At 35.6% G+C, this 72,089-nt stretch overlaps 1 pseudogene; it reads left to right on the top strand.

The window, feature by feature from the left end:
- The first annotated feature begins 19,017 nt into the window (after positions 1-19,017).
- LOC119535344 lies at positions 19,018-58,260 on the top strand (annotated as a pseudogene).
- Positions 58,261-72,089: the final 13,829 nt, after the last annotated feature.

Here is a 72,089-nt window from a genome sequence, read left to right as displayed (position 1 = left end):
TACTTGACCTAATAAACAAATTCAGCAGAGTGGTGGGATATAAGATTAATGCACATAAGTTGGTAATGTCCTTATGCGCTAATAATGACCAAACTGAAGAGGCAATAAAAAAAAATTCCATTCACAATGGCAACTAAAAAAATCAAGTACCTAGGAAGAAACTTAACCAAAGATGTAAAAGACCTCTACATAGAAAATTACAAAATTTTACTAAAAGAAATAAATAAGGTCCTAAACAGGTGGAAAAACATTCCATGCTCATGGACAGGAAGACTAAACATTGTTAAGATATCAATTTACCAAAAGTGATCTACAGATTCAATGCAATTCCAATCAAAATTCTAACAACCTACTTTGCAGACTTGGAAAAGTTAGTTATCAAATTTATCTGCATGGGAAAGGGGCCTTGAATTGACAAAAACATCCTAAAAAAGAAGAAGGAAGTGGAAGGACTTATACTTCTAGACTTTGAAGCCTATTATAAAGTTGCATTGGTCAAAACAGCATGGTATTGGCATAAAGATAGTCATATTGATCAATGGAATCAAACTGAGAGCTCAGAAATAGACCCCCAGATATATCGTTGACTGATTTTTGATAAGGTCCCCCAAATCCACAGAACTGGGACAGAACAGTCTCTTCAACAAATGGAGTTGGGAGAACTGGATAGCCATAACAAACAGAATGAAAGAGGACCCCTACCTCAAACCCTATACAAAAATTAACTCAAAGTAGATCAAAGACCTCAATATAAGAGACAGAACCACAAAACTAGAAGATAATGTAGGGAAACATCTTCAAGACCTATTATTAGGAGGTCACTTCTTGGACCTTACACCCAAAACACAAACAACAAAAGAAAAAAATAGAAAAATGGGAACTCCTCAATATGAAAAAGTTTCTGTACCTCAAAGGAATTTGTCAAAGAGGTAAGGAGGCAGCCAACACAATGGGAGAAAATATTTGGAAACCATGTATCTGATAAAAGACTGATATCTTGCATATATAAAGAAATCCTACAACTCAATGACAATAGTAAAACAGTCCAATTATAAAATGGTCAAAAGATATGAAAAGACATTTCTCCAAAGAGGAAAAACAAATGGCTATAAAACACATGAAAAAAATGTTCATCTTCAGTAGCTATTAGGGAGATGCCAATTAAGACCACAATGAGATTCATATCACACAAATAAGAATGGCTGCCATCAAACAAATGGGAAATTACAAATGCTGGAGAGGATGTGGAGAAATTGGAACTCTTATTCATTGTTGGTGGGACTGTATAATGATACAGCCACTCTGGAAGACAGTTTGGCGGTTTCTCAGAAAACTAGATATTGAATTACCTATGATCTGGCAATTCCACTTCTCAGTATATACTCAGAAGACTTGAAAGCAGTGACATGAACAGACATATGTACACCAAAGTTCATAGCAGCATTGTTCACAATTGCCAAGAGATGGAAACGATCCAAATGTCCTTCAACAGACAAGTGGATAAACAAAATGTGGTATATACATATGATGGAACACTATGCAGCAGAGAGAAGAACAAGGTCCTGAAGCATATGGCAACATGGATGAACCTTGACGATATAATTCTGAGAAAAATAAGTCAGACACAAAAGGAGAGATATTGTATGTTACCACTTTGGTGAACTATCTGAACAATGTAAAATCAATGTCTTATAATATAGAATATTGGAGACCTGGTGATAGATAGTAGCTAGTGAGGGGGAATGATAATCAAATATGTTCAGATAAGTTAATGATGGTGAACTCAAGGGTATGGTAATGGATAGGGGTGACAGTTGTTAATGGGTTTATAAGTATCAGAGTTTTATTAAAGGTGATTAGGATTGAAAGGTGTTGTTTAAATGCATGTTTCCCACAGATAAGCAGCACAAATATAGATAGGTGCTTGCATGATATACTTCTAAGGGATGACACTAGCACAGAGTTAACAACAGAAGGTGTGTAGAAAAAATCTTCATATTGCATACTAGGGACTATAATTAATAGGAACACCATACCAGTATTACACAAATACTAGAGACAAATAATTAAGGGCTAACAAGAGCTACAAGATGTTTTGGGTCATGTTTAAAATGTAGAGTGATGAGGATTGTACAACTAAGTGATGATAATGTGAGATATGGATGGATTTTCATGGACATAGCATATGCTATGTGAACTTAGGAACCCCTACTTTGTAAGTCAAGTCCCCAACATTGAGGCTTGCTCACATGAAACTTATGGTTGTAAAGGGGAGGAAAATCCCATCTACAATTATGCCTATGAGTCACTCCAGAGAACCTCTTTTATTGCTCAAATGTGGACTTTCTCTCTCTAAGCCTAACTCTGCAAATAAATTCATCACCCTCCCCGCAAGGTGAGACAGGACCCCCAAGAGGAATAAGCTTTCCTGGCAATTTGGGACTTGGATTCCAGGAATGAGCCTGACCCTGGCATCAAGGGACTGAGAATGTCTTTTTTACCAAAAGGGGAAAAAGGAAGGCAACAAAATAAGGTTTTAGTGGCTATGAGAATTCAAATAGTCAAGAGGCTGTACTGAGGTTACTCCTGTGCAAGCTTCTCCTAGATATGCCAAATGGCCACAGTATGATAAGCCCAAGTCAACAGTGGTCCTGAAAACCTTAAAGAATACCCAGATCCCTATTTGAAAGTCTATAAAATTTTCACTCACTGAGATTATTCTTCAGAAAATTAACTCCTTCAGAGAGCTCCTATGCCAGCTAAGTCCCAAAACCTAGAGACAATGGCCTCTTCAAGAACATCAACTAGATGTATTCCCTTTGCTCATAAAGTTGACATCCCTTTTCAACATGAACAGGTTAGAGTGTTCGCTATCTAGACATCCCTAAAGATCAGAAAAAATGATTAAACTGAAGGAACGGGTAGCAACAGACAAGATGGAATTTAACAAAGGATTATGAATACTGAATCTTTACATAATTTTCTTTTTCTTAGATGCTAAGGTATTAGAATAGCTAAAGGAAAGAATTTAAATGGTGGAACTGTAACACATAGCATCCTTTGAAATTTTTTCTATAGCTACATGTTAAATTGTAATTTGAAAGTTATACATTTTGGTATATATATTTCATAATAAGGAAATAACTGAAACTATGGTACTATAACTCATAACAACTTTGAAAATTTTCCTGTATATCTACTTGTTAAATCATACCTTGAAAGAGATTACCTTTTTGCATATATGTTATATTTCATAATAAGGAGAATCCATGAACAAATTTTGAGGTCACTGTTAAAAAAAATAAAAAATAAATAAATAAAGAGACCTGTGCTACAAGAAATACTAAAGGGAGTGCTACAGGCTGATAAGAAAAGACAGGAGAGAGAGGTTTGGAGAAGAGAGTAGAAATGAAAATATCAGGAAGGGTAAAAAAAAAGAGAAAAAATAAGATATGACATATAAAATCCAAAGGAAAAAATGGTAGAAGAAAGTACTGCCCTTACAGTAATAACACTAAATGTAAATGGATTAGACTCCCCAATAAAAAGACACAGACTGGCAGAATGGATTAAAAAAACAAGACCCATATATACGCTGTCTACAAGAAACTCACTTTAGACTCAAGGACAAAAATAGGCTGAAAGTGAAAGGTTGGAAAGGATATTTCATGCAAACAACAAGCAGAAAAATAAAAGGGAGTAGCTATATTAATATCAGACAAATTAGACTTCAAATGTACAACAATTAAAAGAGACAAAGAAAGATACTATCTATTAGTAAGAGGGTCAATTCATCAAGAAAACATAACAATCATAAATATTTATGCACCAAGCCAGACTGCTCCAAAATGCATAAGGCAAACACTGACAACACTGAAAGGAGAAGTAGATACATCTATAGTAATAGTTGGAGTCTTCAATACACTTTTCTCATCAATGGATAGAACATCTAGACACAGGATCAATAAGTAAACAGAAATTTTGTATGGTACAACAAATTATCTAGACTTGACAGATGTTTATAGAACACTACACCCCACAACAGCAGGATACACATTTTTTTTCAAGTTCTCATGGATCATTCTCTAGGATAGTCCACATATTGGGTCACAAAGCAAGTCTCAACAAATTTAAAAATATTGATGTTATACAAAACTTATGGGATGCAGCAAAGGCAATATTGAGAGGGACATTTATCACCCTAAACACCTATATTATAAGAGAAAAAAATTGATGAATCAACTGTTCACCTGGAGGAACTAGAGAAAGAACAGCAAACTAACCCCAAAGCAAACAGAAGGAAAGAAATCAGAAATATTAGAGCAGAAAAAATGAAATTGAAAGCAGGAAAATAGTAGAGATAAACAACCAAATCAGAAATTGGTTCTTTGAAAAAATCAATAAAATTGATGGACCTTTAGCTAGGCTAATGAGAGAGAGAGAGAGAGAGAAGTGGGGAGGAGAATGCAAATAAATACAATCAGAAATGGGAAAGAGGACATAACTACTGAACTTGCAGAAATAAAGGAGAAAATGAGAACCATGATGAGCAGCTGTATGCTAACAGACTAGACAACTTTAATGAAATGGACAACTACCTAGAAAAGCATGAACAACCAACATTGACTCAAGCAAAAATAGATGACCTGAACAAATTAATCACAAGTAAAGAGACTGAGTCATCAAAAACCTCTTAAAAAAGAAAAGCCCAGGACCAGATGGCTTCACATGTAAATTCTACCAAGAATTCATGAAAGAATTAATACAAATCCTGCTCAAACTATTCAAAAAAATCAAAGAGGAGGGAAAGCTACCCAACTCATTCTATGAAGCCAGCATCACCCTAATACCAAAGCCAGACAAACATACTACACAAAAAGAAAATTGTAGACCAATCTCTTTAATGAATATAGATAAAAAATATCCTCAACATAATACTTCAAATCGAATCCAGCAGCGCATTAAAAGAATTATACACCATGACCAGGTGGGATTTATTCCAGGTATGCAAGGCTGGTTCAACAAAAGAAAATCAATTATTATAATACACCACATCAATTAATCAAAGCAGACAAACCACATGATCAACTCGATGCAGAAAAGGCATTTGACAAAATTCAATGTCCTTTCTTGATGAAAACACTTCAAAGGATAGGAACAGAAAGGAATTGTCTTAATATGATAAAGACAATATATGAAAAACTCACAGCTAACATCATACTCAATGGGGAAATACTGAAAAGCTTTCCCTCTAAGATCAGGAACAAGACAGGGTGCCCACTGTCACCATTGTTATTCAACATTGTGGTGGAAGTTCTAGCTAGAGCAATTAGGCAAGAAAAGGAAATAAAATGCATCCAAATTGGAGAGGAAGAAATAAAACTTCCACTGTTTGCAGATGATATGATCCTATATGTAGAAAATCCAGAAAAATCTACAGCAAAGCTACTAGAGCCAATCAACGAATACAGCAAAGTGGCAGGCTACAAGATCAGCATGCAAAGATCAGTATTTTTCCTATGCACAAGCAATGAGCAACAGGAGGAGGAAATCAAGAAAAAATTCCATTTATAATAGCAACCAAAACAAACAAGTATTTAGGAATAAACTTAACCAAGGCCATAATAGACCTATACATAGAAAACTACAAGAAACGGCTAAAAGAAATCAAACAGTACCTAAAGAAATGGAAGAACAAAGTGTGTTCATGGACTGGAAGACTAAATATAGTTAAGATGTCAGTTCTACCTAAACTAATTTATAGATTCAATGCAATACTAATTAAAATCCCAACAACTTACTTTGCAGAAATAGAAACACCAATAACTAAATTTATTTGGAAGGGCAGAGTGCCCCGAATAACCTAGGGGAAAATTTTCATATGATAAATATATAAATCACACTCTTCCAATTTAAATTGCAAATATAATTATTTTCACTAAACAGAAAATATCAATTGAATATTACTCATAAAATTTTACTAGTTGTGATGATAACAAAATATGACAAATCACACAACTCCTGCCTCCTTACCCATGTACAAGAGATACAAAAAATAAATATAACTTGTTGGTTAGAAGTGCATGTAAATAAATATTTGTGTATGTATATATAAGAGTGTGTGTTTCATTCTTAGACATAAAATTTAAACACGCACAGCATCATTGGAGTAAGAGATTTCTATGGCTATAAACATTCATGAAATAGCATACTTGTTAGACTCTCAAAGATAGTACTTCATAATGAAAAGGTAAATCAACTTGTAAGGGTAACTTAAAGAGATGAAGAGATTATTTTGTTGTGATTTCCATCATGTTGCTTTATAAACAGATAATCATTATTAGGAATCAATTGAACAATAGTAGACTTTCTAATGAAATATAAATATATTCATTTGAAAAATATTGAGGGATTTCTGCTCACTGCATATATGTGAGTTTTTATAGCACAGCATCAGCCAATTATATTCATTGTTTGCTTTATTTTATTAATTTTATTACATTTAATATTTAATTTAATTTTTAATTTTATTTTATTTAGTGGATAAATAAAATTTAGCGGATATATGTCCATGTCCACTAAACATATATCACCCACCCCATCACCCCATAGCCTGATAACCTCTAATATACTTCCTGCCCCTGCAGATTTGCTATTTTTAGCCATATTTTATGAGTGACATCATACAATATTTGTCCTTGTGTGTCATGTTTATTTCACTGAGCATGATGTTTTCAAGTTTATTCCATGTTGCAGCATTTCTCAGAATCCCAGGCTTTTTTACTGCTGAATAGCATTCTTTTGCATGTAGAGTTTTGTTTTTCCATTTAATTATATACATTTTTACAGATTTATTCCAGAATATTTCAAAGAAAATGAAACTCAAAGTTAGCATGAATATTACTACATGTACATCTTCTGTCATGAAGAAATGCTACTCTAAGTAGTACAAATTAAAAATAATAGATAGTAAGCAATTGTAGTTATAAGAGTTCTAAAATTAAATTAAGTTTCTAAAATTTCATTTTTAACAATTCAGCTAAATACAATGGTTTGGGGAATGAATTTTCATCAATAAATTATTTATTTTATGATTTTCCATAATTTTATAATCATTTGGAACAAACATATTTAGATGGGTTTAAATATCAATTGACAAAAGAAGTATTCAGACTGTTTCCTAGCAAATAGAGAAATATGTTGAGTAAATAAACTGCGTATTAATATATTTTGTCTAGTTTTTCATAAATGTTTTGAAATACATAGTACATTTCCTACTAAGGAGCAAAATGTAACTGAATCAGGGTGAATGTTAACCAAGTATTTATAAAAGCTCACTGACTTACAAATTTTATTTTATAACGAAACATGAATAAATACCTTAAACAAATATAATTTTACTTAAGTTATATTCAAGTTAAAAGATACTATGATATTATCATAAAAATGTAGTTTGTTAAAAAGATGTCAATGTGTTAATGGTAACATAGGAATTGTTCTTTCTGGAAATTTTGGATTCATCCTGGAGGCATACAATGGTATAGCATGAACTAGGTTTCCAAGTTTAACTTAAAGTTTGTAGGCTAGATGGGATAAAGAAATGGGTAGCATAAGTCATAATTACAAGCCATTCGAGAAAGCTAAAAGAACTCACAGGTGGTAGAAAATGGGGTAGGAAGGGAAATTTTTGTTTCTATTTGATTCTATGCCAAGACACTTGAATGTGATTAAAATGAGAAATTTTGCATTTTATTGGTTGCTGCAATAAAAGGTTAAAAAAAAAACAGGTTAAAATGGCAAATTTTAATCATTAGGAGCTGGCGTTTGTAAAACATATTGGCATAAACTTCAAAATATATATTTTTTTAAGTCAGCAGGAATTTTTTGATGCAGAAAGTCCAAAAATGGAAAATGTGAAGATGGCTCATCTCCTGTGAGTCTGGGTGAGTGGTTGGTTAGGAAATAAACCTGAACCCCAACCAGGAAATTAGTTGAAGGTGCAATGCACATCTAGCCCTGGAGCAGGCTCTCCCAAGGAAGGCAGCTGAGCCAACAGTGAGCCTCTGCTTTGGGCATGTTCTGTGCGTCAGTTTCTTAACAGATAAAATGGGAATAACGATGGTACCTAATTATTGTATCATTTTGAGGATTAAATAACTTAATGTTAATTAATCATTATGAACTGTACTTGACACAATGAAAACCCTTAACAAATGTTAACCTTTCCACTATGCAGTACTGCATCTTCTTTTTGACAAAATTACTGTCACAGAGCAGAGATAGATCATGGTAGGGGGAGTACAAATTCCACAGGATGTAAAATGCGAGGGATCTAGAGCTTAAAGGAATCAGGGAGAACAGCTGTCCAAGGGCGACAGATTGTTAGCAGCTGGCATTTTTAGAGCATATTGGCATAAACTTAAAGAATACTGTCAGTAAAAAACTTGTTGTTTAAAAGTAGATTTTGAACAATTGCAAATAGATACTGAGAGAAACTTAAATACTGAAATAAGAACACTAATCCATATCGGTAACAGGTAGGGAGAAAGAATGTGACAAATATGAACATGTAAGAAAGTATCAGAAAAACTTCACAAGTGCAAGAAAAAGAATCAGAAACATACAAACAGATGCACACAAATATGTGCATATATTATATGTGTGTGTATGATGTTCTTAAACTATTGATAGTTTTAAGAAGTATATTAATTATTTAGTCAATTCTGTTTTTGAGGTATATGGATCTCAAGCCAAAGAAGTGGTTGATATTCTTTATTCGACATTCTGCTGCCTGTATAAAATACTTAAATAACTCTAATTAATCAACATTTATTATGGAATTAAATCTCAAAGTGCTACTTTTAGAGAACTCAATATAAATTATAAATCATAAAGAAAATAACTAGGGAATTTTCTGTGACTATTTTTAAAAAATGAACCATTATCATTAATACATAATTTTAAGGAGGCATAGTTGTTTGGTCATACTAATTCATTTGAAATATTCATTAGTGTTGTTTTATATTGGCAAATATCTGTTAAATTCCAGTTCTATTTTTCAGTAACAGATTGAAGTGATGTTAAAATTTATATACAAAAATACTAGGGTTCCCAGATCTCAGGAATCTTAGATCGCTATTTCTCATATGCATTAAATGGAAAATAAAAAATACCAAGGCTGTTTTTCAAAAGGTCAGACTCCAACCTTGGCTTTTTAGAATATATTAATTGTAAAACATTACTACTGGATCCCCTAGCTGACTGAGCAACTGCCAGATATATTATTGGACAGATGTCTTAGTCCCTGAGAGCTCTATCCATGTCTTGTAAACTTATGAGCAACACTAATTTTCTGAACTCCTATACCCATAGATAAAATTAATTGACCTCTGTATTGGTTTCCTAGCTGGGATAACAAATACCATCTAATGGATTGGCTTAACGAAAGGAAATTTTTGGCCTATTGTTTCAGAAGCTAGATTGCTTCTTCCCAGGGTTAGTATCTTCTGGCTGGCCGGCAATCCTTGAAGTTTTCTGTCACATGCAGCACATGGGGCAAAGTCTTCTCTTTTCTCTCCCAGGTTCTGTTGACTTTGCTTCTGGCTGCTCCCCTTGTCTATTTCCCTGTGGTCTTTTCTCTAAGGCCTCCATAATAGGATTATGACCCATTCTGATTCAGATGGTCATACCTAACTAAAAACAACATTTTCAGCTGTCCTATTTAAAATGGGTTCCCAACCACAGCAATGGATTAAGGTTAAGAACATGCTTTCCTGAGGTACAATAGTCCACAATGTTCGTATCTGTTCCCTAATCTAGAAAGCCATAACTATCTGGCCACATATGCAATATCACCTCGGATTTCTTTCTGCTTTACCGTTATTCAAATGACAACATGGTTAGGCCTGTTGGCCAGTTCCTCTGGTCTCTTTTCTTTATAGCTGTTCACCAGCCTGTTTCCTGGCACTTGACTACTGTACTTGCTTCACGTTGGAATGAATAAAATGGACTTTTTTTAGATGACAGTAATATAAAAACAATGAAACAGATTAACAACAATGGGAGAATGAGAACAAGAAAAAGCGTGTGTGTGTGCACGTGCCTTTAAAGCGTTGGAACTGAAGTTGAGTTAATAACAAGAAGTCTAAAGGGTCCTAAAATATCTGACACATGGGAATGTAGGAAACAAAAGAAAACATATAAACAAGAAAATAAAATCATAGGACTCTCTCCATGTATGCAGAAAAGGTCATATTTCCTTGCATATGGCTCAATGGATTTTCAGAAATAAAACAAAGAGTGACTAGATCAAGGCATAGAATTTTATTTTATTCCATTCTTGACAGCTCCAAAGGTAACCACTATCCTAACTTTCTACTTATTGATTATTGTTGCCCATTTTGCTTATTGATATAGTCACATACATCATGTATCCTTCTGTGTCTGGCTTCTTTCTTCAACATTGTGTCATGAGATTAACCCATATGGCTGTGTGTAATTACAGATCGCTAATTCTCATTGCTGTACAGTACTCATTTGTGACTATGCCCATATGTATTTATGATTCTTCTTTTGGTGAACATTTGGGAAATTTCCAGGTTGAGGCCATTACAAATAATACAGTTTTGAACAATCTAATATGTCTCTTTACATGACTATAGGGAGACAGTTCTATTGGGTGTATCCTCAGGAGTGACATTGCTGGGTTGGAGGATTTGCAAATGCTATTTTTTTTTTTTTTTTTTTTTGCAAATGCTAATTTTTAATAGACACTACAAAAGAGTTTTACAAAGTATTTGCAGTAATTTACACTACTATTGGCAAAGTAGGAAAGCTCCATTAGCTTCATATACTCACAACTTGATAATTTTGTTTTGTTTTCTCATTTCAAACATTCTGGGGGGTGGGAAGTGGTATTGCACTGTGGTTTTGAATTTCTTTTAATATTAATTCATCAATTTGGGGATCTTTCAAAGATTTATTTTTTGGATATCCTCATGAATGGAAATGGAATGTCAATTCAAGATCTATCTCATTTTTATTGGATTACATATCTTTTTAATAAATGTATTACATTAGTCTTTTAATGGAAAATGTATTAGAAACATCTTTCCTCACTTTATTGGATATCTCACTCTGTTAATAGCTTTAGAGAGAAGTTCTTCATTTACATATAGTTTAAAATAGTAAAATGTAGTCTTATCATTTTTTTTTCTTTTATAATTAGATTTTGGGGACCCTTTAAGAAGACTTGGTCTTGTCAAAGATCATAAAGACATTCTCCTGTGTTTTTATTTTTTAAATTTTTTTGCAAATTAAATCTGGTATCTCCATGTGTGCACACAAGCATGTAGCATATGTGTGTGTGTTTGTGGGGTAAAAATAGAGGTATGCTGTACAGATACATTATACTTTTCATGATTGAGCCAGTAACTTATCTTTAAAGGCCCATCCTTTCCCAACTACACTGAAGTATCACATTTTCACAAATCAGCTACTACATATGTATGTGTCTGTTTCTGTACTCTATCCTGGGTCATTGGTCAGTTTGACTATTCTTGCACCAATAGTGTATTTCTTTATAATTATTGATGCTGATATCTGGCCGTATAAATCCTCCAGCATCGTTCTTCAAAATTACCTTAGAGATTTTTATCATGCCGAGATTTTGATAGTGATTATGTGAAATCTCATATCTTTACCATATTGAATTCTATAAACCATGATCATGTGTATCCTTCTATTTATTCATCTTATATTCTTTAACATATTGCCATTTTCAGTGGTAGAGGTCTTGTATAGTCTGTTTGTTCTAGTTTGCTAATGCTGCGGAATGCAAAACACCAGAAATGGATTGGCTTTTATAAAAAGGGGGTTTATTTGGCTACACAGTTACAGTCTTACGGCCACAAAGTGTCCAAGGTAACACATCAGTAATCGGGTACCTTCACTGGAGGATGGCCAATGGCGTCCGGAAAACCTCTGTTAGCTGGGAAGGCATGTGGCTGGCATCTGTTCCAAAGTTCTGGTTTCAAAAATGGCTTTCTCCCAGGACGTTCCTCTCTAGCAGGCTTGCTCCTCTTCAAAACGTAACTCACAGCTGCACTGAGTTCCATCTCTTTAAGTCAGCACATTTATATGGCTCCACTGATCAAGGCCCACCCTGAATGGGTGGGGCCATGCCTCCATGGAAATATCCCATCAGTTATCATCTACAGTTGGGTGGGGTGCATCTCCATTCAAACAACCTAATCCAAACGTTCCAACTTAATCCCCACTGTTATTCCTGCCCCACAAGATTGCATCAAAGAATATGGCTTTTTCTGGGGGACATACTACATTCAAACTGGCACATTCCACCCCCTGGACCCCAGAAAAACATATTCTTTCCAAATGCAAAATACATTCATCCCACAATACCACAGAAAATTAAATCATTTCAGTAACAAAAGTTAAGTACAAGATCTTATCAAAATCAATTACAGGCATGGTGGGTCCTAAGGCATAATTATCCTTTAGCTTTGGATCTGTGGACTTAGAACAAGTTATATGCTTCCAATATACAAAGGAGGGACATTCATAGGATAAGCATTCTCATTGCCATAAGGAGAAACAGTAAGGAAAACAGGGTTAACAGGACCAAAACAGTTCCTAAAACCCGCAGGACAAACTCCATTAGATTTCAAAGTCTGAGAGTCATTTACAAAACAATGTTACATCCTTGGGGCTTGAGAGACTGGGAGACTAACCCTTCCTAAGGGCCTTTGTGGCAGCCCTTTCTTCTCCAAACACATGGGTGAGTGTTCCAACATATCCACACATTGGGGAGACCACCTTCTTGGCCCCACCCTCCTCAAACCTCGGGGCAGCTCCCAGATTCCCTTCCATCTCTGGGGCACATGCTCAACCCCTTCAGAACAGTGGGGTGGCAGCCAGGCTCTCCCCAATTCCCTGGGAATGTGCTCCACCCTCTTTGGGAACTCGGGTGGCAAAACTCTTCCAGAGCATTGAGGTGGAATGCCCACCCTCGACCTCCGGGGTAAACTCACCCTTTCCATGCATGTGGGCTTCTCCACTCTCCCTGCCCAAGGCCTCTTAACTCCAGACCTCAACCTCCATGGCTATGTCTTTGAAGAAACTTCCTTCAATTTGTTCCTTGTCTGTCTCCTCCAGTCCAGACTGGCAATGGCTCTGTCTGTAAAGATCTCACAAAAATTCTGTTGTCTTTGCATGAAGCATGCAGGGGTCAAAGCCATCAGACAATAGGACTTTCCACAAATCCTTTCTGGAAAATTCCATCTCCAATCTTGGCTTGTACTGAAATGGTGGCTGGGTTCCATGTTTGGTTACATCCTCATGTTGGGCTGTAGCTTCTGGGATTCCATTCCCTGGAAGCTCATAATTTTCCAAGCCATCAGCTTCTGGTTTCTTTGAACCCAAGAGTTCAGTTCTAAGTTTATCTCTCTCCACTCACATTTTACTATAAGCTGCAAGGAGAAACCAGGTTATATCCTCCACATGTAGTCTGGAGATCTCCTCAGCTAAGTGTTCCAGGCTGTTGCTTTCAAATTCTTCCTTCCATCTGACACCAGGATTCAATTTTGCCAAATTCTGTGCCACTTTAAAACAAGGATCACCTTTCTTCCAGTTTGCAAAAACACATTCATCATTTCTGCTTAAGTCCTCATCAGAAGTATCTTTAGAGTCCATATTTCCATAAACAGTCTCTTTAAAGCAGTTTTGGCCTTTTCTATCAAGCTCCTCACAATTCTTCCAGAATCTTCCCCTTATCCATTTGAAAAGCCATTCCAACATGTTTGGCATTTGCAAACTCAGCAGCAAAAGCACCCCACTCCTGGTACCAAAATCTGTTCTAGTTTGCTAATACTGAAGAATGCAAAACACTAGAGATGGATTGGCTTTTATAAAAAGGGGGTTTATTTGGCTACACAGTTACAGTCTGAAGGCCATAAAGTGTCCAAGGTAACACATCAGTAATTGGGTACCTTTACTGGAGGATGGCCAATGGCGTCCGGAAAACCTCTGTTAGCTGGGAAGGCATGTGGCTGGCATCTGTTCCAAAGTTCTGGTTTCAAAAATGGCTTTCTCCCAGGACGTTCCTCTCTAGCAAGCTTGCTCCTCTTCAAAACGTAACTCACAGCTGCACTGAGTTCCATCTCTTTAAGTCAGCACGTTTATATGGCTCCACTGATCAAGGCCCACCCTGAATGGGTGGGGCCATGCCTCCATGGAAATATCCCATCAGTTATCATCTACAGTTGGGTGGGGCGCATCTCCATGCAAACAACCTAATCCAAACATTCCAACTTAATCCCCACTGTTATTCCTGCCCCACAAGATTGCATCAAAGAATATGGCTTTTTCTGGGGGACATAATACATTCAAACCGGCACACTGTTCCTTTAAAAATGTGGTCATAGATACCTTGGGAATCACATGGGATTTGTGATTTTTAAATATTGTTTTATAATTTTATTTTGTATAGTATGTTCTTGGTATAAAGGAACACAATTGATTTTTACATGTTTATAAAGATCAGGTGATCCTTCTAAATTCCTTTATAAACTGTAGTATTTTATCTGTAGATTATTTGGATTTTCTATGTTTATAATCATGTGATCTGTACAATGGCAGTTTTGTTTTTTGTTATATCTTTGCTTTTTTAATTCATTCATTTGCTTGGGTTTTATTTATTTATTTACTTTTATCTTTATTTTAAGTCAAATAATGACTCAGTGTAATTTTGATTAGGAGTGGTGATTGCAAGTATCCTTGTCTCATTTTCAATCTCAGAGGAAAACCTTTCAATAATTTACCATTTAATATGATATTCGCTGTAGGGCTTTTACAAGATATTCTAGTTGACAAAGACTTATTAAATCAGAAAAGGAGTTTGAAGTTTATCAGATGCTTTTCTCTGCATCTATGGGGACAATTCTATGATTTCTCTCCTATTTTTAATCAATGTGAACATTGATTTACAATATTTCTCTTTCTTCATTCCCTGTTCTTGTTTTTATTCCTTCCTTTCCCCTGCTTTCTATGGGATTGATTTGCTCTTCCTTTTCTAGCATCTTGAGCTAGGAATTTAGATCACTAATTTTTAATCTTCCTGCTTTTCAAATATATGCATTAACATAAATTTCCTTCTATGCACAGTTTCAACTGTGTCCAGAAATTTTTATATGTAAAATTCATCTGGGTATTTATTTTACAATTTTTGTTGTAATCAATTTTGTCCTATTTCTTATTTATAGTGTATTTTTCTCTTTCCGGGTAGTTGGTTCATTTGGTTTTAATATTGATTTTAAGCTTGATTGCACTCTGGAATGGGAATATATTCTGATTTTTAAAAAACATATTTTTGAAATTTGTGAATCATATTATGACAAATGACATACCCCATTTTTAAGTGGCCCAAAAGCAATTTGAAAATACATTTTCTATTTGTGTTGACACTTCCGTGCTGCTCTCACACGGGCCAATTTTTCTGTGTAGGTATATTTTAATTGATAGTATGCACATTTCTCAGGTAAATGAATGTCTGTTCTTCAATTTGCACGGATTTTATTTATTTTTTTAATCCCTGTACAGTTTTAAATAAGCCAGGCTGAAAAAAACTAAAATTTATTTCAAAACTTGATTTTAAAAGCATTTGATTAAAATGCCAATAAAATATACATATTTTACAGGGAGGTAAAGAACATGATTTAGATTCATTTGGGATTGTTCTGATATATTTTTTCAAAATTTTATATGTTTTGTCTGTGGGTTTTTGTATTTTAAGTTAATCAAGCCATTATCTCTCCTCTTTGATGTTTTCAAATCTCTCTTGTGAACAAGGGAAGTCCTCAGTTTCATGTACTTGCTGTGAAATCTGACAGCTTCAGACTCCTGGTGCTAAAGATCATAGTCAAAGAGGCCAAAGTGGGGATGAGGAGGAAGAAAGGGGGCCCGAAAGTGAGACATTGGAGTAATACTGACCTTGCATTTTAGATTATGCTGATGATTTAGACCAGCAAAGTAGTCATATCCAGGAGGCAAGAATCTGCCCAGAAATTACTAGGATGTGCAAAATGACAGACTGTCAATAGGTGGATGCTTTCTGGCTCTTTCTTATATCCTGACCGTTTTAGTGTGTGCTATGCTCACAGTGATCTTAACTATTAGTGTTACAGCTTCAGTCAACATTATAAGTTAAAAAGGAGGATTTTAAGAGGAATCTAATGTCAAAGGGTTTATTGTAGAGATTATCAGTGACTAATTCTGTCATTTGCATTCCTTGTTTACATAGATAAATTTCAGCTCACAGACTCTTCCCCGGACTTCAAGGGTTCATTCAAAAGTTAAATGACTGGGAAACTAATAAATTAAGAAGAGAATGGATATGGGAAAGTGAAATTGTTCTATTGTTTAATAAAATGTTCAAATTATAGAAAAGACAGATTTTTGTCTTTCTTTACAAGCCAGTATTGCTTTGGCCACAGAGATATATTTTTTCCTTTTTTTGGTCAAGATTTTCATATGACAAATTGGTAGCAGGTTGCAAATACTGTGGTCCTCTGTGATTAGGCAACAAAGCTGTTTAGAAGACTTGATCATCCTTTGAAAGGAGAGGGAGGTTGACAAATTATTGTCCATATTGTATGACCACTAAAATTTTAGGATTAGGGAATTTAGAAAATAATAGATTTTGAGTAACCATAGCATAAAAGAATACAGTTTTTGTTGCAAACAAATAAAAAAAATTGAAGCCTGTCTGAAATAACATGAGTTACCTGAATAACGTGATGGTATTTGTCTTCTTCACTTTAAGTCACTTACCCTTTTCTCTTTTATGTTACATGCTTGGTGGTCCTCTCAGATTCAAACCGAAAATGCCTAGAGCAAATAATATACCTAATGGTAAATTATTGCAGGATTTCCCTCTTTCATAAATATTCTTTGCTATGTAAATACTCTGGTTTACAAAGACTTTCTTTTTTTTTTTTTTTTACTATTACTTGCATTATTTTACAAACAGATTTTAGGATTTTATGGTTTACTGTAGCAATGCACTTGTATCATCATGGCTTCTCTGGCTATTATAAAATTTCCTTTGGAAAACACTTCAGAAGATGAATTAAAAGTAAAGTCAAATTATGAAAATTAAACAATTCAAAAGTCAAGCCTGACCATGTAAGAAGTGACTGAAATTCGGTATTAAAAAAAACAAAGAAAAGAGAAATTAAAGCAAACACCAAGTGTTTAAAGGATTAAAAAAACAAAACATTTTTGTAAGAAAAAATAATTCTTTACTGCCTTAATCCACTGTTTTTAAAATTTTGATATTAAAGCAGCATATATATTATATATATATATATATTTACACATACATATTTGAGAAGTGGGTTTGCATAACCATCATACATAAAATACAGGATTCCCATATACCACTCTATTTTAACACCTTGCATTGGTGTGGTACATTTGTTATAATTTACAATTACACTACTCACTACAGTCCATGATTTAACTTGAAGTTCACTGTGTTGTGCAGTTCTGTGGATTTTTTAAAAAAATTTATTCTAGTACTATATATAAAATTTAAAAGTTCCCCCTTTAACAGCATTTAATTATATAATTCAGTGCTGTTAATTATTTTCCCTATATTGTATTACCATTACCACCATCCATTCCCCAAAATTTTCCATCATCCAAAACAGAAACACTGTACTTCATAAATTAGAAAAATAATTTGAACTTTATCAAGTACTTTATGCTGCATCTATTGAGAAAATCATGATTTTTCTCTTATTTTCAATCAATGTGAGCACTGATTATTGAATACTAAATCAAATTTGCTTTTGTAAACTAAAGCAATGGGCATACTTTTTATGTATCACCAAGACTTATTTGCTAATATAATTTTGAAATGTTTGCTCATAAACTTAGGTTTATGTGAGGGATTGGCTTGTTATTTTCCTTTCTGGTAATTTTCTTGTCATGTAAAATAATGTTTACTGGCCATGAAAAATTAGATGGGACATGTGTTAATTACACTAATGGAGTGCCTGTTTCATAATTGAAATCAATAAAGTTATTGGATGGGCAGTTATTAACACAGCTCTCAGATCATAATTTCACTCAACTCTTTTTTCCACCTTTGCAGTGTATTCAAATTTTTTATGTTAGGGCAATTATTTAGCTCTTGCCCATATACAGATAAAGAGTTCAAGAACATAAAGCATATTTTAAAATGATCTGGAATGGCACTGGTTATTTATATGAATCCAGGCAGTTTTTAAGCTACAGCCTTTGGCAATAATTTAAATGTAGTATCTGTACTTATAACTTTAATTCAATCCTACATTTCTATAGGTGTTACCATGAATGTATCTATAATTGAGGAACCTTTGTCATCAAGTTTTTTGACTATCCAGCTTAATCTTGCTGTCAAAGAATCAGAGGCCTAGAATGGGGGAGCAATTGCTTTGTATTGTAGTACTGTACTATTGAAGGATTCTTTGTTTGTTTGTTGTTGTTCAAAATAGACTTTACTTTTAGAACAGTTTTAGATTTACAGAAAAATTAAGAAGCTAGTTCCCGTATAGCATTCTCATACATCCTAGCATTCAGTTTACCCTTTTATTAATATTTTATGTTAGTGCTATACTTAGTTACAATTATTAAACCAATATTGATACATTATCATTAACTAAATTACACAGCTAATTGAGATTTTCTTAGCTTTTCCCAAATGTCATTTCTCTGTTGCAAGATCCCATCCAGGCTACCACATTGCATTTAGGGTCTTCTTAGCCTCTTCTTGGCTGTGAGAGTTTCTCAGACTTTCCCTTGGTTTGGATCTCTTTAACAATTCTGAGTAGTACTGGTCAAGTATATTGTAGCATGCCCCTCTGCTGGAATTTTTCTGATGTTTTTTCTCATAATGAGATTTGGATTATGGTTCTTTGGAGGACAAACAAGGTAATGTGCCATTTTCATCATATCAGTATGATTATCAATGTTGATATTGAACTTGATCACCTGGCTGAGGTAATTTTGTTACATTTCTCAATTGTAAAGTTACTCTCCTCCCACCACCTTTCCATACTATACTCCCTGGAAGGAAGTCTCTATGTGCAGCCCACACTTAACAAAGTTAAGCATTTACATAAATTATTTGGATGTTTTCTTTAAGGAGATTTGCCTCTTATCCTTGTTTGTTAATTTATCCAACCATTTATTTATATCAGTATGTAAATAATATACTCATGTATACTTATTTTATACTTTTATTTACAATATAATACTACATTATTTATTTTGTTGTTTGAATTGTTCCAGTTTGGCCACTGGGGGCCCTTCCAGTGTCCCTTCAATATACCCCATCAATGTAGATTTATTTATCTTTTTTTTTTTTTTGGTACTTCATTACTTTTTGACACTACAAGATGCTCCAGTCTCATCTTGTATATTTCTTGCCCCAGTCCTGGAATTAGCCATTTTTCTAATGAGCTGCAGAGCTCTGCTTGCTTTTATTAGAGAATCATCATAGAAACCAAGATCTCAGTGCTAGGTGTGATCATTACTATCGGGGTGTCATTTTTTAGAACCTCTCAAATGGCACAGCAAAAAAAATGTGCTTATACTCACCTATGTACACATACACACAATGATTTCTATATGTAACTATCCGTAGCTATATTAAGCTAAACATGAGTTTGTATTGATGTCTCTAACTGTAATCCTTTACTACATGGATCATTCTAGTCTCCTCTCCTTATCTATAAATTCCCACTCTAACAGTAAGAAACTTGGCTTCCACCAGCCACCATCCATTTACTTAAATGTTCCTAATGGAGTTTTAAGTAAGTCTCATATTCTCAGGTAATTTTAATACTTTATAACATCATATAACTTTTTTTCTGGACAATGTCTTATTACTAAATGTTTTCATCCCTGTTTTGACTGTTCTAATATTCTGCCACTTTAAGTTCCAGAATTCAGTCTGATTAATACATATTGTTCCTGTCTATCTTCTTTTTGATATAGATTTCTAAAATGCTGTGTAAAACCATTGAACACTGGTAAGCTTTTCCATCAGAATATAGTTCCTGCATCATAGAACTTTGAGCAAAATGCTACAATTTAAAACAATTAGAGTTGCTCATGTTTGTAATAGATTTGTGTGTGAATGTGTGTGACATTTACTTCTTCTGGTTCATGATCACTTAGTACTATGAACTTCAACAGATATGTTAATAACCTTTTGAAATTCTAAGAAGAACCCATCAGATACTCAATACAAGTTCCTTTAAATGCATTTACATGAAATACCTAGAAAAGAGATAACCACCAACATATGTTTCTTTAAGAAAAATGATTATTTTTATTGCCTTCTTTAGGATGGGATTTCCAGAATGAATTATATTGAGAAATGAACTCTACATGTCTTGATTTGGAAATGCTATAACATGATATAACATGGTTTAATCAAAATAGAAAATGAAATACTGTTTGGTTAAGGGGACTTGCCCTGAATTCATGTTACATTCAGTATCAACTCCCCAAAATATAATTTTTGCTTTCTTTTGATTTTAAATAAACTTTTTTTTTTATTTTGGAATAATTTTAGATTTCCAGAACACTTACAAAAATAGTATGGAGAGTTCCTGTATACCTACACCTAATTTCTCCTCTTGTTAACATCTTACATTAATATGACACTGTTGTCAAAACTATGAAACTGATATTTGTACATTACTGATATCTGAACTCCAGAGTTTATCTGGCTTGTAGATTTTTTCATTAATATCTGTTTTATTGTCTAGAATCCAGTCTAGATTCTTTTGTAGATTGCTTTGCTTTTTCCTTTCCTTTTCCTTTCCTTTCCTTTCCTTCCTTCCTTCCTTCCATCCTTCCTTCCTTTCTTTTTTTTCTTTCTTTCTTTCACAATGACCTTAACAATCTTGAGGAATTCTGGATAGAAATAGTATACCCCCAATAAAATGTGGGTTTATCTGATATTTTCCTTATTCTTCATGATTAGACTGGGGTTATGAATGTTTGGACAAAATACCATAAAGGTGAATTAACCTTCTCATGACATCACATCACAGGATATATCATGTCCACTTGACACAATTGGTAATGTGACAGTTGATCACTTGGGTAAAGTAATGTTTGCCAGAGGCCTCTATTGTAAAGTTACTGTTTTATCCATGTTCTTCCCAGTGACTAAATCTAGCCTACATTCAAAGAGGGATGAGGGAGGCAGGAACTTATTTCCAACTCCTGAACAGAGATTATCTACAAATATTATTTGGGATTCTTGTGTAAGAAAGATTTATCTCTTCTCCCATATTTATTTACCAAAATATTCTTTAAAAACTCAAATCATTTCACTTTTAAACTATCATGTTAGCTATGATTTCCATCACTTGATTTCATTGGTTTCTTTATTACCTGAATGAAAAACTTATCATTATTAACATTATTGCTTATTATATATGCTAAGAAAATGTCACACAATAATGAGACAGTTGCCATTTAGCATTCTTCCTGCCATTTATTTTTATATTGATAATAAATTGCCAGTGAAATGGTGATTATAGAACTTTTAAGATATATTTTATTTCCATATACATATTTGGACTTTCATTTACACATAACATGCATGATAATGAAAATGAGTAGTTACGCATGAGTTCTCCAGCGCTGATGATTTCACACACCCTAATCTCCTCATGGTAAGAGTTGTATGCTTTATATTACTTCCGATAATACTAACATAGAGTGAAGGTAAATTAAAGTTTGATAGAAAATTTAGTGACTTTAAAAGTGACGTGAGCTTTTCCTCTTCACAAAACCTGAGAAACAAAGTTCCCTGATATGCTGGAGATGCTCTATATTGCCTATGCTTTTGTTTGAGCACTGTATACAGGGATCTTTTATTTAAGGATGCTTAAAGCTCTATGATAATTTTTTAAAAGGCAAGTAATAAACAACACTGATAAAAGTGAAAATACTGACAGTCACTAATTATAATTATACTTTGTGTATTTCTGGTTCAGATTGCCTTTGATAAAGGATTTTCAAAAGGATTATAGCTGGGTATAATGAAAACTGTATCTCAAGTGGTTCAAATTTCAGCTTGGTTCCAACTTGGACTTTTCATTTGAATTATTATTCATTTGTATGTTTTCTTATATAATCAGAACCTACTTCATTTCCAACTATGCTTAATTATTAGATTTTTATTGGAAGTGAGAATAAATGTTCTCAGTAGAGAATCAACTTTGACATAATTCTTCACTGGATGATTAGACAAAGTATGAGAAACTTCCTCTAGAAGGTTTCAGAGATTGATTGAGCAGTGTGACACTTGCCCATCAGCCCCTGTAAAGACAAAACATTTATCTGAATCAATCCAATTCTCTTTTGTGGCTTTTTTGCTTAGAAATGTGTTCCATTGGTGATACTACCCAATTTTCTTATCTTCTAAAATTGCACACAGTAAAATATTAACTGTAAAGAGAAATAGATAATGAAGAAGACACTTGAAAAGAAATTTTTAGAAAGTTAATAATTTTAGTTTGTTTTTGAATATATATAGTCTTCTTTTTCTAACATCGAAATGGAGGGGTCCTTTGATTTAAATTTCTGACTGAAAAGGCCCTTAACTAACATTTCACTGATTCTTCTCATTTTGTAGGTAAAAAGTACACCAGAAAATACTAAATGATTTACCTTAGCTAACCTAAGTTCATTTGTTAAAAGGACGTTTTGCGTGGAAGAGTGTTAACTTTGGTTTAGAGACCTAAATTTAATTCTGTGACAGTCTTCATTTGTCAGCTGTAATATCTGAAACATCTAGGTAAGGTATAGATTGACTGTACAAGCAATTTTACAGTGTAATTTATGTGATGAGTCATGGAGTTACTGAACCAGTCAAGAGTTATAAAACTCCTGCTAGGCTGAGAGAATCAATACGAAAATAGAAAAAAAGCAGCAAAGCAATATGAGGTAAACAGAATAGATATGTATGACATTCTTTAAAGCATCTGTTTCAACATATCCTGCTGGTAGGGAAAAATTAAATTAGATTCAAATACAAATGTGACATATTTTAGAATATGAACTGTCACACTGCTTGTCAGGGAGGCTTATGTTACTTTTGTTCACAGCAATTACATTTTCTTTTTAATGCAACGGTGATCTAACGAAAGTTTTTTTTCCTTTTTTTTTTTTTCTTTCTTTTTTTTCACCTCTACTACCAATGCTGGACTTTCAAATACTGGCAAGAAACTCTTTATCTATAGGAACAATTTTATTCTCTTTGCATGGAAAGTTTTTCTTCCATTGGAGAAAGTGTTGATTGTTTTTCTATGTGAGCCTTGGGGGAATTCCAGATTTAAAATGCCTTTATAATCATCTGTATTTTAACTTTGCCCACTTCCTAAGGAAAGTCAATGATGTGCATCTGAAGTGCTATATCACATTTATCTCAGAAGTGAAGGATTCTGTCAAATCAGATAATTTGAAATCTGAGGATTACATAATAGGTAACTTTCGCTTTGATATTGTTGGGTGAATGAGCATAGTACCCTCATTCTAATATCTAAATGAAGATGAATTAGATTCAAATTCTGACTCAAAGGACCTTAAAATACATTTAAATTAATTCTCCCATTTTGCAAGTAAGAAGTGCACCTGCAAATATTAAATGACAAAGTATTAGCTTACCTAAGTATTTAAGGATAGCTAACTGGAACTAATGATACTGTGACATCTGACTTTCATATATTTAGACAGATATAGATACAATGGATAAATAAATTTATGAAAAATTTTAAAAGGAATACTTTGTTTATACCATAACAGTATTTAACTAATTTGAAAAATACTTCAGAGTTAGATTTATAAAATTCACTTTGAACCAGTATAAATGGTTTAATACTTCAGGAGAGAATTTCATTGGCTTGGCATTTTACAGTTATTCAAGACTCATAAAAAAACAAGAAAGGAACAAAAACATGGCATAATTTTATGTTTAGAAACATAGACATTGTTAGAACAGAAAACATGAAAATAAAATAATTAGAGCATATTGATTGTATTATTCCAAGAGCTGTTTCTGAACCAGTTAGACTGACTTTGTTTCTTTGCTTTGTAATTCATATATTTTTAAAAATTGTAGAAAATAATAACAGCATCTATCATCTAACCATCTAGTTATCATTAATCTCTAATATTTTTTAGTGACTTCCCATTTGTATTAGAACACTGGAATTTAAGTGTCCAGAGTGGAGCTTCTTCCTGCTGGTTGGAACGCTGCTGCTAAACAACACTAACGCTCAGTCTGTCACTTTGCCATTTGACGGCTAGTTTTCTTTTGAGATCATCGTAGTTGTGGTCATGTCTTTCATTGAGAATTTTCTAATTTTGTGCTTATCTTTCTGCCCTACCAAAGCTTTTAATAATAATTTTAAAATCTTATTTTAATTTTGTGCAAGAGACAGGAAGAATTTTCCTATTTTGTGCTTTTGAATTACCTCCAGAATAGAAGAATCAGTCATTACTAAACTAAGTATTGATATTAACATTTGAGATCATGTCACACATTAGGCTTAATTTTTAAAGGCAAAATGTCTGTACTATTGAAAAGTCATGTGCTTATAAGTTAAAAGCTATAAAATTATAGAACATATGAAGCTTACCCTTTTCTAAGATACAAAAATGCTTTCTTTTTTTTGACACTGGTAAGATACTCAGTGATTTATTTTGACATTTCCTTCCTTGGCATTAAGAAAATATGTATGGTTCAGTGAATCACTGGATTTGGCTGGACTTTGAAACCATATGTCAAATTAATTAATGTAAATTACACTGTCTTTTGAAAAATCGTATGTTCACTTTTCCTTTAAACACCTGAACACATGCAATGCTAGGAACATTAACTAAACATTGTGCACTAATAATGAAAATCAGTAACTAAAAGATAATCCCTTAGTTAATTAATTTATCCTGAAATAAATTTTGCTCACAACCTCAGAAATGCCTGAGTAAACAGATGGGCCTGCACAGTGTCTTGAAGCTCAAGAAATTCACACTTGGTAGAGCTTATGGGTGGAAGAGGTAGAGTACACCAGAGGTGAAGATTGTCCTGAGAAAACCCTTTGTTTATATCCTCCTCTTCAATGTGATCAGGGATTGTCAACAGAAAGTTTCCAACCTAACCCACCTTTTATAACAATATATAATGGGAATAAGATCAAATCATAGATTACAGAGGATGGTGCTGTTGGTTTATACCAGCTGCATTTATCTTTCTTAGCTTATCAACATTTTCCTAATAAATCCAGCATAGTACATTAAAAACAGATTCATGAAATAGCTGATACTCTTATTTAGTAATTTTAACAATTACATATGATAAGTAAAATATTAGATTTTAAAAATTCTATCTTTGAATTGAGAAAAAAATATATAAAGCTATCAAAAACAGTGGATAGTTCATCTGGGATTGACTTCTCTGCCAGGATTTAGTGTTCTTAGATACAGAATTCAAGAGCAAGTGGGGGTGAGGGGCAGTTGGGTTCTGAGACTATAGGTACAGATAAAGCTATTCCTTCTGTTGCTTTGACGTCTCAACTTTATTTAGTTGTCTCACGAGTCTTTCTTTTGTCCCAATGAGTCAGAATGAAGTTGTGAGTAAGTAAGAAGGATTGTTTTCTCGGAAAATAAAGTCCTTTTCCCTGTAAAATATGTGGAAAATTGGAATCTTTTAGATGACCCTCAACTATTTGGTTTAACATTTCTTGTCCAATCTCCTATTTTACTCAAGTACAAAAATACGGCTTATATTAACACTTAGATAATTACCATTCCTTTCATCAATCTACACGTCCATAATTAGTAATTGCTATTTTGGTAAGAGAAAATTGAAAAGCTGAGAAAAACTTATTTTCAGAATCTAAAGTGTGTTATGGCTAACTCCGTTGAATCAATAATCTGATGCTTATTATAAGCCCATAAACAAGTGAAAATACATAAGCTTGTATTTAAATGAGGAAGCATACTGCTTTACAAGTATTCATCACTAATTTGAATTTACTGGCTCTTTCAGAGTCCTGTTAAACACAAAGATAAGGGTCACAGTACAATGCCAGTACAAGTTCCTGTAGTTTTGAGGAGCTTAACAACAGCATCTCAGCATTCCTTGCCTCATGGGGTCCTAATAAATGTTTCTGTAAGTCTTAGAAATATATATGCACAATACTGTGATAATCACAGTACTCCAAATCTGAAGAATACAACATTATGCAAGAGAAACAAATACCATTCTCTGAAAAATTTGTCACAATAAAGGTCACTTAAAAATTTGCCAATAGTCTTCATTTCCTGTAGTACTGTCTATTAACACCTATTACTTCTCCCTACAGTTTTTCTTTGAAAATCTGTTCTGTGTTCTGTTTAGTTACAAAATGGCAGGTTATCCTTCACTGCTCAAGAACTTCAAAAAAAAAAAAAAAAACATTTGCACTTTCCACAATCAGTAACTGGGAAGGAAAAATAAAGAGCACAAGAATCAGTGTCTCAGGAAGAGATCAACATTATTTGCACAAACCCTGTCACTACTTTATTTTATTTCTATGTGCAACCTATGTGCATCCACAACATTGAGCAAGCTGGGTACTGGGTACAACAGAAAATAATTTATTTTCCTTTCTCTGAATATTTGTTTGTTACATCTGGCTGGGTTGAACAATAGGGTAGAATCCTTGATTTGACTGGTCACTCTCATGTAGTGAAAATTCCTTGCATCCCACTGGCCTCTAAACTAGTGTCAATTTAGTAATGAGCATGATTCCTCAGAGTAATACTCCAAACTACCAAAGTCCCTTAAAATTTATTGTTCTGGAATACTTTTGGCTAGTTTCCAATAAAAGAAAAAGAAGGAATCTTCCTATTTATTTATTTCTAATTTCCCACTTTGAGGTTCTTCCCTACTCCCTAAGCTTACTAATTCCTGGTATGGCTGAAGAGAAAAGATGAAAGGGGGGATCATCACAAAAGGTCCTCCTTGGCTAGTGCCATCATGAGGGGGTTTGAAATATGTTTGGTTGTTGTTCAAAGCTGACAAATTATTTAATAAGGTATTTTGGTGAGGTAAAGTTGGGTTCTCTGGAAAACATCTTTTGAGATGAAGATTTGCATGCTGGAGTTTATTGAGGAATGCTTTTGGGAATATTTCTTGTAAGGGAGCCAAGGAAGAAGGATGGACAGATGGAAAAGTAAACTTGGTACAGTCACAAAAGAAGCCTTAGCTGATGCCATGTGATGGGGCTGGGGACTCTAGAGCTGGCAAGAGCTTTAAGAATTATCCAGAATTGAAGCAAAGGATCCCAGCCCTTTTATCCCCGTATTTCCTAGCCTGACCAGTCATTGACAAGAATGCACCTGGACTGTATGTTTTTTCTTTTTTAACTTTTTTATATAGTTAAAAATTAATTTAAAACAAAACAAAAAACAATGAAAAAATATGCGGAGCTCCCCTGAGGAACTGGGGGAGAATGCAGGGGTGTTGGGCTTCCCCACCTCGATGGTTGCTGATGTGCTTACAGACATAGGGGACTGGCGGTTTGATGGACTGAGCTCTCTCTCATGGGACTTGCCCTTGGGAAGACTGTTACTGCAAAGGAGAGGCTAGGCCTGCTTGTAATTGTGCCTAAGGGTCTCCTCCTGAATGCCTCCTTGTTGTCAGATGTGGCTCTCTCTCTCTAGCTAAGCCAACTTGGCAAGTGAAATCACTGCCTCTCCCCAACATGGGATCTGACACCCAGGGGTGTAAATCTCCCTGGCAACATGGAATATGACTCCCAGGGATGAACCTGGACCTGGCATGGGATGGAGAACATCTTCTTGACCAAAAGGGTCAAAATGAAACGAAATAAGTTTCAGTGGCTAAGAGATTCCAAAAGGAGATGAGAGGTCTCTCTGCCGGGCACTCTTACACACAATATAGATAACCCTTTCTAGGTTTTAATGAAGTGGAATAGCTAGCAGGAAATACCTGAAACTATCAAACTACAACCCAGAATCCTTGAATCTTGAAGATGATTGTATAACAATGTAGCTTATGAGTGGTGACAGTGTGATTGGGAAAGCCATGTGGATCACACTCCCCTTTGTCCAGTGTATGGATGGATGAGTAGAAAAACGGGGGTGGGGGAGGACACCCAGTGTTCCTTTTTACTTTAATTTTTTTTCTTCACTTTAATTTTTATTCTTATTACTTTTGTGTATGTGGTAATGAAAATGTTCAAAAATTAATTTTGGTGATGAATGCACAACTGTATAATGGTACAGTGAACAATTGATTGTGTGCTTTGTATGACTGCATGGTATGTGAATATCTCAATAAATTTGAATTAAAAAAAAATGCACCTGGGGATGGGCTATAAACAGGTGAGGTAGCTCCATGTGGCAAAGGGTAATTCCTAAGAGTTGTCATTAACCATACTCCTAGAATTGGGAGGATAAATGTTCGAGTTCTGACAGTTCTGAAGAGGGCATCTGGCTGGCACATTACAACATCTGCCTCTATCTATACATTGCACTATTTAGATGCACTTGCTTCACAGAACAAATCCACTGCACATAGGAAAACCTTCTTGCAACTCTCCTGGAAGCAGAGCAAATCCACCCTGTGTAGGAAAATCTTCTTATAATTTCAATTGGGTTAACTGAAGCCCCCACCACTAAATTTGGTCTCAAACACTCAACCAATGTCCATTATTTCTCTCTTCCATTATCTGTTCTAGATTTCACTCACCCTCCAGTAATAACTCTGCTTGTCTAGTTGACTTATCTGGTGAAGTATCTCATACCTGCATATGCAAAGGGTCAAAGGGTCTGGGCCTGTGCTCACTCCTCAGTCTATGGCTACAGCACTTGTCTACTTTCTGCCAAAATTGGGCAGGGGTATGCCAAGAGGTTCTCTAGAGAAACACCTGAATGCCAAATATATCCTCTTCACTCAATTTATGTAACGGCAAATGCTAGATAGCTTTATTATGAGGGTCAATTAATCCTGCCAGGATAGTAAATCCTTACTTTGTTTACAGGTTTCATTGCATAAAGAGATTGAAAGGACCAGATGGCCATCAATACTTAAAGTTTAATGGTTCTCTCGCCCTGCTGACCAAGATACTGAAAGGAAGGAAGGTGAAGGGGAAAAAGGTGGCCGCGGCCCCTGCTGCCATGAACCAGGAGGCCAAGAAGGTGGCAAATCCTCTGTTTGAGAAAAGACTCAAGAATTTTGGCATTGGACAGGACATCCAGCTCAACAGGGACCTCTCCTGCTTTGTCAAATGGCCCCACTACATCTGGCTGCAGCGGCAAAGGGCCATCCTCTACAAGTGGCGGAAAAATGACCCCCATCAGCCAATTCACCCAGGCCTTGGACAGCCAAATAGCCACTCAGCTGCTTAATCTGGCCAACAAATACGGTCCAGAGACAAAGCAAGAGAAGAAGCAGAGGCTGTTGGCCCAGGCTGAGAAGAAAGCTGCCACTAAAGGGGATGTCCCTACTAAGAGGCCTCCCATGCTTCAGAGCACAGGTGAACACTGTCACCACTTTGGTGGAAAACAAGAAGGCCCAGCTGGTGGTGATTGCACATGATGTGGACTCCATCAAGTTGGTTGTCATCCTGCTTGCCTTGTGTCACAAAATGGGGGTTCCCTACTGCATCACCAAGGGGAAGGCCAGGCTGGGACACCACATCCATGGAAAGATCTGCACCACTGTCATCTTCACACAGGTCAATTTGGAAGACAAAGGAGCACTAGCCAAGCTGGTGTAAGCTATTAGGACCAATTATGACAGACCTGATGAGATCCACTGTCACTGGGGAGGCAATATCCTGGGTCCAAAATCTGTGGCTTGTATTACAAGTTGGAGAAGATAAAGGCTAAAGAACTTGCCCCTAAACTGGGGCTGACTTTTCTGGACATAAAAATAAAAGTTCTCCTTCAACCAGAAGAAAAAAAAATATTTAATGAGGTTCTTCTGTGATGTCTGATGGAAACTCCCCACCCCCTGACCCCCCACCCCCCACCTATGACCTCCAGACAAACAAAACTCCCATGCAACTGCTTTGTAATGGGGAAGCCACGATGACACTTCTAGAGTCACGGTTCAGTGCAAATTTGTAACCTGTGACATTCTGTCTTCACAATGCCTGAATATTTCCCATTCCCCAAGCTATGATTACTTGAGTAAAGACCATAGTCACCTTTGCAAAAGACTGGATGATCATCAAGATTCTCCTGAGGACTTAGCTTCTTCTTCAGACAATTGGTTTGGGGTTTAAAAAGTGGCTCAGGACTTGAACGACCCTCAATCTCCTAATCATCATTTTAAATTTTGTTTTCATTTTGGTTGTATTAATCAATCCATTCCTTTGTTGGATTTCCATTTATCTTGCCCCTTTCCATGTCACCTCCATACCTCTCTGTAGGTCAGGCATCTCTGGTTGACATTCCACCCTTTCCACACATTATGAAAATTTAGTCCAATTTGCTTCTGACTGTTAAGTGCTAGCACCTACATTCTTCAGGGGTCTATCATCCCCATTGCTTTCAGGAAGCCCAGCTTTTTCACAGTATCTCTTACTGAATGTATCTGTCAGAATCCATCAAAGGTGGGACTTCTAGAGCTACTCTTCCCATAGGGGACCTCCCATCGCCAATTCTCTTGACAATAGAAAATGAATCTTCTCTGGCTGCTTGGTTAGAATACACGCTAAGCTCCTGAGCATCAAGTGGAACACCTACACCCATCTCTTCTGAGTTTCCCTTGCTTTCCAGGCAGTCATTTTGGCCTAACTGAAGATAGTCCTGGCCAAATCTTCCCCAGTTCCCACTATCTCATCTGTGGAAAGCATATTCCTTTAGCCTGCTATCACTAATTGAAATATTCATCACAGCAGAGCACTGTATTCAACAGCCTCCAACCTCTTTGTTTCCTATACATTTTTAGACTATTATCTGTTCTGGTTTGCTAATGCTTCCAGAATGCAGAACACCAGAAATGGACTGGCTTCTATAAAGGGGGTTTATTTGGTTACACAGTTACAGTCTTAAGTCCATAACATGTCCAACGTAACACATCAACAATTGGGTACCTTCGCTGGAGAATGGCCAATGGTGTCCAGAAAACCTTTGTTAGCTGGGAAGGCACATGGTTGACATCTGCTCCAAAGTTCTGGTTTCAAAATGGCTTTCTCCCAGGGCATTCCTCTCTAGGCCGCAGCTCCTCTTCAAAATGTCACTGTCAGTTGCTCTTGGGGCATTTGTCCTCTCAGCTTCTCTGGAGCAAGAGTATGCTTTCAATGACCATCTTCAAACTGCAGCTCCTCTCTCAGCTCTGGGGCATTCTTCAGAGTGTCCCTCTTGGCTGTAGCAAGCTCGCTCCTTCTGTCTGTGCTTATATAGTGCTCCAGTAAACTAATCAAGGCCCACACTGAATGGGCAGGGCCACACCACCATGGAAATTATCCAGTTAGAGTTATCACCCACAGTTGAGTGGGTCACATCCCCATGGAAACAACCTAATCCAATGGTTCCAACTTAACCAACACTAATATGTCTGCCCCCACAAGATTACATCAAAGCACATGGCTTTTTCTGGGGGACATAATATATACAAACTGGTACATTATCAAATGTGGAAAAGCCTCTATTAGGTTCCTTTCATGTGTAAGATGCAATATTTGAGGTTTTCAAGTTTGCTTAAGCAGTGAGTAATCCTACATACTGTCTGATTTGATGGTATTTATTAACCTATTTGTCACCGAAGTCCTTGGTATACAGCCTACTTACGATTTTTTACGTTATCTTTTATCAGTGTCAGTATTTTATTACTATTTAATCCAGCATTCTAGTTATTTTTTTGGTGGCAGGGTCTGTCTGTCCAAATACCTGGCCCACATATTACTGAAGATGAAACAAGATTAATTAAAATATCTGTTTGTTCTTCCTTTAATCTCTGCTCATTAAGATGTTTTCTAATCTATAAAATGTCATTTGAGTTAACCAAGCCATGAAAAGAGAAAACACTGTGTATATGATGTGTCTATTTATTAGCAGGGCTAGCTCACATTAAAAATGTAATTGACATTCTAGTATAAAGATGTATCCGTTTAAAAACATAACCAATAAATTGATGGGAGATAGTGGGATTCAGGTTTCTCACTGCTGAAGATGTTACATGCAAATGAGTAAGAAAGGAAGGCTAGAATGAACCCTGTGGTACTGAATTAGGGTCAGAGATAGTATTAACTTGTGTATAATACACACACCCACACACACCACAGACACACACATACACATACATATAGATACAGACGCAGATGTACAGATATAGAAACAATTAAAATCTGTGAGTATACTGTATACATGAGTTACTATACGTACGTATATTACCTAGCTCTTCTGCCAAGAAGGCCTAGAAACAATGACACCCAATAGCAAAGAGCACAGTCAGCACTCAGATCTGTGTTCCTAAATGCCATTCTCCAATAAATGGATCCAGGGATCCTTGGAGAAAGAGATGATTCTAGGTCTGGAGGAGGGAAAATACAAGAAGAGCCTGGAACATCTTGTAGTGCCAGAAAGGAAGGAAGTGCTCAAAAAACAAAATGAGGATATATCAAAGCAACACAGAAGCCAAACTGAAAAAGCTCCCAGTGGCCAAAGCTGTAGTGATTTGAACAACAAAAGAAATGATGTAGTATTATAGTATAAACAAAAGTGTAAAATGAATATATATGGGTCCATACTGATGTATACAAATGATTATTTATAAATAAATTGGAAAAAAGAGATAAACCTTCCTTACAGAATAACTCCCAACCCCAGGAAATGGAAAGTAGACAATACTTAGTTACTTGCTTTAAAGAATAAAGTGGAGAAAGGGAAAAATAGTTACCTTACAATGGAGATACCTGGCAAACCCTTACCTAACCAAGTGATGAAGACTAACATCACCAGTGATATCATGTGGTTATCATAGTGTCCTCTGATATGGTATGAGAAAAGCACCTCATTTCTGTGCTAATCTTTGGGGTGGGGGGAGTATAAACCCTGATGAGATTCTTTTACACATACATTTGATTTCCTTTGGATTAACCAAAAGACAATTTTATTTAGAAGAATAAAGTGGGGCATATTTATTGGATTTATCTTAATGCAAATAAGGAGATAATATAATTTAATCAGTATTTATAAGATTTATCTGTGAAATTTGGTGATTATAGAAAAAACAAAAAAGAAATAGACAGTTTTGGAGCACAGGTAGAATGGGAGGGGAGGAGACACCACAGCCGTGAAGGGCTGCGGGCCTGTGGGAGTGCTTGCTGGGTGAGAGATACCTGGGTCTATTGAGCTCTTTAGTAGTGTGGAGGACAAGGGGTGGAGAAAGCACCAAAGGAAATTTAGCTACTTCAAAAACACCACTTACTAGAAGCTGCTTTTGTTTAAAGTGGCTGCTAAAATCATGAAAAGATACACTAATAGCATGTTTTATTTTCAAAGCTTTTTCGTATTGTTTGATCATGTTTGCTTCTCAAGAAACATTTTATGATAGACATTTATTCCGTGTTATAAAGAAGCAATTTGGAGTTCTGAAAGATCAAGGATTCAAAACCACTATGAGGCATGGTGAGGGCACGAACGTTACTGAGTTCTCATGTGGGCTAAATGGTAAGGCTTGAGAAGAGGCCAATGGCCATCCACTTTCCAACAATAAAATGTCAAATGAGTGAAAGAGTTTTTCTCTCACATCTGACTATGTGACTATCACATGAGCCCCTGATGCAGTTGCCGAGGTCACCCTTAACTGTAAGAATACAGCTCTGAGTGCCTTTGAGAACCAACAATCTCTGAGTTGTCAGGAATAAATCTCTGTGCTTGGCCTGTTTCTGTTTCCTCTTTCAATAAAAACACAGTAAGAAGAGAGGCTGCCATGATTTACTCTTCCTTTTACTTCTTGCTTCAAAAGTATTTGTCATAAATGGAGATTTACCGCTCCAAATGTTTAGTTTGGAGTCCTTGAATCTGATGAGTTTTTTGCCTCTGTTGTTGACTATTCTGTTCCTCACTTCCTCAAGCAGTGTGATATTTTTAAGGACTGCCCTCTATATCGAATGGAGTTCTACTGTGCTTTTATTAAAATCCAACAGGATTCTATGCAACATTCAAAGATAACACTTTACTCTTACTAGATTGCATGCTTCCTTTCTTTTATTGACAACACATTCCTAATCAGTTTTTGAAAACACAGAAGATCAGCGATCTACAATCTCACTCTCCATTCCTCCTCCAAAAGAAAACAAACCACCACTTACTCTCTTAGTGCACAGCTATTCAGGTCTTCGTGAGTCTGTATGGGGGTTAGGAGGTGAGGTAGGTACATATATCTTTGTTTACACACATACACACACTCACACAATTGGGATTAATTATTTTCAGTTATTTTTGTCTTATTTATATTTAAATAATGTCTTCACTCTTGAAGTAAATATGATGTGGAACAGAGTCATAGCAAATCCACAATGGACAGCGAACATGAACAATGAACAAAGTTTGGTGTTCAATTTCTGGGATAAATTGTACTAAAACATGGTGAATTATTCTATAAAGATATTCTGTTGTATTTTCTTGTGTTTTGCAACACTGACCCACCTTCTTTGCTTGCTATGTTTTGTATGCTATGTTTTTCAGATTTTTGAATTATGGTTGTGTCAGGTTTATAAAATAAACTGGATTTCTTAAAACAACTTTTGTGCTATACAGTTTTACTTAAAAGAAATTACCTATATCTTAAAACTTGAAAACTTTGGGAGCATTCCTGTACTGCTACATTTTAAAAATTTGGTGTATAGTTCACTTAGCATTTATATTTTTCACTTAACATTTATACTTCTTGATGGTCAATTTTGATTTCATATTATTTTACAGTTCTGTTATATGTTTTCTTCCTATTTAATTGTTTTTGCTTTTTCTTTCAGTTCCTTGCATACTTTTTGCATTTATATGCTTCCCCTTTCTGTGTCCTGAGTTCTAATTTAACAAAAATAAAACACAATACCTTAAATATTTAGATTAATGAGTTTTGAAAATTGCTTACACCCATGGGAGCATTACCCAAAACAAGTTAGAAAACATTTCTGTTACCCCCAGAATGTTCCCTGTGCTCCTTCCAGTCAATTGCCCTGCATGGGCAACTTGCTTCTATCACAGATGAACTTTGCCTGTTCCTTATCTTCACATACATGGAATCATACATACAGTATGTATTCCTTTATGTCTTGCTTATTTAACACAAAATAGTTTAGAGATTTATCTATGATTTCCCATGTATCAGTTTGTTATATTTACTGGTGAGCAGAAAAAGCATTATGTAAATATACAACAAATTATTTATCCATCCTTTGGTTGATGATCATTTGGGTCTTTCAAGTTTTCAAGTTTTTGCTTATTATGACTAAGGCTCACATTTTTGCACATGTGATTTCATGGACACATGATTTCCTTTCTTTGGGTAAATGAAACAGTGTATAATTCCTTAGTTATTAAAGGTGAATATATATGTCAAAAATTACAAGAAACTATCAATCAGTTCTTCAAAGTGTTTGTACAATTTTATATTCCTACCAGCAATGTATGAGACATCCAATTGCTCAACATTCTCACTATTTTGTATGGTAAGTCTCTTTTGATTATAGCCATTCTGGTGGGTGTACAGTGATATTTCATGGTGGGTTTAATTTATCTTTCCCTGCTTACTAAGAACATTGAGCATATTTTCACGAGCTTTTAAGCTATTCCCGTATCTGCTTTTATGAAATCTCTTTTCAAATATTATGCCCAATCTTATTAGGTTGATATTTTATTCTTGATTTGTAGATATTATTAATATTTTCTGCATATAAGTCCTTTGTCAGAAATACATATTTTGAGTATTTTCTCTACTATGCCTGTGGCTTATGTATTGATTTTCTTTTACCTTTTATGGATGCAGAATTTCATTTCCTGGCGAAGAAAACATTGCCTATCCCAAGGCTGAGAAGATATTCTCCAATGTTTTTTCTAGAAACTTTCTTGCTATAGCTTGTACATTTTGGTCTGTGATCAGTCTTGGGATTAACTTTTGTGTGGTTGAATGAGTGTATATGAAAGTATACGTAATGATTTTAGTTTTGGCAGAGTGCAGATGGGGCCCTGAATCTTCTCTTATCAGTCTCTTTATCTTCCCTCTACCTTGCTTTCCATCAGCCTATACGGAGTTCTGTGGAACGCAGCTTGGAAATCTCTGATTTATTTCCTTTTAAGTGCAAAGATAAACTAAAATATTAGAGCCTCTGCTAGTTTTGATTAAACATAATTCTATTTTATAATAACTAATTTTCATACAGCACTCAAACTATATGAACACCACTTATATGACTCCAGTGATCCAATTAACACCCACTCTGGCAGCATTAGCAAACCGGAATAGTCCCCAAACCTAACTTTAATGAGTCAATATTTTCTCTCTACAATGAATGTAGAAAATAAATCTTCTCTTTCAAATCATCCTGGATAACATGGATGATGTGGCCAGAAGTTACACCTCAGCCTCAGGTCTACTCATTTGTGTTCTTCTCTGCTCTGCTGTGACCCATAGCCCATTTAGCTGCTGGTCACCACTTGGAAAGAATCATGTACCTAATTTTCTGCAAAGGGCAAAGGGATAGGTAAATATTTTTTTAAAAAATCACACTACTCTATCGTGTTCCACTTTTTTCTCCAAAATGTTACCACACAATGCTGTGTGATTGAGTCAGATATAAAGCTGTGAAAAGCCAAAGAATGAAACTTAATTTTGCAATAAATATATGTACAATAAAAATGCCAGCGTGCAAAAAGAAACACTGTATCTCGCTTTTTCTTGGAACTATTTTTAAGTTGCTCCATGCAAGAAAATGCCAGTTGGGTATGAAATTCATTCTCAACCTCAAGCTTTGTGGTGAGGTAGGGGAGACTCTGCATTTCTTAGAATCTTACTTAATACCCCAGAGAGGAAATCCTGTTTTAGTTTACCATACAAATCCCCAGTGATATGATCCTTGATTGACCTTGATGATGGCTGCTCTCATGCCTTTTTGTCTGGCTTAAACCCAGTGGTCTTTTCTGGGCTAAGCAGAAGAGCACCCCAAGTGCAGCCACTCAAGAAGCAACACCACATAGTCATCTCCAGAGAGTTCTGAGGCAGGCCACCCACACCATCTTCAACCCTTTCCCAGTGTCTTTTAGCCACTGTCTAGATGATCTTCCTCTTGCTCCTAAAAATTCCAGCCTAAGTTTATCTTTTAATAAGACATTAATATTTTAGGTTAGAATGTTCCTCCTGGGGACTATGGGTGTGAAAAAGCACCTGAGGAAAAGAAATTGATGAATTCCTTATTCATTCCAGACACCAAGAGCAGTGGGAGAAAATCATGAATTGATTTCTATGTAATTATCCTACCACATAGGACTTTATCTCATTGTCTAGAGCGTAGAGAGAAGAAAGAAATATTGGTAGAAAGTATCACCCAGTACATTTCAACATTCTCATTAATCAAAGAACTGAACAAATAAAGGTAAAATTTTAATAGTGATATGTGTCATAAAAGGAAAAGATGAAGAAGGTTAGTAGCACTGCATAGTAAACCATTGTTGAAATTTCAGATGCATATTGGAATGTCAAATGAGACACTTCTGAACATATGTCCTTGAGCTGTTATTTTACATCTCTTTTCCTTGTTTGTTCTTCTGTAAATGAGAATAATAACATTTACCTCATTAGATTTTTGTGAGGATTGCATGTTAACAATTATATAATACTTATAATTAATGTTAATGTTTAATTAATATATGCTTAATAAATGCCAATTTCCCATAATTCAAATTCAAAATTATCATATTAAATAAATCTAAATTGCACATAATCCCACATACTGACCTTTTGTTTACCACAATCTGGAAGATGAATGGAAACACATCAACTGATGAATAACATCCTTTCTCTGAAGACAAAGATCTTACATTCTACATTAATAATTTAAAGGAACAGCTTCCCACATAAGGTCATAAAAGCATCCACAAAGACTCAAAGTGAGAGACCTGGCTTACTCCTTGCTATGGAATATAAATGAGGCCTAAGAGACAGAAGAGGACAGACGTGATGTGAAAGAAGGAGGGTTATAAAAATTATTTCAGAGAGAACTTCTTGTAAGATTGTGGATTAGAATAGGCAGAGCTAACTTCTCTACCAGGGAAAAAACTAGAGAAAAGGCAGAAAATGACTGGAACAGCGGTACCAGGGTACAAAGTGGCCCAAGAGGGACTTCTACGTTATTTAGGGAGGATATAGTTGAAAAAGTGGAGATGATAGGGCTGACAGGACAGGGTGAGTTTATTAATTGTGCCTGCACCTGGGGCTGGCTGCTATGTCCAGGCTGGAGTCACTGTAGGAGGAGTGGTGCACTCCCACGCTCCCATCTCCACAGCCAGCTGGGGAGTTATCTTTCAGCCCTGCAGCTGGGGAGAGAGACATTCTGGGTCCTGCTGCCTATATCCATTCTCCACAGAGGCCCCAGGTGTTCACAGTGTGCATGGGTGGAGAGGCAGAGACAAGGGAGGGGGAGCCACACTGTAGTGTCAGGAGCTCCTTCCCCACCACAGAAGTCTGTGGTATATGCTGACCTGGATCTAGAGGGTTGACAAAAAGGGCACCCCTGGGTTGTCTGCAGGCTGGGGAAGGAGAAACTCTCAGTCCCACAGCCCAAAGTCAGTCCATTTGGGAGCCTGGGAAACACCAGACCCATTGTGTCCACAAGCAGATTCTCTGTCAAGGTGCAAAGTGCTCATCCCCCACCCACAGGGCTGGCAGAGTGCTGCATTAACAAGACTTTCACCTGGTCTGGACCCTGCCCGGTAGGCTGCCATGGTTGTGGAGAGGCAGGCACGGCGAGGAGAGGTTGACCAAGAGTGCCATCTACTGGGACACAGAGAAAGTGCATATTAGGCAGAATACTGTCTCTGCCTAGTATTCAACATATTTCCAAATAGACTTGTATCTCCAATGGGAGGCCTCAGCCTTGGTCTGTGTGGGAATTACTGACAAACCAAGTGCCAAAGGAGACCTTCAACACAATCCCGAACACTATAAAATCTTAGGCAAGCAAGGGTAATTAACTTTCAAAATAACCTTATCAAAATATTCAAAGGCTGAGAAACCAACAGAAAATCACAAAGCACATGAAGAATGCAAGAAGATGCATCCAAGCCAAATGACCAAATTAAAAACCCAGAGGAGATACAGAATATAGGACAATTAAAGATGTACATACAAATCTCCTAAATAATTTCAATGGGTTGGTTAAAGACATAAAAGATAACAAGAAGACACTACAAGAGCTTAAAGAAGAATTTGAAAGAATTAACAGAAAAAGTAGCAGATATTATGGAAATGAAAGACACTGTAGATAAAATTTAAAATATATTAGAGACACACAACAGCAGATTTGAAGAGGCAGAAGAAAGAATAAGTGAACTAGAGGATAGACCAAATGAATTTAAATGCACAAAAGAACAAATGGTGCAAAAGATGAAAAAAATTGAAATGAATCTCAGGGAAATGATTGACAACATGAAGCATACAAATATAAGAATAATTGGTGTCCCTGAAGGAGAAGAGAAGAATAAAGAGCCAGGAAGATATTTGAAGAGATAATTGAGGATAACATTCCAAACCTTACAAAAGACATAAATATGAAATTCAAAGAAGCTTAATGAAGTCTAAATAGAATAAATCTAAAAAGACCCTCTCCAAGTCGCATACTAATCAGACTATCAAATGTTGAAGAGGAGAGAGTTTTGAAAGCAGCAAGAGAAATGCAACTCACCACATACAAGGGAAGTCATGTAACACTAAATTCTGACTACTCAGCAGGAACCATGAAGGTGACGAGGCAGTGGTATAACATATTTGAGATTCTGAAAGAGAAATATTGCCAGCCAGGAATTCTTTATCCAGCAATACTCTTCTTCAAAAGTGACAGAGAGTTTAAATTTTCACAGACAAACAAATGCTGAGAGAATTTGTTAATAAGAGACCTGCCTTGCAAGAGATACTAAAGGTAGTTATGTCAGCTGAAAAAAAAACAGACAGGAAAGAGCACTCTGGAGGAGGGCACAAAATTGAAGAGTAATGGTGAGGGTTACTTAATGGATAAAAAGAGAAAGAGGAAAAAATAGATCTGATAAATAAAAACCAAAGGATAAGATGATTGACTCAAGAACTGCTTTTACAGTAGTATCTTTGAATGTCAACGGATTAATCTCCCCAATTAAAAGATAGATTGGCAGACACAACTTAGACACAAGGATGCAAATAGGTTGAAAGTGAAAACATAGAAAAAGATATTCCATGCAAGTTGTAACCAGAAGAAAACAGGGATATCTATACTAATATCTGATGTCATAGAATTCAGTGCAAAAATATTATAAGAGACAAAGAAGGACACTATATATTAATAAAAGGGACAATTCACTAGGAAGAAATAACAACTATAAATGTTTGTGCACCCAATCAAAGAGCTCCAAAGTACATGAAGAAAGCATTGGAAAAACTGAAGGGAGCAATAGATGTCTCCACTATAATAATCTCTACTATATATAGAATAACCAGGCAGAGGATCAATAAGGAAATAGAGAACTTAAACAATGTGAGAAATGCAGACTATTGCATCCAAAAACACCAAGATATACATTCTTCTCATGTGCTCATGGAAACATTCTCCAGGATGGGTCATATGGGGCACAAAAAGGTCTGAATGAATTTTAAAAGATTGAAATTATTCAAAGCACTTTCTCTGATGATAATGGAATGAAGCTGGAAATCAATAATGACCAAAGAACTGGAACTTTCACAAATACATGGAGGTTAAACACACACCCTTAAACAATCAGTGGGTCAAAGAAGAAATTGCACAAGAAATCAGTAATATCTGGAGATTAATGAAAATGAGAATACAATATATCAAAACCTCTGGGATATAGTGAAGGCAGTGCTGAGAAGGGAATTTATAGCCCTCAATGCCTGCCATATATCTGATAAGGGTTTGATGTACAGTGCATATGTGTGTGTGTGTGTGTGTGTATAAAGAAATTCTGCAATTCAACAACAAAGCACAAACCCAATTATAAAATGGGCAAAAGATATAGACAGTTTTACAAAGAGGAAATACAAATGACTAAAAGGCACATGAAAAGATGTTAATCTTCATTAGCTGTTAGGGAAATGCAAATCAAAACCACAATGAGATATCATCTCACACTTATAAAAATGGCTGCCATTAAACAAACAGGAAACTGCAAATGTTGGGGAGGATATGGATAAAATTGAATACTTATTCGCTGCTGGTGGAATGTAAAATGATAGAGCCACTCTGGAAGACAGTTTGGCAGTTCCTTGGAAAAGTAAATATTGAGTTGCCCTATGACTTGGCAATTCTGCTACTCAGTATATACCCAGAAGATCTGAAAGCAGTGACATTTAAAGACATTTGCACACTGATGTTCATAGCAGGATTGTTCACAATTGCCAAGAGATGGAAACAATCCAAGTGTCCATCAAACAGAGGAGTGGATAAACAAAATGTGGCATATACATATAATGAAATATTATGCATCAGTAAGAAGGAATGAGGTCTTGAAGCCTGTGACAACATGGATGAACCTTGAGGACATACTGCTGAGTGAAATAAGCCAGGCAGAAAAGGACAGATAATGTATGATTTCACTAATATGAATCACCTAGAAAATATAAACTCAGAGTCTTAAAATGTAGAACATAGGGGACCTATAGACAGACAGAAGTTAGAGAAGGGGGAGTGGTTACCTAATACGTACAGAATTGTTAGTGAGGTTGAACTTAAAAGTTTGGGAATGGAGAGAGATGATGTTAGTTCATTGTTGAGACTATAATAAATAGGGCCATATTGAAGGTGAACTTGATTGAAAGGGGTTGTTTAGTGTCATGTATATCACCAATTAACACTACAAATATAAGTAAGTTCATGCATTAACTACTACAAATGTATGACACTTGTGCAAAGAGTTAGTAATAGAGTGGTACATGGAATAAAATTACCAATTACATGCTATGGACTGTATATAACAATAATATCTTACTGGTACCACACCAATACTAGGGGTAAATAATTGGAGGGGATAAGGGATATGGGGTGTTTTGTGTTTCTTTTTCATGTATGTATATCTGTTATTTTTCTCTTTAGAGTAATAAAAATTGTCTAAAATTGAGAGTGAAGATGATTGCACAACTAAGTGAGGATACTGTGAGACATTGTATACTTCAGAAAGAATATGTGGTAGGTGAAGTTAACTCAGTAAAATCTACAGAATAAACAAATGAACAAACAAAGAAACAAATAAATAAATAAACAGAAAGATACAAGTGCTGGAGATGTGGAGAGAGAGGTTTATCTCTTCAGTGTTGTTAGGGAATTAGAAAGGTGCACGCCTCTGGATGGGAGTGTGGCAGATCCACAGGAGGCCAGATATGCGGTCACCTTATGATCATGCGATCCTTTTACTAGGAATATACTCAGAAGGACTGAAAGCAGAGACATGACTAGGCATTTGCACACTGATGTTTATGGCGGCATTATTCATGGTTGACATTGGATGGAGGTGGCCAAAGACCCCATCGATTGATGAGCAGAAGGGCGAACTGTGGTGTATACATATGATGGAATATGGTGCTGCTACAGAAAATCAAGGCTACTGGGTTACAGTTCAACAATTTCAGGTATTTCCTTCTGGCTATTCTAACGCACTATAAAATGAAAAGAAATATCTATATATAATGAGTCAGTAGTAGGATTTGTTAAATCCTAACTTCTCAGTTACAACTCCTCCTCTCATTTGATCATTCTCTCAATTTTCATGGATATCTGGGCAATGACCACTCTAATTTCTTTGTGCTGAAAATGGCTGTTGACATTATAGGGTAAAGGAATGAAACTGGTTGATGTCTTGTAGAATCTGGTGCCTCTTGAGTTTCAGGGCTTATCTGGCATAGGGGCATCTGGAGGCTTTACATTCTGAAAAAACTAAACTTAATAGGTGAAACTTTAATAGAGTCTTAGATAGAGCCCAGGGTAGTCTTTAGGATTTTCAGGAATACTGTTGTTTGGGGCTTGGCATACTATGGCAATTCGCAATGTCTGGCTAAAGCTTGCATAAGAGTAACCTCCAGAATGAGCTCTAGACTCTATTTGAAATCTCTCAGCCTCTGAAACTTTATTTTGTTTCATTTCTTTTCCCCCTTTTGGTCAAGTAGGAATTGTCAATCCCACAATGCCAGGGTCAGGATCATCCTGGGAGTCATATCCCATATATCCAGGGAGACTTACACCCTGGGAATCATGCTCCACATAGCGGGGAGGGTGATGAGTTTATTTGCAGGGTTGGTTGAAAGAGGGCACATCTGAGCAATAAAAAAGGTTCTCTGGGGGGTGATACAGGCATAATTATAAGACTTAGCTTTGCCATTACAGAAATAAAAGTTTCATAAGGGCAAGCCTCAAGATCAAGGACTTAGCTATTAAATTAGGAGCCCCTAATGCTTGAGAGAATATCAGGAACTCTCCAGGTGGGGAAGTTTAATAGTGTCATTTTTTCTCCAGTCCCTAAGGGAATTTGCCAATACTTTTTTTTTTTTTTTTTTTTTAATTTTCTGTCCAAAATACTCTGGATTGTATCAGGGTATTACAATAACCTGTACAGAATAACAAGATCTCATTCCCTATTCTACGTTCCATATAATTAGGTTGTTTAAATAAACTGACCAGACAGGTTAAATTAGATAGTGTGCTGCAGAAAATTTAAATTCTGGACAAAATACACTTCCCTTACTTTTGCCTCACACAGAAATTGAAGCTTTAAAATACAAAGATTATCATCCTTAACCCTGTATTCTTATTTACCTTAGTCTTAACCAGATCAGCTTCATTCATCTCTCTAATTGAAGTCTTTTTCACACTCTTAGCAGTTGCTATATGGAGTAATGCTGACTTTTAGAGCGGCAGAATATTGATTGTTATAGTGTAGATGGGCTGAAAATAGGTTCTCTTAGTTTTCTTTATCTGAAAGTACCTATATTAAACTCATTTTTCAAGAAGATTTACCTGGATACATAATTCTGTATTGATAAAATTCCTCCTTCCACCCCCCCCACCCCCACCACCACCACCAACACTTTAAATTGTTCCACTCTCTTCTTTACTTCATGGATTTTGATGACATGTTAGCAGTTAATCAGATTATTACCCTTTAGGTAATAGGCCATTTTTATTTGCCACTTTGAATATTTGCTCTTCATTTCTGGTTTTCAAGTGTGAGCCTGATGTTCCTGGGCTTGGGCTTCTTTGTGTTTTCTATGTTTGGTGCCCGTTTAGCACCTTGAATCCCTATGTTTTTGTCTTTTATCAAATTGGGAAAATGTTTGGAGGATGACATATTCAAATAGCTTTTGTCCCATTTTTTCTCACTTTCTCTTTTCCTTCTGGTATTCCACTTACACGTGTGCAATCATTTGGTTACATTTAGCAGGTCCCTAAAGTTCTGTTATTTATTTTTCAGTTTTTCCTTTCTGTTACTATCTTAGAAAATTTCTATTAATCTCTCTCCATGTGAACTTTCTCTCTTCTCTGTCATTTCCATTTCACTGTTTTCATGCACATTTTATTTAATAAGGTGTATTTATCTGTTCTAGAATTTTCATTGTTTATTGCTTCTAATTATCTGCTGAGTTTTACCATTTTTCTGTTCAGATTATCATTTATTCAACATGTTTTATTTTGCTTCATTAAGGGTATTTATAATATGTACTCTAAAATTCTTGTCAGTTACTAGAAACATCTGCTTCAACCTAGAGTCATACTATATAGATTTTCTTTTCTCTTGAAAATTTATTTTGGGATTGGATCCTAGATATTATTAATACTAGGTTGGGGGGATTCTGGACTGTTGTTTATCTCCAATGAGTGCTGTTTTCTTTGCTATACCAAGTCATGTTAAATTCTTCCATGAGTTTTAAATTCTCTCTGTCCTTTTCCTTTCCAGAATTCCTGAAATCTCTTCTTGATTATGGTTTCCTATCTTTCCTTCTCCCCATTCGTGAAAGATTGAGTTTTCCTACCTTTCTCTCCACCACATATGTGCCTGCCTCACAAGCTGCTAGTGTTCCTTTATGTGTAGCTCCTTGTATCCTCTCCTTCAGTACTTATTCTCCACTAGAGGCTGTTGACTTTTGTTCACTTTCCAGTACTTTCATTTAGTTGATTTTGTATTATGTCCCAGTTTTATAGTTGTTTTCTGCAGGGAGAAATTCTGATATGTTCTTAGTTCAGCAAAGTCAAAAGTAGAAAAAAAGTAAAAGTTACCTAAATTCCTTTTGGCCCATCTCAATACAGATCATTGTATCAGCTACATAAATACCCAAGTATTCACAACCGAATAGTGACTATGCCACAATAAGACTGATCAAGGGGGATAATAGTCTTCTGGGTACACTAAGCAATGGAATTGTTTAGGTGAGTTAAATTAGATTAAAGGAAAAAATATTGAGGCAAAAATGAAGGGAAACATTCAGACTAAATTTCAAAGCTTCTTGGAGACTCTGTAAACAAAGACCACGGCAGGATCTAAGACTTCTGGATAGTTGTAAGGATATAAGTGTAGGATAGACTGTATTCAGGTCATTAACGTGGTTGGTTTTGGTGAAGTGGTGGTGGTGGTGATTCTATCAGTGATGACAGAAGTGTTCACAATGCTGGTAGTGATAATGGAGATGGTGTTGTTAGCAGGGATGTTAGTATTGGTGGTACTGGTTGTGGTAGAGTCATGGTGGAAAAGGTTGTAATGATAATGGTATTGAAATCTGTGAGAAATTATTTACAGAATGGATCCCACAAGGGGCTGAAAATAATACCTATGTCTCAGATTGGGACATACATTTTTTAAGAATCAACCAAAGGGTACCCTGACACAATTCCACAATCTAAAGAACTAAACTTTAATTATCTAGTTGAACCTAATTTAGCCCATTTGACATATTCACAGGACAAGCATTGGTTGAGTTGTTTTTCAATACAAAAAACATATTTCTCTCTACAATCTGTCTGTCACTCTGTTCACATAACATTGTGTTTATATTTCTTTTATAAGTCTTGCCATACTGTAATGAACAATTTGTTTTTATGTAATTTACTTGGGAATGAGGTCTATGTTTTATCATTATCTGTATTATCTTACATAGTACTTTGAATGAAGGTCTTATAGAAGGTATGTGTTTGTAACCACTATTTTGGGTGTGCAAAAATGTTGCATTTTTTTATTTCCATTAAATAAAATTAACTTTACTCTGAGCGCCCATAATACTAGATTGGCTAGAAGTGTATTAAGAAATATTTAATGGAGGTTCCTTTCTACATAGATCCACCTAATATTCTTCAAACATCTGTACAGCAAAACCAAACCAAAGATTGGTGCTTCCAAATTTGTTCCATAATTCTTGCCTCTAAGGATCCTATGGTATTAGCACACATGAACTTTTGAAGTGCTGAGACTTTGGGCTCCAATACTATACTTGGAGGCCAAGGTGGGAACTATGATGTCTAGGGGCCGGTCTAATAGGACCACTTTTGAGTCACTCAGTCCCCTTTGCCTCCTAACCCCTGTCCTTAAGGCATGCAATGTCGGAGGCATGCAGGATCAGCAATGAAAGAACTCATGAACCTCTCTGCCTTCCCAAAATGGGTACAGGTCTTTTCTCCACTCCTTGGCTGTTTTATCCCTTGCCCCCATACACTTTAGAATAATCCACACCAGGAGCTTCAGATAAGTGTAACAGGAAGCCTAGAAGGAAAATTTCCCCTGGAAACTTGTTTTCTTTCTGGCTTCTTATTTTTCTTTCGTCAAGAGAGTTCACAACATGGCTACCTTGAAATGGAGTATGTTAAGGAGTATAAGGAAATATGTACAGGAAAAAAAAATTACTGGTAGTGCTTTAATAAATCATCCTGCTATATACTAAGTGAATATTTATGGTATTGATAAGAATAGAAATCATTTAGAAATAGAAATTTTCATTTCATTTCCATTTGAGTGACAAGTAGGGAGAAGAAATTTGAGTAGTTTTAAGATTGGGCACAGTTCTATAAGTTCTTAATTGTTTGTTATTTTTGTGAAACTTTCTCAGGTCTCTTGTAGTCACCAGTGCTTAAAATTAAAAGACACTGAGTTTGTCAGACTCAGTAGGAGAAGGTGGGATTGGAGGGTGAAGTGAAATTGTCCACAGCAACATCATGCTGTGTTATGGAGGAATCTAAGCTGGAAATGGACAGAAATGCCCATTTAGGACATTAAATCATGCCTTGGCTGGTGGGAGAAAGAAAATAAGTAAAAGGGGCTTGGGCCGGACCTAAATGCTCTGGGAATTTGAACTAAAGTCTCCAAATTTTGAAAGTGATTTCCTCAACTCATGTTCCAGTTCTCATCACACACACCCCCTTTCCTCAGTAAAATTTCTTATTTTTATTGCTTATCCCAACCCCCAGTCCAATGTATTATTGTTATATATATTCTAGGTTTATTATAGTAAGCTTTTAATCATACCAAAACAACTCCTTTAGCCTTGATCTTATTCCTAAAGAGAAAGTACAGTATTTCACTTTAGCCAGTTTGAAGGAATACAAAAGTTTTCCCATTAGTTCTGATCCTTTTTCTCCTTATAGCATCCAAAATAAATTAAACTCATGTGCTGATCTGCAGCTCACATCAAACTCCTTACTTTGCAAGATTTAAATAACTTCAAATATGTCTCTAGGGCTCATCCCAATTGAATTAATAGCAGGTCCCTACCAAATAATCTCTTGAAAGGCAGCACAATCTTCCCTTGTGAAATGGTTTCTCTGACAAATTTATGCCCAAAGGACTGCTTCCCAAGTTTAGTGTGCATATAAAACACCTAATGATCTTGTTAAAAGGCAGATTCTGAGGCCACTACTCAGTGTTTTTGATCAAGTATGCTTGGTTGAGACACAGCACTTTGCATTTTTAACAAGCTCTCAGGTGATTCTGAGGTAAATGCTTAGCAGATCCCACAGTCTGCTTTATGTGATACCTTATAATACCTTTCCCCTCTCTTTATCCCCTCATTTTAAGAAGATAGTTTTTTTTTTTCCACTTCCCTCATCAATCCTTCTCCTTTCCCCCTATGCTATTAGTTCTTTCTTCGGCAATCTTTTTGCATATTAATTTTTTTTTTTTACCACTTACATTATTTTTTCTTTCAAGCCAGTTGTTATCTTCTCCCTATATTTTCTTTTAAAATTTTCCTTTGTTGATGATAACTGACGTTTACAATTATCATCTTAATTTATAACAATCTAGATCAGATTAATGTTGATTAGTTTCTAAAGTATGTACAAATGCTTCTCTTATATAGCTCCATTTCCATCCTCTGTTATGCTATTATCAGAAATTGTACCTATTTGTACATTCTGTGTCCATCAACACAGATTTATAAGTATTGCCTTATGCAGTTATCTTTAAACTTAAGATAGGAGAAGAAATAGAGCTAAAAGCAAAACATAATTTTATACTGCTTTTTAAAATTACTTCTGAGTAAGAAAATAAATATAAATAATAATATAATAATAATCTAAGAAATAATAAGTATAATTTAATGAACTGGCAAGGGTATTAAATGGTACTAAGAAAACATCTATTTAACACAAAAGAAAGCATTAATGGAGGAATAGCGGAACAAAAGTATGTAGATATATAGAAAAGAAATAGCAAAATGGTCAACATAAATCCTACTTATTGTGACCATCTGTAGATAAACTTCCACTGAAAATTGGTTTCTGATGTCAAGACTATGTAACCAATATCACGCTACTATCCCACAATAAGAAGGTATGAAAAGTTTTATTACTTACATAATGAGGCTTTCTGTGGGGCAGAGAAAGGAGGCTGGCTTTGTATGTTTGTGGTGGGATCAGTGTGAAGTTTCCCACACACAAGAAAGGGCTTCTTGGTTTGGCATCTCCCACTGATGCCAAAAGAAGGAACACCCAGGCTGTCTTATCAGCTAGCTCAGATTTGGGGCACAGACAAGAAGGAGAGAGGCCAAAAGTTGTTAGCAATCAGATATCAAACATTAGAGTCAGAATATTTATTTAAAATTACCCTTGATGTTTGATGACAGAAACATTCCATTTTTAGTTTAACTGAGTTTAAATATGTTTGTATAAGGCATTGTGGTGCTCTCTGAGCTCTGCCACATGAGGTCAGTAAGGAATATGAAACTACTGTTGAATGCCTTGTTCAAGAGCCAAGCATAGTGTATTCTGAGATGAAATATTGGTCATTTTCAATATATCTGGAGCTCTGAAGTGAAGAAGGTGTTTTGTGGATACTTTCTATTGCTAATGAGATGTAGAAGCATGTGTGACCTTTATTCATATTTTGGCTATCTATGGGAAAAGAGATTCCCAAGGTTGTTGCTTACCTCAAAGGGGGAACCATGGATAAGGAATTGCTGTTTCCATTGACCCTTACTGAATGCTTCTGGCAATGGCCCAACTATCTATAAAAATGTGTAGATGGACTGATAGTGAGCCAGGATATGAAGTGCTAAGATAAATGCTTGAAGTTTGGCCAATTGTGCTGGTCCTTGGGTCCCATCTTTTTTTAGTTTTCAGGTGTGTTCTGGATAAGAGATAAAAAGTAGCAACACTCCACTGTGCTCCATCATGTATGATGATGACAGTGATGTCTGTAAAGTGTATGAACTTCCATTGCTGTTCATTCAGTTGATCCCAAAGGCTCCCCAGGTAGTCAAGGGATCTGGGAGAGGTGTGACCTCTTCCAGTATCATAGCATCTGGTAAGTGATTGAGGACAGGGGAGGTCATCCCCTCTTGCAAATGGAACATGCCAGAGGGACCAGGTTTGCCTCCATACTGTAGCAAAAGTGCATGGGTGGCCTCCCAACCTTGTAGAGTGCTTCTTTTTTGCAACCCAAATTATAATGGGCAGTTAGATTCAGAAAGTCAAAGACCCAGGGCCCATGAAAGTTTCTATTTCCTGGAGACTCCAGAATGTGGCAGGAATTTCTGCTCAAATTGCAAATAGCATACAAGTTAAGAGGGCCATTTCTTACCTCAGAATCCCTTGGGAAATTAATGGCCACCATGCTAAATCAGATATTTTAAGAAGCAAACAAAGAAGGTAGCTAAAACCTCTCCAGTGAAGAAGTTTTGAATGTGTACTAATAGGATTGACTGTTGTTATGCAGTTTGGACAGATTCTGAGCCATTCCTTGGAGGGAGTCCCATTTAAGTTGGACCAATTTATAAATAACTCCATAAATGTGTTAAGTAAACAAGGGCTCATTTTAATGAGGAAAATGCTGTGTCCAGAACCCAAAAGAGTTTTAAAGAAGTTGAGGGTGCTGAGAAAGTCAATGGCTGTTTCTTAACAGTGTCACAGAAGGAACAGCTCTTGGTTTACCAAATAAATTTCAGAAAATTAACTGAGACATCAGGACCTTGCACTGTGTTTGGGGCAATGGCCCACTCTCCTTTGTGAAGTCCTTTTTCAGTATTTGTTTGCCCTGAATTAGTGTGCCAAAAAATTCTCCTTGAGGAGGGAACATAACATCATCAATAAAATATCATGCAGTTAGAATCTTGCCCGCAAAGATTGTGTGATGACTATGCTGTTGGGGTACCCCTTATATCTAGGGAATGGTTCATCATATCCCTTTAGAGGTGAAAGCAAGCTGCAACTTAAAAGCTATTGTTATAGGCATTGAACAGGATATTTTAGTCAAATCTAAAATAGTGAAATATTTACAAGTTGCTCATTGGTTGGAGTCAGTAATTTCAATAATATTGAATATTGGTGCATGCATAAGTGGTACCATGGCATAAGGGTTGTGGTTATCCACCTTGAGGTGCCATTCATTTCTTCCCCAAGTTTAAGAATAAGCCAAACTGTTTGTGGTAGCCTGGTTTCTCCTTGTTGCTTATAGTATAACGTGGAAGGAAAGACATAATTTGAAGATTAAACTCTCAAGCACAAAGGAACCAGCAATTGATGTCTTAGAAAATTTGCAGCATATCCAGGTAGCCTGTTCTGAGATTAGGGCTGCAAACAGCTCTATCAGGGCCCTCTCTGAGATCCTTGGAAGTGGGCTCCAAGAGAACAGAGCTCTTCAGGGGGATATAGCTGCCTGACATTTTGCTAAGGAGGATGGGTCTGAAGAGCTGTTTGTGTAGGAGATTAGACATGTGACTCATGGATCCAGTCAGCCATCTCAGAGGAAGTCAGGATTGGAGATGCAATTATTCAGGAAAGAAACAAAATTCTTTTGTTGGATGGCTTGAATCCCCCTTACACTGCATGGAAAGCAGAAAAGGTTTTTGAGAATTTGGTATGAGCAGAAGCATTGCCATCCTGGACTTAAAGGAACAGAAATGCTGGGGTCAGGGTTGGTGAATGGCAAGAAGAATACATACCACATTTCCAGTTGGAGAGGAGACACAGATATGCGCTGCTTAAGGGCAGGTGTATTTATGTGACCTCAGAGGTGGTGTGGAGGTGCCACTAAGAGTTCCTGCTCTCATAAGCAACTGGAAATGCTTGTTGCTGTTTCTGGTTTCTGGGTTTAAGGTAGGCCACGTCTTTTCATTAGACTAATATCGCTCATGGGCTGTGGAATGGAAACATACTGAAACATCTGCACACAATAGAAAAGCAAATGGTGTTAAGTGAAGACTGGGAGATGACAGATGGCTATTAGATGTGCCCCTGACTTCCCCCCAGGGGGGAATAAAGTACTGATATGGGCTAGATCATGGTTTAAACCTAAAAACGTTGTGATAAATGAAAAGAGCCAAACACAAGAGGCCAAATATTGTATGATTTCCTCTGTATGAAATGTTCAGTATACTTAAATCTCTAGAGACAAAAATAGATTAGTCATTGCTCAATCTGGGGGGAGGGAAGAATGGGAAGTGACTGTTAGTGTATATGGGTTTCTTTGTAGTCTGATGAAAAGCTTCTGGAATTCAATAGTGATGATGCTTGTACAACCTGGTGAAAATACTAAAATACCCTGAATAGTACAGTTTAAATGGTGAATTTTATGGTATTTGAATTTTTTTTATTTTTTAATGCAATTTTATTGAGATATAATCACATAACATACAATCATTCAAAGTATACAATCTGTTGTTAACAGTATTGTCATATAGTTGTGCATTTATCACCACAATCAAAGTTTGAACATTTTCATTATCCAAAAAATAAAATAAAGATTAAAGTAAAAAAAGAACATCCCAAACATCCCATTTCCTTCCTCCCCTCCATTGTTCATTTACTTTTTTTTTTTTTTTTTTTTGGCCAATTTATTTTTGACAAGACTGCAAAGTCCACTCAATTGGGAAAGTATAATCTCTTCAACACATGGTACTAGGATAACTGGATAACTATATGCTAAAAAAAAAAAAAAAGAATGAAGACCCCTCTCCTCTTTCACACCATACACAAAAATTAACTCAAAATGGATCAAAGACCTAACTAGAAAAACCAGGACTATCAACTCCAGAAAAAAATATAGGGAAACATCTTTAGGATCTTGTGTTAGACTATGGTTCCATAGACTTTACACTTAAACCACAAGCACCAAAAGAAAAAAAATGTTTAAAATTAAAAACTTTTATGCATCAAAGGGTTTATCATGAAAGTGAAAAAAGAATCTACTCAATGGGAAAAAGTATTTGGAAACTACATATCCAAAAAGGGTTTACTATCCAGCGTATATAAAGAAATCCTACAACTCAACAATAAAAAGATAAACAACTCAATTAAAAAATAAGCAAAAGACTTGACTAGCCATTTCTCCAAAGGATACACAGATGGCCAAAAACCACATGAAAAGATGCTCACTGTCATTAGCTACTAGGGACATGCACATCAGAACTTCAGTGAGATACCACCTCACATCAATGAGAATGGCTACTAGTTAAAAACAGGAAAATTATAAGCATTGGGGAGAATGTGGAGAAATAGGAACACTCAATCATTGCTGGTGGAAATGTAAAATGATGAAGCTGCTATGAAAGACAGTTTGACAGTTCCTCAGAAAGCTAGGTATAGAATTACCATGTGACCTGGAAGGGACTTAAACAGATATTTGTGCACTGATGTTCATAACAGCCTCATTCACATTGCCAAAAAATGGAAACAACCCAAGTGTCCATCAACTGATGAATGGGTATACAAAATGTGGTATATACATATAATGGAACACTACTCAGCATTAAAAAAGAATAAAGTTCTGATGCATGCAAGAACACGGATGAACCTTGAAGACGTCAGGCTGCATGAAATAAGCCAGTCACAAAAGTACAAATACTTTATGATCTCACTGATATGAAATAATTAGAGTAAGCAAATTCATAGAATCAGAATCTAGAATACAGGTTAGGTTACCAGGGACTAGGCTCGAGGTAGGGAATGGAGAGTTAATGCTTAAATTGTACAAAGTTTCTCTTTGGGTCTATTATAAAATTTTGGTAATAGGTGGTGGTAATGGTAACATGAAATCACAAGTGTAATTAATAGTACTGAATTATATATGTAAAATGGGGGAATTTTAGGCCATGTATATGTTATTTGAATAAAAAATAAAAGAAAAAATCATCTAGGACCACATTAACCACAGGGCAATAAAATTGCAGTTTAACAAACAAGCAAAAATAAGGATGGTTTAAAATCTATGCCCATGAAAATAAGAAAGGTGGGGCACTGCACTTTTAATCTAGTTAAGGAGAAATCAATTAAAATGGGAATTACAAACCATTGCAAAGTGAAAAGCAATAAGAGCTCTACATATCAAAACCAGTGGGGTGTAGCCAAACTAGTATTCAGAGGAAAATACATGGCCTTAAATGCATTTATTAGAAATCAAAATTGAAAACAAAGAAACCAAGCTTTCAAGAATCTAGGTGAAAGCACACACAATAAGCTCAAATAAAAGTAAAATGAAGTAATTAATAAAGTCAGAATTCAATGAAAGGAAATACAAAAAATAGAGTTGAGCACTACACAAAAAACTGCTTCTTTGCAATGACCAACAAATTAGACAAATGTTCTTTCTGATAAAGAAAAAGAGAGGGGAGACATAAATAATGATAGAAATAAGCTTCAGCTCCAGATTGGATATTTTAACAAATAAATTTTCAAAACAGAAGCATAATTATTTGGTAAGCAATCATAAATTACCAAAATTGTGTAACAAAAGGTATAGGACTAATATGGACAAATATCCATAGAAGAAAGTGGAAGGGTAGTCAAAGATCTACCTTTAAAATTTGTTGCAGGCAGCCTCTAAAATGACCCATAATAGCACCTACTGGTATTCACACCCTTGTGTAATCTCCTCCCTTTGAGGGTGGCTGGACTAGCAACTTGCTTCTTCTAGCCAATAAACTGCAGCAAAAGTGATGGGATATTACTTTCAAGGTTGGGTTACAAAACAGATGGGCACTCCTGTTTTGCTACATGACTCTTTCCCATAGTGAAGCCAGTCACCAAGTTGTGAGCTGCCCTGGGGAGAGTTCCATGTGTCAAGGAACTGAGGGGGCCTCTGGCCAACAGCCCATGAAGAACTGAGGTCTTCAGTCAAACAACCCACAGGAAACTGCATCTTGCCAACAACCACATGAGTGAGGTTGGAAATGTATCCTCCCCCTACATAGCCCTAAGATGACTGAAATCCCAGCCAACACCTTGATTGCAGCCTGTGAGAGATACATACTTAGTTTCTTGATCTATAGAAATTATGAGGTAATAAATATTTGCTGTTTTAAACCATAAAGTTTTAGGGGTAATTTGCTACACAGCAATATATAACTACTACAAAAATAGGTCCCAGGCCCAGATGGTTTCCTATACTATGTAAATACTTCCTGAGCATAAAAAAGATGGATGGCTATTCACCTCACTTTTGGAATTTAGCTGAACCTTGATACCAAAGGTTGAGAATAACAGGATATATAAAGAAGATGATAAGTGAATCACTTTACAAACACCAAAGAAAAAGTCATAAACAAACATTTAACAAGTGAAATCTAACAACATGGTAATTGAATACTGAATTGTAACCAATTAGAATTTACCTCCAAGAAAGCAATATTTCAAAATATATATATTTAGTACTTACTATGTACTAGACTCTGGCGTAGGTGCTTTACATGTATTTAGTGGTTTAACCTGCATAATAACATAATGAGGTAGCACCTATTGTTTAAACCCAATTATATATTTGATAAGACTGGAGGGGAGAAGTTACACAAGTCCCAGCATTACCCTGATGATAAAACCAGATAAAGACATTACAAGAAAGGAAAACTACAAACAAATATCTCTATAAATATAGATGCTAAAATTCTCAACAAAATATTAGCAAATTGAATCCAACAATATATTACTGAACCTTTCTCCATCTCTCTCTCTCCTTTCTTTGTTTCTCTGTTGGTAGGTCTCCCTTTAGTATCTGAAGTAGGGTGGGTCTTTCATTAGCAAAATCTCTCAGCATTTGTCTGTGAAAAATTTAAGCTCTTCCTCAAATTTGAAGGAGAGTTTTGCTGGATAAAGAATTCTTGGTTGGAAATTTTTCTCTTTCAGAGTTTTAAATATTTCATGCCACTGCCTTCTCGCCTCCATGGTGGCCACTGAGTAGTCACTACTTAGTCTTATGTTGTTTCCTTTGTATGTGGTGAATTGCTTTTCTCTTGCTGCTTTCAGAACTTGCTCCTTCTCTTCAGTATTTGACAGTCTGATCAGAATATGTCTTGGAGTGGGTTTACTTGTATTTATTCTATTCAGAGTTTGCTGAGCATTTATGCTTTGTGTATTTACATTGTGTAGTTTGGAAAGTTTCCCCAACAATTTATTTGAATATTCTTTCTAGACCTTTACCATTCTCTTCCCCTTCTGGGACACCAATGAGTCTTATATTTGGATGTTTTATTTTGTCTATCATATTCCTGAGGTCCATTTCAATTTTTTTTTATTTTTTTCCCCATTCTTACTTTTGTTCTTTCATTTTCTGTTTTGTCCTCCTCCAGGTCACTGATTCATCGTTCAGCTTCCTCTAGTCTTGTACTATGAATATCCAGAATCTTTTTAGTTTGGTCAACAGTTTCTTTTATTTCCATAAGATCATCTGCTTTTTTTTTTATTTACTCTTGCAATTTCTTCTTTATGTAGAAATATTTATAATATTCTAGGGTCTTCTTCATGTCATTTATATCCTGTGCCATGCTCTTCTTCATGTCCTTTATATTCTATGCCATGCTCTTGTTGTTTATCTTTAATTCTTTGAGTAATTGCTCCAAGTACTGTATCTCCTCTGATCTTTTGATCTGCATGTTTGGGTCTGGGTTATCCATGTCATCTGGTTTTTTCATATGCTTTAAATTTTTCTGTCGTTTTTGGCCTCTTGGCATTTGCTTAACTTGATAGTGTTCTTATCTCTAACTTGTCAGATCTACAGCTTGGTGGCATACACTTTAACCAGCAGGTGGCATCCGAGAGCCACCTATTCCCCTCAAGCCAGTTCTCCCCAACTTTGTCTTTGTGGTGTGTGGCAGTCTGATTCTTGTGGGGTTCCAATTGGTGCACCAAGTATGGGTGTGTTGTTGGTGCTGTCCACCCTGAATGTGGGGCGTGTGTCTGAGCAGAGAGGGAGGGAGGACGGCTTTAATAATCAAACTTCCAGTTGTTCCTGGAGATTTAAGGCTGTTGCAAGAGTCTAAACCTTCAGTTCAGTCTCGCCACAGATTGTCTCTGGTGCTGACCCATAAGTCCTTGGTATTGGTGTATGGTCCCCGGGATTTCCGAGTGGGTCCCTCTTCCAAGCTGTGCCCTCCCAGAGCCTCTGCTGAGGGAAGGCTTTGCTACATCACAAGTGCATGCCACCCTTCAAGGGAAGTTCTGGGCCACTAGACCATGTACGTGCGTTCCCAGCCTGCTGTAAGGATGGCTGTATGGAGCATGTTAATTTCCCCCTTTTCACACACCTCTACCTTCCTAGCTCTGGGACAATTAGCTATGGGTGCACAAAAGGCTATTGTCCATGCCTGATATTGTGGTGCATGTGTGTTACTGGAAACACTTTCTGTCACGCTGGGTTTTTTGGCACAGCTCTGGGCTATGGCGCTAGTGCCAGACAGGAGCGTTCCCAGCCTGACAGGAAGATGGCTGTAAGGGGCATGGTTATTTTCCCCTTTTGGCTCCTCTCTGTCTTCCTTGCTCTGAGACAATTAGCAGCGGGTGCATGAAAGGTATCGTGCATACCAGGTATTGAGGTGTTGGCACAGCCTGTTCCTGCCGCACTTCACTGTGTGGTTCTCACTACCGTATCCACAGCCACTTTTGGGTTTTTTAAAAAAGAACTAGCCCAACTGCAAACACCAACCCATGGTTTCCCCACACTTCAGTGTGGCTGCTGGATATTCAGCAGGCTTACTCATTCATTTCAGAATGTAGACTCCCAGTTTCACCAAGTGCATGGTCCCTGTGGATTTAGCAGACCTTGTCCAGCCAGTGCATTCCTGGAACTGGTGTTCTGGGTCACTTTCTGGCTTTTATCTAGTATTTTTCATGGAGGTGTTTTTTGTCCTGTCTCTCCTAGCCGCCATCTTCTGGAAGCCCAATATTTGAATTTTTATCTAAATAAGAGAAAACTAGTAAAACAACAACAAAATATAAACAAGTCATCGATAAACTCTCTGATATACCTATGAACCGTCCTGGGGTTTGTCTTATTTTAGGTTCTCTGAGTCACAAAGGAAGCACCAATATATCAGAAACAGCAGTGCACAAAGCTACTGTACCTCCATATTCTTGCGACAAGTGCTATGAAAGGCAGCAGAGTGAAGTGGTGACAAGGGCAGATTCTAAGGACTGGCTTGCATCTGTTCCAATTATAACAACACCTAGTAGATACTACGACCCTGGGAAAATCACTCAAACTCAGCTCTTTCATACTTAATATTTTATCTATTCCAGAGCACTATTATGAACATTAAAAGCTGATAAGCAAAAGGCATCTGGCTCACATTGTTATAGAGATTTTGTTAAATATGATCATTAAATTTGATTTTTACTGATCTACTTGGGTGAAAGTCTCTGTTTTTCTTACTTGTTTCCTTCTTATTTCAGTTTCTTGGATGCTAGTTCAATCAAGCATTTTCCTGTATGTTTTGGAATTTTGTATTTCTTCCCTTTTGGCTTGCCTATTCATACTCATTGCTTATTTTTCTAATGTGTCTACTTATATCTTATGATATGAGAGTGTCATTAATGTATTCCAGATACAGAGTTTAAAAGACCATTACTCCCATCCTTACAAAAATAAAAACACTGGATAAACTGCAAGTTAATGACTTTTCTTGAATCTATTAGAAAACCAAGTTGGCATGACAAAAAAGTAAGTTGAAATCTGGAGACAGGACAAGTACCTTCAGGGAAATACAGTACTCAAGCATATACTGAGACAAACAACATATATGACAGTAAGAAGAATGAGTTACAAATTTTTCTTTTGAATGCTAAGGGCAAATGTTGGGTAGTACCAGGGCATGAAGTGCCTGGGGATATAGATGCAGAAGGGATTTATGTGCTTTTAAGAGCTCTTCTTCCAGAAACCGCCAGCAACTCCACTAGGAGTTCAGCGGGGTGATTGGAAAAATCCTGTAAAAGCTTCCCCTGCAGTGCTGGCTGTGTCTCAATTTGCAATAGGAAGGACAAAAAAAAACTATAGTCTGAGGGCACTGAAATGAACCTAGAAAAGCTAGGGAGGGAAATGATAGCCATCACCTAATACTGCCTGAGTAAGTCTTTCCTGTTTCCCCTAAGGAAAAAAAGCCTTAATCAACGAGGCAAGGCAACAAAATTCTCTCTTTTGTTAATAGCTTTATTGAAATACAATTCACACACCACAGAATTCACTTATTTAAAATATACAATTCAGTGTTCTCTTTTTCACAGATATGTAAAACCATCACTACAGTCAGTCTTAGAACATTTTGACCACCTCAAAAGCAAAAACTTAACTTTATCTACCCTAGTCCCCTCCCCCTCCCCCACTGCATAGATAGATCACATTTTATTCATCCATTCATCTGATGATGGACATTTGGGTTGTTGCCATCTTTTGACTATTATTAATAAAGCTGCTATAAACATTTGTGTACAAGTTTCTGGTAGATATATGTATTTGTTTCTTTTAGGTAGAAACCTGGGAATGGAATTTTTGGGTCATGTGGTAATTCTGTGTTAATCATTTGAGGAACTGTCAGACTGTTTTCCAAAGTGACTACAACATTTTACATTCCTATCAGTAATGAATGAGTTTTCCAATTCTACCACATCCTGGTAGGCACTTATTATTATCTGACTTTTTGATTCTAGCCATCCTAGTGGATATAAAGTGGTATCTCATTATGGTTTTGATTTGCATTTTCCTGAGGTCTAGTGATATTAAGCCTCTTTTCATGAGCTAATTGGTCATTTTTATACCTTCCTTGGAAAAATGTTTATTTAGATCCTTTGTCCATATTTTTATAAGGATATTTATCTTTGATCATCAAGTTTCAACATTTCTTTATATACTCTGGATATATTTTCTTATCAGATAGATGCTTTGCAAATATTTTCTTCCTTTCTGTAGGTTGTCTTTTCACTTTCTCAATCTAAAATGTCTCTTGAAGAAACTGGAGGAACCCAGTGCAGCTGAAGAAGGAAAGCAGAAGAAAATGATTCTTTATCACTGGGAGAAGGAAGAAATATATGCTGGGCCCAGCCTTATATCTAGAAGAGGGACAGAAATACTTGTGAAGCCACACTTACAAGACAGGTTCACAGTGCCTATCTAAAATAGCAGCCTAATCATAACATCAGAGAATGTTCTGTAATTCCACTCTATACCACCATGTTCACCAATGCTGTACAAAAATAACAGTGGAATGCAGCTGAGAGAGCTTTAAAAGACAAATACTTTCTGGGGAACATAAAAAGAAGGCCAAAAACCAAGTACAGAGACTCAAATCCAAAAGAGGAGCAAACCTCAAGCACATCTTTACTACTTATTGTATTGCTGTAAACTCTCAAACCAAAGCCCTACCAAATAGAAGAGTGCTCATTTCAAACCATAAAGTAGCTACTGTATTATACACTATGTATGCCTTTCCACCTAAAGTTATATAGCATACTAAAAATTAAAGAAAAGCAGTCCAAGGTACAAAGCAAGTCATTAGAACCAGACTCAGGACACAGGTGTTGTAGCTATCAGACAGATTATTTAAAACAATGATGATTAATACATTAACAGTTCTAAAAGAGATTTATAATTCCAGAAGATTAAGAAAACTAAAGGAAACAATCAAATATAAATATTAGAAATAAAAAACTCATAGTTGAAAAATGCATTAGATAGATTCACAGATGACTTGACACAGCTGAAGAAAGCATTTGCAAGCTTGAAAAATAGACCATGCAACATTACCCAAACTGAAACATAAAGACAAGAATGGAAAAAAAGAGAAACAGAGAAGAGAAGAGGAGAGGAGAGGAGAAGGGAGAGAGAGAGAGAGAGAGAGAGAGAGAGAGAGAGAGAGAGAGAGAGAGAGAGAGAACATAGTAACCAAGAGCTATGGGACATTATCAAATTGTCTAACACATCTCATGGAATACCAGAAGGAGAAGAAACAGAAAAGAGGACAGACAAAATATTTGAAAGCATAATGGCTAAGAATGTTCTATTACTAGTGACAGACACTGAAGCAAAGATTCAAGAAGTGAAGAGAAAACAAAACAGACTAAATACAAAACAAAGAATTAAACCACACTGTTAGATCTTATGTTATTCAATATGCCAAAAAGCAATGGCCAAGAGAAAATTCTGAAGGTAACCGGATAAAATAGATTTACTCCAGAGCATAAGGATAAGACGTACAGCAGAATATTACTCAGAATCCAGATAAGCAAGAAAAGGAGAGAGTGATATTGAAATTGCTCAAAGAAAGAAATTGTGAACCCAGGGTTTTATTCGCAAGAAATTATTTGTCCACAGGCTCTACAAGAACTATTAAAGAAAGTTCTCTAGTCAGAAAAAATATGAGACAGACAGAATGTTGAAACTACACAAACAAATGAACATCAGAGATGGAATAACTAAAGGTAATGTGAAATATATTCATTATTTTTAATTTCTCAAAAATAACTGTTTAAAACAAAAATTGGAACAATATATTGTGTGCTTCTAGAATACATACAAGTAAAAGGCATGATAAAAATAGGAGGGATGTGCTATATATTTTTGTAATGTTCTTAAACTAGAGTGGAGAAATATAATATTATTTGAAAGTGTATCAAAAATCACAGAGAGCAAGTAAAATATTTTAAAGAGGTATGAATAATTAAGTAAGGGAAGATAAAATGGAAAACAAAAACTAAGCCTAATTACAACCAGAGAAGGCAGAAAGTGAGGGAAAAAGAAGAAACTAAGAAAAAATGGGAATTAAAAAAACAAACAAAAGAACCTCTAGCATGATAGATTTTAATCTGACCATATCATTAGTCACTATAAATCAGAATAGTCTAATATAAAAATTAAGCAGATTGAAAGATTGAGTAAAAATTAATGATTAATTAAAAAAAAACACCTCAAAGATGATATACAAGTGGCAAATAAGCACATGGAAAGAAGATGCTGAGCACCATTAGCCATCAGGAAAATGCAAATTAAACCTATAATAAGATATAACTATATAGCTATCAAAATGGCTAAAATATAAGTAGTAACAGCATAAAATGGTGGTCAGGATTTGGAAAAAACTCAATCATATATATTGCTGATGAGAATGTAAAATTGTACAGTCATTCTGGAAAAGAGTTTGCAGTTTCTTTATTTTTTAAATTTAATTTCATTTAGGTTGTTCACATACCATACACTTATCCAAAGATCCAAAGTGCACAATCAATTGCCCATGGTACCATCATACACACTGTGCATCCATCACCACAATTATCTTTTTTTCCAATTTTTAGAACATTTTCTTTACTCCAGAAAAGAAATAAAGACAAAAAAGAAAACTCAATTCCTCTCCTACCCCTAACTACCCCCCCATCCATTATTGACTCATAGGATTGGTATAGTACATTTGCTACTATTGATGAAAGAATGTTAAAATACTGTTAACTGTAGTACATAGTTTGCAAAAGGTATATATTTTCCCTATATACCCCTCTATTATTAGCTTCTAGTTATAGTGTCATACATTTGTTCTGGTTCATGAAAGAGATTTCTAATATTTATACAGTTAATCAAGGACATGGTTCACCACAAGATTCATGTTTTATACATTCCCATCATTTAACTTCCAGTTTCATTCTAGTTACATTCGTGACTCTAAGCTTCTCCTTTCCACCACATTCACATACCATTCAGCAGTTAGTTATTCTCACAATAAAACATGCTACTATCACCTCTGTCCACTTCCAAACACTTAGGTTCAACCTAGTTGAACATTCTGCTCATAATAAGCAACCACTCCCTATTCTTTAGCCTCATTCTATATCCTGTTAAATTATATTTCACTCACTGTAGTGCCCTCAAGGTTTCTTCATCAACCTGTTTTTTTTTTTAGGATGGTTTTGTTCATGCACCTTACTTTCCATCCTAAGTAAACAACTGATGGTTCCCTGCATAGTTACATATTTGTGTATTCACTACCATCACTACTTCTATATAAGGACATTTCCATTTCCTCCACAAAGAAGGAGGAAGAGTCAAAGAAGGTGGAGAGACAAAGGAAAAGAAAAAAAAAAGAAAAAAAATGATAGCTAAAAAGCAATGAAGGGAAAGATAGAGTCAAACTAAAATGGAATAAAAGAGCCAGATATCATCACCAATGCCAAGAGTCCCATACCCCTCCCTTGTGTCCCCCTCTTAAAGGCATTTAGCTTTGGTATATTGCCTTTGTTATATTAAAGTAAGCATAATACAAGGATTCTGTTAACTATAGTCTCTAGTTTGCATTGATTGTATTTTTTCCCCAGTATCACATTTTAACACCTTGCAAGGCTGATGTTCATTTGTTCTCCTTCATGTAACAGCATATTTGTACATTTTATCCCAATTGTTGAGCAATCTAGGTTTCACTGAGTTATACAGTCCCAGTCTTTATCTTTTCTTCTTTCCTTCTGGTGTCCCACATGCTCCTAACATTCCTCTTTCAACCATACTCACAGTCTTGTTTGTTCAGTTTACTTACATTGCTGTGCTACCATCACCCAAAATTGTGTATCAGACTTCTCACTCCTGTCTTTTCCTATCTGTCTGTAGTGCTTCCTTTAGTATTTCCTGTAGAGCAGGTATCTTGTTCACAAACTCTCTCATTGTCTGCTTGTCAGAGAATACTTTAAGCTCTCCCTCATATTTGAAGGACAGTTTTGCCCAATATAGGACTCTTGGTTGGCAGTTTTTCTCTTTCAGTGTCTTAAATATATCACACAACTTCCTTCTTGCCTCCATGGTTACCACTGAGAAATCCACACATAGTATTACCAAGCTTCCTTGTATGTGACAGATGGATTGCTTCTCTCTTGCTGCTTTCAGGATTCTCTCTTTGTCTTTGATGTTTGCTAATCTGATTATTAAGTGTCTTGGCATAGGTCTATTCAAATCTATTCTGTCTGGTGTACACTGCGCTTCTTGGATCCATAATTTTATGTCTTTCATAAGAGATGGGAAATATTCATTGATTATTTCCTTTATTATTGCTTCTGCCCCTTTTCCCTTCTCTTGTCCTTCTGGGATACCCATGACATGTACAGCCATTTGCTTCATGTTGTCATTTAATTCCCTGAGACGTTGCTCACATTTTTCCATTCTTTTCCCTATCTGTTCTTTTCTATGTAGGATTTCAGGTGTCTTGTTCTTCAGCTCCTGAGTGTTTTCTTCTGCCTCTTGAGATCTGCTCTTGTATGTCTCCATTGCGTTTTTCATCTCTTGTGTTGTGCCTTTCATTTCCATAGATTCTGCCAGTTGATTTTTCAAACTTTCGATGTCTATCTTATGTTCACCCAGTGTTTTCTTTATAGCCTGCATCTCTTTTGTTATATCTTCCCTGAACTCAATGATTTGTTTTTTTATTTTATTTAGCATATTTCTTTGAACATCTTTAATAGATTGTTTTATTAAAGTGAAACAATATTTCAACTGTATCTTGGTTGAGGTGTAAGTTTGTCCCTTTGACTGGGCCATATGTTCATTTTTCCTAGTATGGATTGTAGTTTTCTGTTGTCTAGGCATCTGGTTTCCTGGGTTAACCCAGTCAGATTTTCCCAGACCAGAACAGGTTCAGGTCTCAGAATGGGGTTATATTCATGGTGTATCTTAGAGGAATGACAGACTTTCCTGTGAGGTTTCCAGTTGCTATACTTTTCCTATCCTGCCCAGGAGGTGGCACCTGTCATTCTGTCATTCCCAACTGGTGTTAGGAGTTGTAGCCTCCTTAGTTTCTGTTTTGGCTGTTTTCCCTCAGGCTCTGGGGTCTGGTTCTGAAGAGAATGCTGGGCCCCACCTCCTTCCTCTTAGGGATGATACACCTCCTAGGGAGTTATCATTTGCATTTGAATTATTATCTCTCTGACTCTGTTATCTGCACCCCTGTCTGGGCACCAGAGTGCTGCAAACTGAAAATGACTACAGCTCTCTCTTCTGAGCCCCTCAGGTTGAGAAAGAGAAAAAGGGACAAAAAGCCCCCTTTTGGAGCCAGTACATGGCCCCCCAGTTTCACTCATTGGCCAGATGTAACACCCAGTCTTCTGGGATCCCCTTCCAAAGACATTTGAGTCTTCTGGTTCTTTAAAGTCAGTCATCACTAAAAGCCTCTGTCTTCTTGTTGGGGGTTTGTAGCTTGTATTCAGCAGTCCACATTTGCTAATTAAAACCCAAGTTGGAGCTTAGCTGAACTATATTTGGTCATTTGGACAGTGATGTTTTGCAGTCTGGGCTGCTGTGGGGTGAGGGGGATTTTGGCGGGGTTCTGCAGCTTTTACTTACAGAGTCTATGCTGCAATCTCAGGCATTCCTCCCAATCCAGCTTGGTGTATGATGTTTGGGGATTCACAGTTTTCTCACAGCAGTTATTCCAAACTGTTTACTAGTTGTTCCTCGTTGTTTATTAGTTGTTCCAGGGGACTGACTAAATTCCACTCCTCTCTATGCCACCACCTTGCCCCCATCTCCTTTGCAGGTTCTTTTTTAAAAAATTAAAAAAATTAAAAAAAAACACCTAGACATGCAATTACCATACAGCCCAGCAATTGTAACCTTGAGTATTTATCCCAGCAAATGGAAATTTTTTTTACAAAAAAACACATACATGGGTGTTCATGGCAGCCTTATTAGTAACAGTTGAAAAGTGTAATCAGCCAAGATGTCTGTCAACAGGTCACAAAATGGTTATACATGCATACCATGGAATACTACTCAGCAACAAAACAGAATGAACTCGATACAGGAAACAACCTGAGTAAATCTCCAGATAATTATGTTGAGTCTTTTAAAAAAGCCAATTATAAAGTCTCCATACTCTGTAATTCCATTTATATACAATTTTTAAAATGGAGACATTCTAGGTATAGACAAGATGAATAGTTTCCAGGGGGTTAGAGAGGGTCTGGTTGGGGGATTGGGAAGGAGGTGTTTGTGGTGATAAAAGTGCAATGTAAGGTATCTTTGTGGTGATGGAACTGTTCAGTATCTTGACATAAACTCACACATCAGAAAACTGCAAAGAACTAAATACACACATACATAGAAATGAGTACAATTAGAATTATGGATATCAGAATAAGACTGATGGATTACACTGATGACAGTATACTCTTTGTGATATTATACAAAAGTTCTACAAGATATTACCCTCAGGGGAACCCTGGTAAAATGTACATTAGGTCTTTCTGTTTTGAAGCTGTGAAGCTATAAGATTTCAATAAAATTTCAGTAAAGCAAATTCAAATGGGAAAAGCAAAGTTGAAGACCAGATATCTGTCAAACTGGCTTAGCCACCTCTATTGTTAAAGTTTATTTAATGCTATCATGTTCTTCAGTGATAATTGTTTTGTTGAAAAATTCTTGAAAATTATATACAATTTTAGGTAAATACCTGACATTCCATTTTCCTAACATTAGTGATATAAATACAAAGGATTTAAAGAACTGAATCTGTATCTCATTGTTTACTGTTTTCCCTGTTTACTGATGTTTCTGCTTTGTGTGATGATGCAGTGTAAATTCTGAAATTTAAATAAATAACATATGGAAATAACATATACATTTACATTAAAAAAACAAGGGCTAGCTATATGCAGTCTACCACAAACTTTAAATTAGAAGTCACAGATAGGTAAAAAGCAAAGGAATGGAGAAAAATATACCATGCAAACATTAACCAAAGGAAAACTGGAACAGCTATATTAATATAGAACCAGTAGACCCCAAAATAAGGTTTTCTGTTTGGTGATGAGTTTTCAGATATAACATTCTAAAAGTACTTCCTCCACCTATGAATGACAAAAACTTGATAAATTGAACTTTGTTAAAGTCAAAAAATTTTGCTCTGCAAAAAACATAGCAAAGAGAATGAATGGATAGGTGACACACAGGAATGTTGGAAAATCTACATATCTGATAAAGGGTTTGTATACAGAAAACAATAAAACATATGGCTATATATTTACGTAATATATATACATATACTGAACATATATATATGTAGATATACACACATCGAATATATTTATTTAAAACACAGATACAAATCTTTGATATATATGTTCCTTTTATCCTTTCCTCATAGGTTTAAATTGACTGTTAAGAGTCTGTTTGTTACACAGACATTTTAAAGTGTTCTAATGTCAATATATTCTGTTGTATCACTTCTGCTTTATGAGATGTGATTCTTTTGTCTTTTCTGAAATGAATTTTAAATCCCCAATTTGGCAAGTTTTATAAGTTATCTTCATACAATTTAATATATTTTCTCAATATATTTGTGTTTGCCTTACATGTGAAATAATGACCCAGTTTTTCTTTCCTTTTTTGTTTAGAATGGAAATGAAATTTCTTTAACATAATTTACTGTTTTCTCTGTTATTGTTATTATTATTACTTCTACATTATTATATTTAAAGCCCCTATCTATGCTTGAGGCTCTTTTTTGGATCTCTTTTATTTTTCATTTATTTATTTGTCTATATGTGTATTACCATCATATGCTTTATGGTAAATATCAATAAATGGTAAGGCAATACCACTGTCCTGTTCCTCTTTGTAAGTATAACTTTATTAATTTTGGACCCTTATCTAATTTATCTAATATTTGTCTAACGTGAATTTTAGTATCAGTTTATTGGTTATTTACACACATACTTAGACACACAGATTAATTTGGGTTTTGATTAATTTATGGACTGATTTGGGGAGGATTTCATGTGCATATATTTAGTGTCTCAGACATGAGCAGTATATTTCCCCATGTCTGTGTCTTTATAAGCTAACTTCACTACAATTATGGTTGAATGTCCACATTCCTAGCATACACCAGTTATATAATATCCCACTTCTCACCTACTCAAGGACATCTGTCCAACAATTCTTTCCCCTTTCTCCTGCAACATCATTTTTTCCTCTCAACTAGATCTCTTCCATCAGTATAACACATGTTTTCTTCATCCTACTCCCTTTCAGTAATATATAATGTATAATGTATAATGTATCTTCCTTTTAAAGACTACTTCCCCCATTGAGTCAAATTTCACTTCTCCCATCTTGCTCTCTGTCTCTCTGCATCTCTCCTCTCTCATTTTCTTTTTTTGAAATATTTTTTTATTTAAAAAAATAATATACACATAGAAAATTGATATAGATGGTCTCTCTTTCTCTCTCTCTCTCTCTCATATATATAAATGGTTTAAAAATTAAACCCCTGTGTAATTAAAATTCTGATTAAATACTAGAACACTGTTAGCTCAACATAGAGCAGAAGGAGAACATTATCAGCCTCAAGGCACCCCATATCCCAAATAAACTGCCTGCCTCAAATCATATCATTCTCCTTCCCCTATAGGTAACAATTCTGGTCTGTGTTAACAATTTTTTCTGCTTTTTAAAAATATTTTTATTATTTTTTTTGCATCCCTAGACAATATATTTTTGTTTTATATACTTCTGGACTTTATATGAGCAGAATCATTCTTTCTATATTCTATATATCAGTCATTATCTAGTCTAATTTAGGTGGGCATTTGGGTTGTTTCTGTTTACTAAATGCAATCCTCTCCCCATTCTGAGTATCAGAAAAGCCTTTGACTCACATCCTTCCCCAAACTGTTCAACAACCCTACATTTTTTGTCAAGTTGGTAAAAATATATTGAAATTGTAGGATGGTTTTGTTTTATAAATCCCTAATGACTAAGGAGGTTGAAACTTTTCTTTATCTTTGTTGGCCATTTGAATTTCACCTTTTTAAGGTGCCTGTATAAGACTTTTGCCCATTGCTCTGACTTGTAGGAAGATGTTACTTATTTGAGATATTAGTCCTCTTTTGCTTATATGCAATGCAATATCTTTACCCCTCTGTGGTCTTTTTACTCTGTTTTAAGAATAAAAATTGTAATCTTCATAGAATTGAATTCTTCCATCTTTTCTTATATTCTTATGGCTTTTTTATTAAAGAAAACCTTCCTTTCCCCTTGGTATAAAGATAATGTCCTCTGTTATATTCTGAATCTATATTTGCTTTGGTTTTTACATTTAGGTCCTTAATCCTTTTGCACATGGTGTGAGGCAGGATCCAATTTCTTTTTTAACATGGACTCTCCAAATACATTATTTGCCCTTACTGTTCTATTACATCTCTCTCTCTCACATCAGGAGTTCATATTTTTCAGGGTTTTTCCCTCTGTTCCATTGGCCCATTTCTCTCTCTTTATTCCAGTACCACAATGCCATAATTATTGCAACTTTGTCATAGCTATTGATATTTTACCAGGTATCACACAACCACTTGTTTTCACTGATAATACATGATCAAAGTGTTGAGGAAAATAAATAAATTCAGGTATGGAAAACCTCCTTGTAGAATTGCTTGCAAAGCTCTTCTGGTTGAAAGGGATAATTTATCTGCTGTACAGCTTTAGATGGCTTTCTGATGACTAATATATGCAGGTTTACTTCATTTCTAAAACCCAATGAAAATTTTAAAATAATATTTCGCTTGAGTAAAAGTGCTGAAGCTGCATTACCTTGATTGCAGTAATCCCCACCGCTCTTCTTCAAAATTAGGCATAGGAGACTGTTTCAATATGTACAATTGGATTTTTAAAATATTGAAACTGTATACTTATGAAATAATTCAGTTAACATATAATATGTCATGAGATTGCAGTGTGTTGTGGTAAAGCAACACATTGTTGTCTTTTGAAGTTTTCCCTTTTCTTATTTTATGACTACTTTTCAGCCAGTAAATGATCATAACAGTAAAAAATCTGACAAAAAATTCATGGTGGGTGACTGTGATTTAACAGGCTGTATTATTCTTAGCCATCAGCTCAGTATAAAGAATACTCCTGGTTTATCCATTAGGAATTTTAGATATTTTGGATTTTTGTAAATATGATAAATCAATAAATAACATAAATAAACAGGTAGAACTTAAAATGCAATTAAAATATAAACATCAACATAAACTGTATGTTAACTGAAATACAAATATTTTTATTACTTTTAAAAAAATTTTATTAGAGTAGTTTTAAGTTTACAGAAAAATCATGCAGAAAGCACAAATTACTTGGAAATATTCTATAATCCAAATCATTTATTAATGAAAACTGCAAAGCAATGATAGAAGTAGTAGGATACAATGTATTACTTTTCTCAGCAGTTCATCTCATCAACAGAGAATCAAAACCTAATTTCCATAATGTGAGTGAATAAAGAACTTTCTAATTTATAAAGAAAATTAATTTATATATTGTGTGCTTTTAGTAGTCCTATTTTTAAATGAATGAAGTGCCAGTATTATACTTTGATAAATTATATAATAGCTTTCATGTTCTTCTCCTACTGCACATCCTTACTCTTTCTCTAATGGAAGTATCAAGAGAACTTATTCCTGACAAAATAGTTCATCAGGATGGGAATAGTAATGTATTTATTTGGGCTGAGTATTCAACATTATTGAAGAAATCATTCCAGATACAATAAATGAAAACATGTCACTGACAAATAATAGTAATAATAATAATGATGATAATGGTTTGGGAAAGTGCTGTATTTAACTTAACCATACTGTTTGAAAATTAAAAGTTAAGAATTGAAAATAGATTCTGTAGCTTATAAGGTAGTGCTCCAATAACCAAAAGAAATGTTATATTTCTCAATCCGTGACAGATAAAAACTACCTTTGTTTCCTATCCTCACTTCGCTTCAGCCTAACTGGCCTCCTTTCTTCCACTTAAGAACATTTTTATAGTCACTGTTTATTGGAATTTGAAATGTTCCTTCTCAGTCACCTGGCTTCTCTCTATCTCTTCAGGTCTCTGAGCTATCCAATAATAGCGCTGCCTGAGTTACCCACATCTTCCTTATCCCAGGTCATTCTGTGCCAACTTTATTTTTTATAGTGTGTACATATCACCCCTGAGATGTGTTTGTATTTGTTTATTATCTGTCTACCTTCCCCTGGGATAGGAATTCCACAAGAGTGGAAAGTTTTCCTTACTGCTGTGTCCCCATTGCTTAAAAGCGTGCCTGGCACATAATAGGAGCTTAATAAATAACTGATGAATGTTAAATGCATGGTTGGGAATGGTGTACACACTGGAAAGTTGTTACATTACAATTTTGTGGAGCTCATGAACGAAGCCTCTAACCTGTTATTTACTGTTAGGATGGTATCAATAAAACTTTTATTATGGGAATGTTGAATTAATGTCTGACTCTTTATCTCAAGCTCTATTTGTGCAATATAGTAATTTGCTTAAAGGTTTTGTTTTTTGTTCCGCTTGTAACATTAATTTATGACTATAAATAAGAAATACAGTGAATATAACATGTAAATAATAAAAGATGCTTAGTTTCTTATTTTTGAAACTTCTTCTTGAACTATTTTATGCTATGTCACTAGTAACTCAGAAAACACTAAAACTATCATATTCTAAAGGAAACTGAGCCAGGAACATCTAGTTCATTCTTAAAAATACTTAATATGGTTAATCAATGTTCTGACTTGTGATTCTCTCCCATAAGTTTCCATATAAAGAATTCCTTTTAGATTCTAATAATGCATGCCAAACCTGGTAAAGGAGAAGAAATGGTTATAAAATATCAGGAAGGATGCGGGGTGAGCCACAGGGCCATGTGCAGTTGATAAAAAACATAGGATGTACTGTTAAATTTTTCAAATCAAAAATTAAAAAAAAATCTCTAAACTATATTGATGAAAAAGAACTAATATTTTTCTCTCTGATACGTATACATTTATGAATAAATAATTGTGACATAAAAATCTCCACTTTGGTTTGGAAATTAGACTACAGGTTATGCAAAGGTTTTGCTCTGACTTTATTACTACTGTAGGCTGTTTGTGTAAACCACCAATTAAGTGAGATTGATGTTAGTCCTGTACAAAATATGACTTCAAAAATTCTATCATGCTTAATTTATACATTCATACAACATTTTTGTTAGCTCCTTCAGGAGTATTCTATTCTTATAGCCCGTGAAGCCTGGTATTTATGTAAGTACT

The sequence above is a fragment of the Choloepus didactylus genome, chromosome 5 (assembly GCF_015220235.1).
Source record: "Choloepus didactylus isolate mChoDid1 chromosome 5, mChoDid1.pri, whole genome shotgun sequence".
Lineage (NCBI taxonomy): Eukaryota > Metazoa > Chordata > Mammalia > Pilosa > Megalonychidae > Choloepus > Choloepus didactylus.
Note: the sequence above shows the minus strand (reverse complement) of the source record. Positions and strands in the feature narration are given on the sequence as shown.